Source organism: Neovison vison, chromosome 4 (genome assembly GCF_020171115.1).
Source record: "Neovison vison isolate M4711 chromosome 4, ASM_NN_V1, whole genome shotgun sequence".
In the NCBI taxonomy this organism is placed as follows: Eukaryota; Metazoa; Chordata; class Mammalia; order Carnivora; family Mustelidae; genus Neogale; species Neogale vison.
The window spans coordinates 4,155,298-4,227,386 of NC_058094.1; positions in this window are offsets into that span (position 1 = coordinate 4,155,298).

Sequence of the window (72,089 nt, forward strand, 5' to 3'; positions counted from 1 at the left end):
TATATTCCACATAGGAATGAAACCATATTATAATAATCTTTCTCTGACTGACTTATTTTTCTTAGTGTAATACCCTCTAGTTCCATCCACATCCTTGAAAATGACCAGATTTCATTTTTTGATAGCTGACTATTCCTCTGTGTGTGTGTGTGTGTGTGTACCACATCTTCATCCATTCATCTCTTGATGGACATTTGAGCTCTCTCCATAGTTTGGCTATTGTGGATATTTTTGCTATAAATATTGGGGTGCAGGTGCCCCTTCAAGTCACTATATTTGTCTCTTTGGGGTAAATACCCAGTAGAGCAATTCTTGGGATAAAGCACCTCTATTTTTAACTTCTTGAGGAACCTTCATACTGTTTTCCGGAGTGGCTGCCCCAGCTTGCATCCCCACCAACAGTGCAGGAGGCTTCCCCTTTCTTCACATCCTCGTCAACACCTGTCATTTCTGGACTTATTAATTTTGGCCATTCTGACTGGTGTGAGGTGATATCTCACACTAGTGGTTTTGATTTGTATTTACCCAATGCCGAGTGAGGTTGAGCATCTTTTCATGTGGCTATTGACCATTTGTATCTTTGGAGAAATGTCTGTTCATGTCTTCTGCTCATTTCTTGACTGGATTATTTGTTTTTTGTTTTTTGGGTGTTAGTTTGAGAAGCCTTTATAGATCTTAGATACCGGTCTGTTATTTTTATTATTATTATTATTACTATGTCCTTTGCAAATATCTTTTCCCATTCCATAGGTGTAGGTTCCCTTTTAGTTTTGATGACTTGTAAGTTTCCTTTGCTGTGCAGAAGCTTTTTATCTTGATGAAGTCCCAAAAGTTCATTTTTGCTTTTGTTTCCCTTGCCTTTTGGAAATATGTCTAGCAAGAAGTTGCTGCAGTCTAGGTCAAAGAGGTTGCTGCCTGTGCTCTCCTCTAGGATTTTGATGGATTCCTTTCTCACATTTAGGTCATTCACTCATTTTGAGTTTATCTTTTTGTACAGTGTAAGAAACTGGTCCAGTTTCATTCTTCTGCAAGTAGCTGCCCAATTTCCCAATACCATTTATTGAACAGTCTTTTTTCCACTGGTTGTTCTTTCTTGCTTTGTCCAAGATCTTTACAATCTTATCTGTCTAGACATTTAGCACAGTTCTTTCTCCTGCATATTCTTCCAAGCATAAATACACACATGCTCACAGACACACATTTTTCTTAAGAGTATATTGTCTGTAAGGCTTCTAATCAATATTTTGGAAGTAGCTTATGTTGATAAATAGAAATACATTTTTGTAGCCACCATGTTAAGAGCTGCCTGGAATCCTACTGTCTGATGTGTGTGTTTATCTCCCCATTCACCTTCCTGTAGGATGGCCAGCTAGATTCTGGCATGGTTGGATTTTTGTCCTTGACAGTATTGGAGTGAGCAGATTTATGCTTGCACTTTTTTCATTTGCTTTATTGTCTTCTTAGGATAAATCATAGGACTTGGAGTCGTTCAATCAAAGGGAATACATTCCTTTCATTAAGATCTCTATTACTATCCACCCCCGGCCCCAAGAATGTGCTCACACTCCTTCCTAACAGAAGGGTTAGATTCAATGGTCCCACCCCATCATGCACCACAAATATTAGACTGTTGATCTTTGCCAACTGGATACATTGCCTACGTTGTTTCAGTGTGTGCTCTGTGTGTGCACACGTGTAAGAGTTTTTGCGAGATGTTTCCAGGGGCTTTTCAGCTGCTATTATGGGGATCTTCAAGCTCAAGGCCCAGGAGAAAGTAAGACTAGAGCTTCTTCATAACCACCCTCTGAAGTATTTCTGTTTGATGCCTTGTAACACATTTTCCAACAGGATAGAATGTGTGAAATGAACGTGAGAGGGTCCACCTCCCAGGGTGGTTGTGCAAATACTGGCAATGAAGTAAATAATTTTATATAATGACAAATTCTTTCTAATAGAAAAAATTGGAAGCCACTTAAGTGTTCAACAGCTAGGGGTTAGCTCAGTAACTTATACCACCCCTGTAATGAAACACATGACAGTCAGAATAATGGCATTGTAAAAATGAATTTATTGAGCCGGAAAAATGATCATGATAGCTTGTTAAGTGGGGAAAGAAGCAGGTTATACATAGGTGTATAGGCTATGACTTCATTTTTTAATAAATAACTGTATAGCCTCAGATAAATTTCTAGGTGTATGCATATTTATACTTACACTGATTATTTCTGAATAGGTAGGTAAACTTACCCTGTAGGTTTCTTCAGATGCTTCTGTGATGGATAATGTGTTGCTTATAGCAAGAAAAAAGGCAAAGCTTGTAGTCCTTTGACATTCTCAGCATCGTGGAGTGCAAGCAGCAATTGCCCCCTGTGCCCAGGAAGGGTGGGGAAGCCAGGGCTCCAGAGTGGACCGCGGTTACCCAGCCAATGGGGCAGTGCAGCTTTGTAACCAGAAGACAAGCCGGCACCAAGATGGAGACACAGCCAGCCTCTGTTGGGCGTGGTAAGTTCCCCAGGGCCGGGAGTGTCCCGAGGGGAGGTAGGCAGGCACTCAGCAGAGAAGCAGTTAGCGGGTTAAAACACAACTGGGGCAGGGTTTGCATCCCCACACTGCTGTCTCAGCTGAGGAAGGCAGGGATGGCAGAGCTGGCTGGCTCTGGAGACCACAGCTGAGCTTCAGACCAGAATAAGGGACAGCCATGTGTGAACACGTGCGCCAGCTCCCAGGCTTCCCAGGGCTCATCCGGGCCCCTGCCCTTCCCACTAGGGGTGGGGGGCATCATGACTGAGGGTTGACAGCAGCCTCAGACCTCTGTCTGAATTCCCTGAGTCTCTGCCATTCCTAGCTGTGTACCTTGGGTAGGCTGCTTAACCTCTCAGCCTCAGTTTGCCCACCTGTAGAATGAGGAAAATGATACCCATCTGGGAAAGCATTGAAAAATTAATCCCAGCAGGTGGAAAGTGAACTTCGGGAGGGTTGCGGTGGCTGTGTTTTCTGTTCCTGGCTCTCTTCCCAGCAGCAAGAACGGCTGATTACAGTGCATGTTCAGTGCCTGTTTTGGGAACCGGGGACCCAGAGGAGCCTGGACAGGGTGGGGTGGGTTCTCAGCCTCACGGAACAATGGGCGGAAAGCAATGGAGGACGTTTACTCTAAGCTTAATGACCATCACATCCCAACATGAACAAACATGAATGTGATGTCCAGCATAGTGTTACACCTACATCCTCTGGTCACTGGCCTGTGGTTGCAGGGGCTTATCTGCTTTGCCAAGAAATCGGAACCCCCTCTGATTGTAACCTCTCAGAAAGGGTGCCCCCTGTCGTCCCCTCTGGTTGGAGGGTTGCATTCAGTCTTCCTCTCACAAGGGCTCCGTGTGCACAAATGTGGGGGCTTTGACCATCAGCCAAAGGCCAGCTTGAGTTCTGGGCCCACCAGCTGTGAGTATATGACCACTGGGTGACTCACAAAACCTCCCTGAGCCTCATTCCCCTGGGAGAGCGGAGCCACCTCACTTTCTTGGCAAGTGTGTGTCCAGAAACCCCTGGGCGAGACAAGGAATTCTGCAGGACCCTCTCCACCAGTGGCCCCCCTGGTGAAAACTTGGGTCAGTCTCTGGTGACACCTGCTGGTGCCTGGTCCATGGGGAGAAGGAAGCCCTGAGACGTTTGGAATCACCGGGTGTTGGCAGCCGGAACTTCTAATACCCGCTGTTAACAGCTAAAGGTCACTATGGCACCATCGCGACCCCATTGCTCACCCACTGCTGGGAGCCCCTGCTGTCAGGCTGCTGTCCACCCCCTTGTGCGCCCAGTGATCCACTCCTCAAAGGGGCCCCCAGCTGCTGAACTCCAAGAACAAATGGGACGAGCGAGGCTGCCTGTTGAAAGCCCACCCTCTGCTTCCCTTTATACTTAGGGTGAATCCAAACTCAGTGCCTGGACGACGAGGCCCCCCACGGCCTGCCCTGGGCAGTGATCTTGCTTCTGTGCCCTCTTTCTGTGCCGAGACCTGCTGAGGCCTTGGAGGGTCCTTCTGCCTTGGATCTTCTCCTGCCGGCTCATTGTCACCCCTCATGCTCAGCTTACATGTGGCCTCCCCTAAGGGCTCCCCTGACAGAATGGACCCAGCAGTGGCCTCTGTTCCAGGCCCACATGTTGCCTTGTCCACTTGGGCCCCAATAACAGCAGCATGTTCCAGAAACAGAGACACAGGCAAGTGGCAGTTCCCGGCTCACTCTCCCTCCCGCTGGAATGTGAGCCCCAGGAGAGCAGGTGGCCAACTCTTTTGCTTCTGCACTAGTGCACGGGGAATGCAGATTTGTAAACTCAGCGAACTTGGCCTCAGGGAGGGGCAGGCAGGCAGATATGCAACATGCCTGCCCAGCACCAGGCCCAGCGGCTGCCCAAGGATGTGGTTTGGTTGTTTCAAAGTCATTATATGGCTAAGGTGTGGCCAGGGTAGCCGAGTGACCACCAGAAGCTGAGGGTCAGGTGCCTGTTTCTGGATCTTCAAGTCTGACACTGTGGGTAAGGGACCAGAATGTGCTCCTGGAAGCCCCTCAGAGACTACACGGCAAGGCTAGATCCCCCGCCTTTCTTGTTCTAGATATTGGACTTTGGAGAAAGGTTTTGTTGGAAGAAAGCCTTTCTTTTTTTCCCCTGCAATGCCCATCCTCCAACCCCCCACTACCAAAAAGGAAAAGGATGCTCAAACTGTGCACCATTACATATCTAGAAAGAGCCCCACACCATGAATCAGCAGTCTTGGCTCAGTTCCCAGTTCTGCCCCACACAGGGGCTGTGATCATGGGCAAGTCACTCTGCTTCCTGGAAATCATTTTCCTCATCCCAAAACTTGGTGGTTTCGCCTTCCTCTCTGGTATGTGAGGATTCCATTCAATGTCAACACTGCTGGGCATCCACTGGCTGGACACTCAGAAGAAAGTAGTCTGCTGTTAAGTCGGGCTGGCAAGAGTCAGCTCTAAAACCAGGAGTCTGGTTCAAAAATTACCCCTGCCCCTTCTGCTGTGTGACATCACATCAATTATTCAACCTCTCTGGGCCTCAAATTGCACCAGTGTAAGAATGCTGAAAGTCAGAATTGCTGTGAAAATAACTGAGAGGAGGGGGTCGAAGGCACCAGCCCATGGCTGGTGTGTTACTGTGTTGCTTAGATATGGAAGGAAAGAGCATTGCTGAACACTTTCCTGCGTGACGCAAGCTCCCTGCAACCACTTCCGGTGGACAGCCCTCAAAGAGCTCCCAGCAGTCTGGAGGAGCCAGGGAGAAGGCAAAGGGGAAGGGAAGGCATAATTCTGACTCACACACTGGGCTTTTGAAAAGCCAAAGTTCCGTTGTGCGATGGTTCATGGTTCTGACATTGTCCCTCTCAGCCAGGTGAGGACACCCTGCCTTGGCTCATTGGCCACGGAGTCCCACACCTCTCTGTTCAATTGCTGCTGACCCACGCTGTATACAAGAGGAGGACAGGAGGGGCTGCTCTTCTGCCAACTAGCTCCTGAGGAAAACCCCACTTTTCCTGCCCAGGAGTCAGTCCTTGCAGAACCCGGTCTCAGGGACCCGGAGCCTGATTGTAACTTCCTTCTATCTCCAGGATCCTGCTGAGGGGTCTGCCACCCTGTGGGTGGTGAGACGGGATCCAGCCAAAGGGTCCTCCTCCTTTTTGTTGCAAGGTGATGGGGAAGGGAGGCTGCAAAAGTTTTCCCCAAAGAGTTCTGGTATCTGCTGCTGAGAAAACCCCGAGTAAGTATGTGGTCACTCCTTCTTTCTTAGGAATGGAAAGGGAATCAGAACGTCTCTAGGACAAACCAGTGCTGTGCCAGATCACAATGTCCTTATTTAATTTCTCCCCAGTTCAGCAAATTGTTACTATGATGCTATGCCTTGGGCATTTACCAGCTCCTGTTAGACATGCAAGCATTATACTTGTCTAGGAGATCATGCAGGTAATTTAAGGCTATGAGCAAGGCTTTTTGAGCAAACTTGAAATGCAGATAAACAAAGAGAAGATAAAATCACCCTAAATGCCAGCACAGTGAGTATCTCTCAGTACCTTCTTCCGGACTTCCTTAGGGGTTCCCAGTATGCAGAGTGGCGTGGTGATTGTGAACCACACTTCTAGAATTACACTGAGTTTGAATCCACTTGCTGGCTTTGGACCCCGAGCCAGCCACCACATGTCCCTCAGCCTCGATTTTCTTAGTGTGAGTTTGCCTGTAACACAAGGATGCTGTTGGGAGTCTAGCAGGTAGGTGATGCAGGTCAAGCTGGTTCTGAGGGGCAGTGACAATGTCGCAGGTATTCATTCAGAATCTTGTGGAGCAGGTAGAATGCACCAGACGTGGTGCTGAGGACCAGACACAGGGTGAGGTGAGTGGGGACGGGGCATCTCGTTGGCATTTCCCCTTTCCCACTTCGCCTTTCCACAGGTCTGTCTGGGAGAGGAAGCTGCTGAGGGAAGCTCAGCTTGAAGAAGAGGAGACCTTCACGCCAGAGCGGGTAGAGCAGTCTTCCCATTTCCCTCTGAGGGGCTGGCTTCTCCAGTGCGGGCCCCGCTCTCACTGGCCACCACCAGGTGCTTAGCAGGGGTGCAGAAGAGGAGTGGTTGAATGCACGGACCATTCTGAGCGAGATAGGAGATGATGGTCTGAAGGAACGGAGGGCTGACTCCAGGTCTCATGCATTCTGGGCCCTAGCAGAGATGCTCAAGTGTAGAGGGGCAGGTGAGGGACAGTGTGTGGCACAGGAACGCTTTGAGGCCTGTGCTTTCCCATGCCTGTGCCATGCAGCCATTCTGGGGAGCATCCCTGAGCCTTGGTCCTGGGGGTCATCATGTGGTCACTGTGCTTATGATAACTGCTGACCCTCCTGCCTATCCCAGTATTGGCTGGCTAGCCTCAGAGCTGTGGGGGAACTGTACTCTCTGTGTCCGCTGGAGCCTGGTTCCTCACCTCCCTCCTCCTCCCCAGCTCCCTTGGAAGACCTCCATCTCCTCTGTGGCTGGCTGCACTCCGCACGGAGGTCTTGTGGCTGAGCAGTGATCACTTCCTGTCTAGTACCTACAAGGTCTAGAAGCATTGGGAACGGCCCCCAACTTCTTTGCACACAACCCGAGGAGAGAGCGCCCTTCCAAGCCAGGTGGGGTGTGTCCGTGCACACAGTGGGAGAGCAGACCATGCCTCAGTGGGTCACCTTGGAATGGGGTCTCTCACTACGTCTGAGACACTGCTGCATCCTTCCCTTGCTTCTACTGGGGCTCCTGGTCCCCAGCCAAGTCTCCATCCTGCCTTTGGCATTGGAATGCAACTGGATTTTAGCATATAACTCTCCACTTGGGAGAATTTACTTAAAACACAGGTCTTTGCTATTTGACCTCCAAACATGTTACCCCCCATTTGCACAATGAGAAAGGATCTTACCCCCTCTTCCCTTATCTGGAAAATAGCCATCCCGGTGCCCAGAGGGCATTCTCCTAATGCTGGCACCTTCTCCCACTGCTGTCTGACTTGAAGGAATATCCAGGAAACTGAAAAATGGGGATGGAGGAAGAGCCAGAGGCTGGCCATGGTTGTTGGCTTTGTGGAACAACTAAGGGTGAGAGTGTGAGGAGGTCTTCAGAGACCTGTGCAGTTCTGTGCCTCCCTCTCCTCCCACCTACACAGCACATACCCTTCCATTTTGCCGCTGAGAAGGAGTCCTGGGGAGTTAAAAGGGCTAGCCACCAGCCACATGGTTGCTGCTAGCTACAGTAACATAGCTGTGACTCCGAGCTGCCGAACTGTCCTCAGAGCAGCTTCTGTGAACCACCTGCATTCAACATCTGCTTGCTTGCCTTTATAAACAGGGAGCTCACTCCTATGTGGAAGCATCTTTTTCACCTCTTGGATTCCAGGAGGAGGAGCTTCCTTCATACAAGAACTGAGGGAAATCAAAATAAATGTGTAGAGAAAAATAAGGACCTAACAAAAGCTGCTTCCCAGGGGCTAGCCTCATTGTGGCAGACCCTTTCCTTGTACCTCTCACATTCAAAGGGAAGACCCACCCAACAAGAACCATTAGATAACAGTCCCAAATCCTGATAACTCACCCTTGCCTTGCCAAAAGGGTCGTTTCTCTGACTGAGCCTAAATGATTTGCCAGGTCAACCCATGACTATGGGATAACAACAATGTTCTGGTCCAACAGTTTGCTCTTTTGCTAGAGAACCAGGCATTTCGCTTTAGCAGACTCATTACTTGGACTCAGAAATACGGGAAAAACCCCAGTATACAGAGGCTTTGGAAGTTAAGGGACACAAGACTATAAATGGAGCGAGGGAGAGAGTTTTATTATTATAAGGTCTTCACCCACATGCTTATGGAGGCTGAGAAGCCCCATGGTCTGCCATCTGTTAGCTGAGCCCCAGAAAAGCCCGGTGGCATAGTGCCAGTCTGAGTCCGAAGGCCTGAGAGCCAGGAGTCTGGATGGTGTAAGTCCCAGGCTGAGGGAAGCAGGAGACAGATGCTCTACTCTAGCCATCAGTCAGAGAACACTCTCCCTTCCTCTGCTCTTCTATCCATCCTGCCCCTCAGTGCATTAAGTGATGCCACCCACACTGGGGAGGGCAATCTGCCTTACTCCATCTGCCAAAACAAACACTAATCTCTTCCAGTAACATCCTCATGAACACATCTAGAAATCATGTTTAACCAGATATCTGGGCATCCCATGGCCCAGTCAAGTTGACATATAAAATTAGTCATCACAGATGCTATCCTATCTTCCTGCCATATATCAAAACATTCACTCAACTGGACCCCAAAAAGACATCCAGAAAACCTGGTGGAGGGTACACTTCAAGAGCTGTTTGTTCTGACTTATCTTGCTAAACTGAACTGTTTTTCCAGCCAATCAGTGCTACAAAGTTTACCCCAGAAAGGAAGGTGTAGGTTACTTCAGGCACAAGGTCTAGAAGCATTGGGAAGGTTCCCCAACTTCTTTGCACACAACCTGAGGAGAGAGCACCCTTCCAAACCCAGGTGAGGTGTGTCTGTGCACACAGTGGGAGAGCAGACCACGCCTCAGTGGGTCACCTTGGAATGGGGTCTCTCACTACGTCTGAGGGCTCCCTCGTGGTCAAGTTGAAGAACCTTGCAATAAAGCGGTTTTGAAATGATGCCTGACCCCCAAGTCATTTTCTCTCTCAGGCGGTCAGAGTTAAAGTGATGGATTGTCACAGTGAACATAAAACCAAAGCTGTCAGTTTGCTAGGTCCAGGTTTAAACGGGGCTCCATCTGTCTGGACGAGCAGCTCTCTGCCATTTCCAAGATGTATCAGTTTGCTCAGGCTGCCACAGCCAAGTGCCACTGACCGCGGCTCAAGAAACAGAGGTTTACTGGCATTCTCCTTGTCTGCTCCTCTGTGCCTGAATCTCTCCTCACATCAGGCCTACCCTGCTCCACAAGGACTGCCTCTGAACTTGACTAATGACATCTGCTGTGACTCTGTTTCCAAAGAAGATCACATTTTGAGGTAGTGGGAGCTAGGAGTTCCATACAGGAATCTTGGAAGGACACAGTCCAGTCCAGAATAGAGATTAACCCCAGTTTCCTGGGTTTATTACACTTAGTAGTACCTTTTAAAGTAAAGGCTGAAGACACCATTCTCAACATGGGAACTGCCTGATTCTGGTCCCCAGTCATATACTTATAATGAAGTCCCAAATAGTTTTCTGATGAAATAATAAAATCCAGAGACATTGGTTATAAAGTGAGGCCACCCCCTGCCCCTGGGATTCCATAGCCCCCAAACCACCACGGTGACTGAAGGAGTCCAAATGACTTCAGGTACACTGGCTTACCCAATTCTCTAAATAATAATGTGAAATGAGTATTTATCTTTTTAATTTTCTAAAATAGTCAATTCACGGATATTAGACCAAGGGATTAAGAGGCTCGTCCTGGCAGCTTACCAATGAGAAGGGCTAATGCTTGAACCCATGACTCTGAGTCCTGCAGCAAGCACTCTTGGAAACCCACAGGCCACATGAAAGGGACTCAAGAACTTCTGATTATTTTCCTTTCCAGGGGAAGAGTCCCAGGAAGAAGGCTTCTGTCCCGGTCGATTGCGTGCTTGGCTGTCATTGCTCTGCTTGGCTCTGTCATTTGGAAACGTATGCTACAACGGACATGAGGAAACGAGTTTCGGTGGATTAAAATGCCATTTGTGGCCTTCTGCCTACATGGCTGGTTGTCTGTTCTCCAACTGCAGCACGATTTGCTAATAAAACATTTTATCTAATGAAAAATCTCCATCAATTTGGATCAATTTAGCTTACAGCACTTTTCCCTGGGAAGACAGTTGGCATAAATAAGAGTCTGTCTATTTTGAGAATAATGGCGACTGCTCAAACCACCCAAGGTATAAAGTTGCCTCAGCTCTTTCTAAGACTCTAATAGCCATCCTAACTACAATCACGATTTCAATGATTGTTTCCTTCATCTGCTCTTTCAGGACTGTTCCCAGAGTTCCTCCTATGGCATATGAGACAACTATAGGACTTGACTTTTGCTATTCCAGATTAGTGGAAAGGCTCTGTCTATAACTTTTCTTCAACTATGTTCTTCGCCTTCTTTGTCTTGTTCTTCCTTTAAAACAAACTACAAATGTTACCTCCTCCAGGGAGACCTCCCTCTGCTCCCCAGGCTGAGTCAGAGCTTTCTGCGTCTCTGTATGCATTCTCCTTGAAGTTTAATCAGTACAGGGGATGTGGGCCATTATCCTTGATTTACGTCATTGGACCCCTACTACTATGGGTTGCATTAGGACTTCCTCCTCCCCACCCCCCAAAAAGGTTCACATTCTGAGGTGCTGGAGGTTAGGATTTCAACCTATTTGGAAGCAGGGCATTGATAGATAAAAGTTAAAACTTGTTCATTAGGGTGGGCTCCAATTCAATAGGACTGGCATCCTTATAGAAAGGGAAAGTCGGACATGAAGAGGCACAGAGGGAGGACAAGGTGTAGTGGCACAGGGAGAAGATGTCGTCTACAACCTCAGGCACGCCTGAGGCCACCAGAAGCTTGTAGGAGAACCAATCCTTCCCTAGCATCTTTGGAGGGTACACAGGCCTGCCAACACTTTGGCTTCAGAATTCTAGTCTCCAGGACTGTGAGACAGTCAGTTTCTGTCATTCTCAGCCCCCCTAGTTGGTGGTGCTCTGTTAGAAGCACCTTAGTTTCCTGGGGCTGCCATAAGAGAACAGGTACAGTAAAGGATTTAAATGTGCAGGATGTGGACCACCTGCCAAGTTAAAGAGTGGTTTGACCTTGCCTGGGTCCCAGGAGGTAACTACTGAGCCCCTTGGAACTTCCTGCCTGGTGAGAAGGTCTTCGTTAGCACAGATCATCTTGGTATGGACTCAGGCCTCTGGGGAAACAACGTGACTTATGGTGGAGACCTCGAGCCACATGCTATCAGCTTGACCTCTGGAGGGGCTGGGGTCTAAGATCAGTCAGATGGATTGTCTCTGGACCAACCCCACTAAAAACTCTGGGCACCAAGGCTTGGGTGAGCTTCCCTAGTCAGGAATGCTCCACGTGTGCTGTCACATGTGCCTGCTGAGAAAATTAAGGACTGTTCACACAACTCCACTGGGAGAGGACAAATGAAAGCTCGAGCATCATGACTTCTAGACTCTGCCCCATGCACGTTGGCCACTCCTGACTTTATCTGTAAGTTTCACTGTGCTCTAACTATGAGAAAAATGGCCTTGCTAAGGTCTGGACCTTTCTGGTCATCCATTGTGCTGAACATGGTCTTGTGGATGCTGAAGTTCCACTAGTCTTTGAACAGCACATAGGCTGCCCAGCAGGAGTTCACACTTTGCCCCAATTCTCCATGCATTTGTTAAACATCTGCTGTGGCACCTCTAGGGGTAGATATCTCTTTAAGCATCTTGGTGGAGAACCCAAGAAAAGCATGGATAAGAGAAAATTGACAACTCATGTACCATTTACCTTTGCACCATGTATATATTTTTCCAGACATTGGGTTTATCTGGATTTCACATCAATGACCTTTTTATAATCCTCATCTTGGCCAGAATTATAAAAAGTTTACTTTTTTGTGAAGAGTTTGACTTGTACCACTTTATAGTAATTTCATATTTTGTATTCAGAATTCTGTAAAAGTCTTTGGTCTTCGCACAGATTCCTTAGGTTTTCCTACTCTACAGGAAACACTAATGGTGCTTTGGGATGCTGGGTCCACTTGGAGTCTGTATCCAGGAGTGATTGAAGGGTCTGTATTTCTCTTCCCCAGGGCGTGGTTGCTCAGCACATAGCCCTTGGTCACTTTGGGAAAAGATGAAGAAATCATTCCCGTGACCACCTGGAAGGCCTTGCATAGTAGGACATTTTTTCATGGAGACCCAGCCTCTCCTTCAGTGTTTGGGTGTGGCCTAACCAAGCCATTTTGTACATGGTTTAAGTATGAAAACTAGGCAGAAGATTTTGACTTTCCTTTCAGATGGTCAACCCTAGCCTTGTGTGCATCCATTCTTGGTCTATTGTGATGGAGCATATTCAGTAAGAGTTCTGCTGGACATGTGTGTCTTCTGCCCCTAAGATCAAATGTCCTCATGGCCATGGATTCCTGTCAATGGGGCCACCTGGTGTCATGCCCCCCCTTCACTGTGCTCTAAGAAAATGGTGTCCAGCTGACTTCTGAAGCCCAGTCCCTCCCTGTCCTCTGCCGCACAAGAGTCTTTCCTGTCTACTGGCACAGAAGCCTGGTTCTGTAGCAGGTCCTGCTGCCTCCCAGCCTGCAGCGGATGCTATCCCCAAGGCTTTGAGCATTGCTGCTGTCCCTTCACTAGCATATCCTTCTTGCCTTGGTGAAAATGAGGCCCTGACCCCTCCTCAGGAATGTGATCAGCTTTTGGACTTATTTTTTACATTTTAAAAAAAGATTTATTCAGCAGGAAGCCTGCTTCCCCCCTCTCTCTCTGCCTGCCTCTCTGCCTACCTGTGACCTCTGTCTGTCAAATAGATAAATAAAATCCTTTTTAGAAAGGGGTGGGGGGCACCTGGGTGGCTCAGTGAGTTAAACCTCAGCCTTCAGCTCAGGCCTCGATCTCAGGGTCCTGGGATTGAGCTCCGCATCAGACCCTCTGCTTAGGGGGGAGCCAGATCTCTGTCTGTCAAATAAAAAAATAAAATCTTTAATAAAAAAGACTTATTTATTAAAAAGAGAGAGAGAGAGAGAGCATGCACAATCAGGGGGAGGGCCAGAGGAGATGGAGATGCAGACTGCCCACTGAGCAAGGGGCCTGGACCTCAAGATCATGGCCTGAGCTGAAGTCAGATGCTTCACTAACTGAGCCACCCAGGCGCCCCAGCTTTTGAGTTTCTGAGTTCCACGTATTCCCTCCCTCCCAGTGAGCCCCCTCCCCGGGGCATGTTTGGTCCTTTCTTCCTCGTACGTCACAGCGGTTTTGGCGTCTTCACATATTTTATCACGGGCTGTCCTTTCCCCAGACTTCCAAGGGGCATCCTGATGCTCCAAGTTCCCCACAAGGGTGTTAAATGCCGTGTGGGCAGTTTCTTTAACTCTCTTTGCTATCTGTACGTCTCTATCCAGCGCTCCCAGGAACCATCATTATGGTTCCTGCTGACCTATGGCAGGCACATCCTGCAGCCCTCACAGAGTGGAATCCTTGGACAGCATAGCCCACCAGGTCTAACGGAAGAGGCTTCCCCCTCCATGTGGGTCGGGTGGCCAGAAGCAGTGGCACGGCCAATGTGAGGGGAAGTATCATCCGAGGGGGCATCCTCCTTCCTCATGCCTAAAGAAACGGCCCAGACAGAGAGTTTAGGGGACTCAAGTTTCTTGAATGCATCTGTCCAGGTGTCCCCACTGCAATCCCAGACCCTTCCGCTTCCCCATCAGGGCCCCGATGTCATCAGACAAGACTTGTCTAGGTTGATAATTGTAAGTAGGATGGTGAGAAGCCATAATTAAGTCTTGTGCCTGATTGTTAGCTTGGCCTGCCCTACAGCTGTGAGGGATGGAATGTCATTGAATGCTGCCAAGATGGCCCTCAGACCCACAGGCCTTCTTTTAAGTGGGTGATTCCATGACTCCATGCCTGTTACTTTGTCTTTCTATCCTATTCATGACCTTTCCCCCCAGCGTGCCACCTGCCCTTGGCATCCCATCCTACTTCACCATAGGTGAGAGTCGTAGCATAGCTGTCCTTAATGGAGTGAGAGGTCCTCTGTTTCACCTCAGTGGGGTGTGACCCAGTTCCAGAACCCTCTGCTGGCACAAGCATCTTGGGGTGGGTTCTCTAGAAGCAGTGTCCAGGGTAGGGATTTGAGGAAGAGCGCTTTAAGAGAAAACACATGAGCAGAACATGGCAGCATAAGGTTGAGCAAGAGTATCAAAAAGGATGACGTATTGACCACAAGGAAGAACCTGGGTTTCTGGCTGAGAAAGCAAAGCCCATTGCAGTGTCCCCCACCCATGGAGAAGTGCTCCTGGGAGGTGAAGGGCTGTCATCTCCCCATCTCCACTGCTGTCACGGTCTGCTCCCCCATGGTGCTCCTAGATAGGTGGCCAGGGTCTGTGCATCCAGTATAATCCTCATCCCAACCTTCCTGCCTGTAGATATGCCACAGAAAACCCTTTCCTAAAACCCTGACTCAACATAAATCTCTCTTAACTTACCAGGACTCTTGGCATCATGCTTACCATGCTCCTCAGCCTGGAATAAAGGTTCTACTCCTGCCAGCAGATGTTGTGTCTAGCAGCATTGCAATGCTTCATGAGTGACCACTGATCTTGTACCCTCTGCTGTGTATGCTCTCCTCACTTTGTCTGCCTAGTGAACTCTTACTTATTCCTCAGAGTTAGGCTCAAATGCTGCCTCCTCGATAACCCTGATCCTACCACATCAGGATTGTTTGCTTTCCTGTCTCTGCACCCAGCTTGTAAGATGCTCAGGAGCAGCAACTCCTTGGGCGCATGCATCCGTCTCTGCAGTGCATGCATCCATCTCTGCAGCCCAACGGCCTCCCAGAGCATCCATCTGGCCCTTCTGCAATGTCTGTGGAATGCATGTGTGATGCGTGAGGATGTGAAAACACAGATGTCGGATGAAAATGGAGCAGACAAACCATGGACTCTTTCATTCACTCACACTTACATGTATGCCTATGGCACCCTTCTGAAGTTTCAAATAGATCACAGATTCCCTACTGCGTTTTCCTAGAATTTGAACATAGTCCTAGGCATGTGAAGGGACCATAAAGAAATGTATATGGTGGCTGGCTGGCCACTTGACACAGTGGATTCTGCATAAGTCACTCCTACTTCTATTCAGATGAGCCCTGAACCCCTGCCCCATCTGTGAGTTCTGAGACTCCCAGGAGATGCCCATGGGCATTTCTGGACATGTGGAGAGCAGTCCTGTCCATATAGCTCTGGGCACACAAAATGCCTATCTGGTCCACCATCTACTCTAATGGTAATTGACTAGAGGAAACTCCACTCAGGTTGGGTCTGGAGCAGTGGCTGAAAGCCTCCTCTGTCAGTTTGCATACAGCTGAGTAATAGGTCCAGCCTTTATACAGCAAGTGGAATTCTGCCCCTGGATATTTTCATATTTAGTTATTGACAGTGAAGATCAAAGGCCACTAGAATTTAAATGCCCTGGATCATGAAGATGGGAGCCTAATGCAGGAGCAGAGTGGACCCAGGGACTTGGAGAAGCAGACTTTGAACTGGCCTTGTGACTCGCCAGCTTCATTCAATCACATGAGGTCAATGAGCCTCAGTTTCCCTATTACCCATTGCCAACTTCATGGGCATGCAAGCTTTCATGTGCCCAGAAGGTCCCATGCCTGGGTTTAACTCAGTTACAAAAGTACAGGTTCGAGGAAGGGAACTCCTAGAAGACAACAGAACATAGTTAGCAGAGAAGGTTGGTGGGCATGTGCCTCCAACTGGGATGTAGTCCCAGTGCGTCCCACTGGGATGTAGTGCTCGCAGTGCTTGGGGGCCAAGAATTCCAGGGATCCTCCGCAGGTGAGTCCTCAGTAAGACTCAAAGCCAGGACACGGAGTGAATGTTGTATCTACAGCTGAGTACCTTGAGGCCTGGCAGCCCCTAGAAGTCATGCTTTCCACGGGGACTGAACTTGCTTGCATGCCAGGAGGTGACAGAGACCTTCTAAGAAACCATGAACAGCCAGGAGACCCTTCATACCTTTTCTTACACGGGTCCCTTTCTTGTTTTAGTCCACCACTTACATGGACAGGGACACCATGACATGGACAGGGACACCATGACATGGAAGGCCTGGGAAAGACAATCCCTAGTCCTTTTCCTTCTAGCCTTTCCACACTCATCAGTAAACCCAGACTAAAGAGTGTGTTCAATGTGTGCACAACAAGAAGTGCAGTGAAAACATCTGGGTTGGTTTTCTGCAGCCTTGCCATTGTTCTGGTAAGAACACAATATAGACATGCAGGAGCTACAAAGTATAAGTTGTTTCACTTCACTGCTTCTGCATGTGTGTTGAATGCTCGGATCCTTGCATTTAAAACTAGCATTGTGAAGAGTTCTCCAAAGAAGACATACAAATGGCTAACAGACACATGAAAAAATATTCATCATCATTAGGCATCAGGGAGATTCAAATCAAAACCACACTGAGATAAGACATTACACCAGTCAGAATGGCAAAAATTCACAAGGCACGAAACAACAAGTGTTGGAGAGGATGTGGAGAAAGGACACCTTCTTACACTGTTGGTGGGAATGTAAGTTGGTGCAACCACTTTGGAAAACAGTGTGGAGATTCCTCAAAAAGTTAAAAATAGAGCTACCCTATGACCCTGCAATTGTACTACTGGGTATTTACCCCAAAGATACAGATATAGAGAAAAGAAGGGGCACGTGTACTCAAATGTTCATACCAACAATGTCCAAAATAGCCAAACTGTGGAAAGAGCTGAGATGTTCTTCAACAGATGAATGGATAAAGAAGGTATGGTCCATATATACAATGGAATATTACTCAGCCATCAGAAAGGATGAGTACCTAACATGTTCATCAGCATGGATGGAACTGGAGGAGACTGTACTGAGTGAAATAAGTCAAGGAGAGTAAGTCAATAATTATATGTTTGCACTTACTTGTGGAGCATAAGGAATAACATGGAGTACATCAGGAAAAGGAAAGGAAAAGTGAGTTGGGGGAAATCGGAGGGGGAGACAAAGCACGAGAGACTGTGGACTCTGAGAAATAAACTGAGGGTTTTAGTGGGGAGGGGATGAGAGGATGGTGTAGCCAGGTGATGGTTTTAAGGAGGACATAGATTGTGTGAAGCATGGGGTGTTATATGTAAACAATGAATCATGGAACACTACATCCAAAACCAATGATGTACCGTATGGAGACATAGCATAATAAAAAATAAAAAAAAATATTAAAAAAGTAGAACATTGCATGTTGCAAAGATGAACAGTAAAACTCATGCAAACAGCTTTTCTTTACCTAGAACACTAAAAAGCCAGTAAAAAAAAAAAAAAATCCTTAACATGTGTGGAGCCCTCAGGAAAAAAAAGTTTCATGTTTTAGAATGTTTCCTGGTAGCACCCATAGCTCGCCCAGTTGGTAGAACATGAGGCTCTTCAATATTTATTGGCACTTTTCTTCCAGTATATATTTTTTTTAACAAGGGTCCCCCTATTTTCTTCTTGTATCAGGCCCTAAAATTATGTAGATCAGATTAGAAGATTCCACTTGAATAATCCCTAATTTTATGACTTTAAGTTGTTAAACATCTCACACAACTTTCACGGAATGCTAATCATTTTAAGTTTGAAAACAAATGTAGACACAGTCCATGTCTGAAATTTAGCCCCACGCATCCTGGATTCTTCTACCTTTGACCCCGCGCCCCACCCCACAGACCCCACTTCCAATTTCTCTACCTTTACTATCTCCAGTCCACCAGCTCGTTTCCAGCCCCTGCCCAGGATGAAGCTACCATCACTGCAGCAGGAAATATTTCAACAGTACCCTAGTGGTCTCTCTGCTTCATCATGCTCTGTGCACGCCAAACCTGGCTTGGAGAATGACATCTTAAAATGTCACTCTGATCATGCCTCCTACCCCTCCCCCTGCTTAAAATCCTTCCATGGCTCCCCAGTGCCTATGGGGAGTGGGAACCAATCTGGCCGGGACACCCTCTTCTTCTATTCCAGGTCTGCCCACTCCTTTCATGTCTCCCTCTCTAGGACCCTCTGCCTTCCTGAAATTCCCACCAGGAACCAGATTCACTCAGCCCTTGGGCCTTTACACATATGCTTGCAGCTACATGGTGCACCGCCCCCTTTGCCTGGTCAATTTTTATCTATTCTTCCAAATTCAAATCACATCAGACCTTGCCTCCTCCAGGAAGTGCCCCCTTGCACACCCAGCATCTCAGCGGGGCAAAGAATATAACCCTTGCGCTCCTAATAGCACTAGGACATCCTCCAGCTGAGCGTCTAACCTATCACACTGAAACCACAGCTTTGTGTTCCTGTTTCTCCCCCTAGACACTGAGCTAATGGAGAGAAGAGACTTTTGTCTTACAGATCACTGGAATCGGAGCTAACAGGTCTGAATCTACGGCTGTCTGTTGGATTTCCTTGTTCTGTCCCCATCTGCTTCTCTTCTCCATGTCCTTTCAACAAGAACATCTCAAACAAGAACAAAACTGCATGCTTTCAGAAAGGAGTAAACACCCTGGACCTGCTCCCACCTCCAGAGCTCTCCAACCAGCAAGAGGGAGAGAGAGAGAAATAAGCAGTTATGCTTCTGGGCACCTTGTCCTGAGCCACTGAACATCTAGAGCAACTGATCCTGCCAGGGAGTCCGGAAGGGGTTTCCGGCACAGATGGTGCAGGCAGGAGTGGAGGGGCATGTCGTAGGTGCTGGGGCCCGTGTAGAGGCAGCCCATCCCCAAGCAGTAAGGCCACATAACGTGTCTGCCTTTGTGGCCTCAGAAGAGTCGCCGCCTCATTGTTTTTGCATCAAACAATTGCTTCTTCATCTCGCAGTGGCTTGCATCACAGTTCCTTTACCTCGGGAACATTTTTCATTTTCCTTCCCGGCCCTTATTTGTTCTGGGCAATTCATCTTTCCTGCTGCTGCCCTTTGCTGCCACCCAGTTAATTGCTTATTCAAAGTTTTCATGTCTGTGCTTCCTCTTACTCAGGATGTAGGGAATGCACCCCCCCCCCCCAACTGTAGTAGATATTAGAGGTGCAGGGCCTCTCTTTTTACATCTTCTTCCCCTCCCCCTGGAAAGGCTAAGGCAAGATTAGCACAAGGTGGAGCTCTCCAGGGCTGCTGGCTGACCCCACGAGAGGGGAGCCCGGCTCTGTGATGCCTCTCCCACTGCCCACACCCGGAGCCAGATGGAAAAGAACATAGACCCCTTGTTCTGGGTCTCTGATGGCCCCAGAGTTATTTGCCATAATGTAACAAGTTCCACTGGAAAATGGAACAATCTAGAAAAAGACTATTTGGAAGGATACTCATAGTCATTTTCAGAGAACCACAGAATCTGCAACAGGGAGAGGCCGTGCACCCTCCGGGCCTCCATCCTCCAGTAGCTTCAGACCTCCCTCTGCCGGGACCCCCTTCCACGGATCATCACGGCTTGACCTGCTCCTGAGAGGGTCAGACCTCTATGCACAGGTGCCCTCCAGGCAAGTCAGTCCTGACCGTCCTCACCTGAACGATCTCAAAACCCTCCTCCTGCTGAATGATCCCTGTGTGAAATCATCCATGTGTTCCTTACTGAGCTTATTTCTGGTTTCCTCTCAGGGTAAGTTCTCTAAATTCCAGGAAAGCAGGGAATCTGTCTTGCTACCCACTTCCACTCCACGGCAGGCACTCAGACATATCTGTGAAAGAAGGAGGGCTTGGGCCGCGGTCAGCAGTCCTTCTGGGAAATGGACAGTGCTATCGATAAACATAAAACCATCATCATTTTAAAAACTGACTTATTGGCTGTTAACTAATGTGCACGGATGACATTCAGGAATGTGTGTCATCTGACTTCAGAGCTTGGAAACTCATCGAGTTACCACACCCAAGGGGTGATGGACGTGAGATGTACCCCACACCCGACTCTGGGGCTGCAGCCTCTTCCCAGCGGCTGCCTGCCTGGAATTTCCCACAGAGTGGTCCCCTGAACTCTGCACCCAGAACAGCCCCAACAAGCCTAGGTCACAGCTCCTGGAACCGTCCTCTGCACAGAGTGCACTTCTCTGTAAAATAATGGGTCTCAAAGGTCTCTATCAAGGACTCTCTCGATACAAGACAATGACAAACACAAACTACATAAGGAGGGCGTTTTGCGTGGAGACAGTGCCCTGAAGACGAAGCCGAGGAACCCCCGGCTCTCTCAAGACAGGCTGCCCCACGCCCCACCTGCCCCGGGGAGGTGGGCCTGGCTTGGCAGGTTCTGTAGCACCTGCCCGTGTTGGGGTGAGGGGTGGTGGAAGGACAATGACTAGGACAGTGAGTTGTAAGAATAACAGTAACAATGGGGATGGCATTGCCATTTTGACTTGCATAAGGTTAAGTACTTTGCATGTCTCTTCTCAGTTCATTCTCAGGCAGCCCTGGGGGGCGGGGGGAGGCGTCCTCAGCTCTACATCAGGATGGTCTAGTGAGTTCTGAGGGCTTACATAACCAGGCTGTGCCTCCCAGTGAGCAGGAGCTAGTGCTTGCCTCCCGACGCCCTCCCTGCCTCTCTGAAGCCCGTGGTGCTCCGATCATCCGCTCTCCCAATGCACGGCATGTCCTGTATGAAAAAATTTCAAGATTATCTTTCATTTTATGCAGAACTGTGAGTACAGTTCCTTCTCCCATTCCTCTGTTTCATATAAAATAATGACGCTTAAACTCTGCCAAACAATAAGAGAAAAATTCAAGGGACTTAAAAAAAATACATATATATATTTTTTTATAAAGGAAAGGAAAGCAGCGATAGGAAAGAAAAGCACAGACGGTCATTCTGTTTGCAGGACCAGCGCATGTGCGAATGCTGACACAGGACCCCTTGCCACAGTGCCATGGTCTTGACCCTGACTCACTGCCCAAAACTGGCTGGAAATCTCAGCTTCTGCATTTCCCCCTCATGGCTTCCCAGAGAGAAGTGCAAGGTTCAGGTCATGTATTTTTTCCACTGAATGTGCTTTTGAACACATCTATTTTCCTGTTTGACGGCATCCTGAGGGATAACGATGTACACAGAGCCGCATGTAAAGCGTGCCACGTGGGGAGTTGAGACAGATGCAGGCACTGACGATGCTGTCACGACAGTGAGGTGACACAGAAACCACGGGACCTAAGGGAAGTTTGGGACGTGTTGCATATTTCGGTTTGGTTTGGTTTTGGTGGCCAGGGCACTTAACAGAAATCTACCCTCTTCATTTTGAGGTGCACAAAACAGTGGAGCGCTGGTGTCGTGCGGTACTGTGAGCTTCTGGAGCTCGTTCGCTTAGCACAGCTGAAACTTTAGACCCACGAGCAGTGATCGCAGCCCATCCCGCCGGCCCTCGAGGTGGGGTCGAGCCGAGCTGGCCTGTGACCGGCTTGTTTCACAGAGCAGGACGTGTTCCGTCTTCCTCCATCCACCTTGTTGTAAATGGTAGGATGTCCTTGAAGGAAGAGTTCTTTTAATTGCCAACTTTCAGGTTTATTCTTTTTATTCAGTCCTATTGTCCAGTGAAATTCTCCAGCTCGTATTTGCGAAACATCATCATTACGGCTCCTTCAAAGACCTCGTCTGGATTCCAGTAATGAAGTCCTCTGAGCCTCCTCCTGTCGTCTTGCTGTTCCCCTTTGATGCCATTTCTTGACGTGCCTGGTGAGGTTGCAAAAGAGCTGTCTGACATTGCACGTGGAACACAGAGACTCAGGCTGACCCCCTCCAGTAGGTGGACAGAATGGGGTCAATACCCAGGTCACCCTGCTGAGATTTCTCTGCAGGCTGGTAAGGCTCTCTCAGCCTGAGATTCATCCCAGCCCGTGGGTTTCAGCTGATAACCTGGTGAATTCCCCGGAACCCATCTTCCTTCTTGGATGGTGAACCTCGCAACTTGTCTCCTCAGCACCCTGAGATCAGGCCCAATGTTATTCCATTTTCCAGTGGCTTTTGATGAACTTGTTAGGCCCTTGCCTTGTTCGGTTTAAGAAACCTATGCTCTGAGAGAGAGCTGAGTGTTGGTTTCCAAGATCCCACGAGAAGCTGGACACAGAGAAATGAGCTTGGCTCCTGGCTGCCTCCACATACCGAAACTGGTTTTGTTTCCTTCCTGTGGTTGAGATTCCGCATTCTGCTGGCTTCTCTGCCTGTTCGCAGCGGCCCTCTGCCGGCTCCCTTATGTGGGATTCTCACATGCTTACCCTGAGATGAATCAGCAAATACACTGAAGGAAAGGCAGGGACTGAATGTGGGCCTTCCTCCATTCCCCTTCACTCAAGAAACGTGCTCCCCGGTTCCTGGGTCCTCTCACAGCTACCCGGCACCTGCAAGCGGATCTCAGCCTCTCGCTCGGCCCCTCTGTTTGCTCCTGGTGCTCGCCCCGCTCTGCTTCCAGCCACCCCGTCAGGACTGGGGGCAGCCGTCCTCCTGACGCTCGCTCCAGGGAGTGGCTCTTCGGACGAACTCGGGAAACGGGGCTTGACACAGGCAGGTCATTCGGCAGCTCCAGTGAAAGAGCCATAGGGGCAGGCTGGCAGCAGAGTGAAAATACAAAACACTCGGAGGAAAATGGATAGAACGGAGTCAGGAGCAGAATCATCTCGAGTAGCTGGAGAAACGCAAGAGCAGTGGGAAAAGAAGCTGGAGGAGAGGTTGGTCATCCAGATTAAAGGATCTTGAATCACAAAGCAGAGTTTGGGCTCCTCCTCCCCTCCCCCGATGGAAAATAGCGAAGGTGTTGGACTGGGACTGGCACTTCGGAGACTAGCCCTTCCAGGGGACAGTGCAGACCGTGAAGCAGCCCCATGGCCAGGGGTAGGGGGAAGAGTCTGGAGGGCTTTGGGAACTTGGCGGGAGGTTAACACGAGAGTTTGGAGAGTAGGGGAGGACATGTTTTCTGTCTCCTTCCATCGGACCCTACTGAGACCGCCCACCCCCCAAAAGGCCAGGGAGTCCTGTAGGTTTTTCCTGAGCTGAACGCCACACTGTTGTTCCCCTCAGCACACAGTCCAGGAGTCCTGTGGATCACGGGGCGCACAGAGCTTCTCCTGGAGGGAGAGATCTGCCCTATGACTCGCGAGTTTATAAAGGGCAGAGGCCCCGAGGAGCACTGTTTCTCATTCTTGCCATTGCACAGATTTGTCTGTGTTTGCTTTCCTTGGAGACCACAGCCCCAGCGGACAGCAGCTGCCTGGTAAAGGAACCTTCTACTTAAGGAAGCAGCTTCCCTCTGGCCTGGCGGCAGGAAGCCACACCAGAAACTGGCAGGACCACAGAGGATTTTGACAGCTGCAGGGCCTCCTGTCTCTGCTCCCAGGGACGTCCACCTTAGCTGATCAGGCAGGAGGGGGTCAGTGAGCCCAGTTCCCCCGGGATTCTGTCATAGTGAGAAGCAGCTCTACCACTGAGGGGAGAAGCAGGTCGGTGGGCCAAGCCCAGTCCCTTCCCATGGGCAGACTTACCCACAGCTGTAAGAATTCCCGAAACCTTTGAAACACCCACAGAAGTCCAGGAGTTACAAGTCCAGGAAGCTAGTCGGAGATCAACGCACTAATAATTAGGATCCCAAGTGTTTCTTACAGTTTAATTGGTGAGCGAAACTGGGAACACTTAAAATTGGGTGGGGTGGAAAGGGTGAAATAAGCTGCTGTAAGACCACATGGCAGAGTAGCAGGCAAGGACTCAAACTCGTGTTTGGTACAATAAACAGTAACAGGTGTCATACCGACTATATGTTCATTGTACAACGCAGATGGAGAAAGTATGACTCAGTTGTGTCCCTGTGTGTATGTGTGTGTGTGCCTGTAGAAAGAGACAAACTAGAGAGACACAAGTTTTTTATTTTATTTATCCCAGGGGGATGGTGCCCTATTTGAATTTACTGCTTATTGCATAAGGAACACCTGTTTGTACTTGTGGAGAATGTGTTTGTAGGTCTATACCTGATCACATGTATGTTTGTACATTACATATTAAAATAGGATTTAAGGATATAAGTTAGAGATGGCTGGGTATCCTAGAAAATACCTATTTTTATTTCTCTTTGTTGTCTGATTGCTGTTGCCAGGACTTCTAATACTATGTTGAACAAGAGTGGTGAGAGTGGGCATCCTTGTCGTGTTCCTGATCTCAAAAAGAAGGCTGTCAGCTTTTTCCCATTAAGGGTGATACTCGCTGTGGGTTTTTCATAGATAGATTTTATGAAGTTGAGGAATGTTCCCTCTATTCCTATACTTTGAAGTGTTTTAATCAGGAACAGATGCTGGATTTTGTCAAATGCTTTTTCTGCATCAATTGAGAAGACCTTGTGGTTCTTCTCTCTTCCCTTATTGATTTGATTGATTGATTTGCAAAAGTTGATCCACCCCTTGTATCCCAGGGATAAATCCCACCTAGTCATAGTGGATAATCCTTTTTATTGTACTGTTGGATCCTATTAGCTAGGATCTTATTGAGATTGACATCCATGTTCATCAGAGATACTGATCTGAAATTCTCCTTTTTGGTGGGGTCTTTGCCTGGTTTGGGGACCAGGGTAATGCTGGCTTCATAAAAAGAGTCTGGAAAATTTCCTTCTGCTTCAATTTTTTGAAAGAGCTTCAGGAGAATAGGTGTTATTTCTTCTTTGAAAGTTTGGTAGACTACCCCAGGGAATCCGTCAGGTCCTGGGCTCTTGTTTTTTGGGAGGTCTTTGATCACTGCTTCAATCTCGTTACTAGAAACCAGTCTATTCAGATTGTCAGTTTCTTCCTGATTGAGTCTTGGAAGTTTATAGGTTTCCAGAAATGCATCCATTTCTTCTAGGTTGCTTAACTTATTGGCATATAACTGTTGATACTAATTTCTGATGATTGTTTCTATTTCCCTGGGGTTAGTCATGATCTCTCCCCTTTCATTCATAATTTTATTAATTTGGGTCCTCTCTCTTTTCCTTTGGATTAGTTTGGCCAGTGGTTTATCGATCTTATTGATTCTTTCAAAAAACCAGCTTCTCGTTTCATTGATGTGTTCTACTGTATCTCTAGTTTCTAACTCATTGATCTCTGCTCTAATCTTGATTATTTCACTTCTTGTGTGTGGAGTTGGCTTAATTTGTTGTTGATTCTCCAGTACAAAAACAGACACATAGATCAGTGAAACAGAATAGAGAGCCCAGATATGGACCCTCAACAATGGTCAAATAATCTTTGACAAAGCAGGAAAAAATATTCAGTGGAAAAAAGACAGTCTTTATAATAAATGGTGCTGGGAAAATTGGACAGCTATGTGTAGAAGAATGAAACTCGACCATTCTCTTACACCATACACAAAGATAAACTTGAAATGGGTAAAAACCGTCAACATGAGGCAGGAATCCATCAGAATCCTAGAGGAGAACATAGGTAGTAATCTCTTCGACATTGGCCCCAGCAACTTCTATCAAGATAGGTCTCCAAAGGCAGAGGAAACAAAAGTGAAAGTGAACTTTTAGGACTTCATAAAGATCAAAGGCTTCTGCACAGCAAAGGAAGCAGTCAACAAAACAAAGAGGCAAGCCACGAAATGGGAGAAGATATTCTCAAATGACACTACAGACAAAGGGCTGATATCCAAGATCTATAAAGAGCTCCTCAAACTCAACACACACAAAACAAATAATCAAGTCAAAAAATGGCAGAAGACATGAACAGACACTTCCCCAAAGAAGACACACAAGTGGCTAACAGACACATGAAAAATGTTCATCATCACTAGCCATCAGGGAGATTCAAATCAAAACTACACTGAGATACCACCTTACACCAGTTAGAATGGCCAAAATCAACAATGCAGGAAACAACGTGTGTTGGAGAGGATGTGGAGAAAGGGAACTCTCTTATACTGTTGGTGGGAATGCAAGATGGTGCAGCCACTTTGGAAAACAGTGTGGAGATTCCTCAAGAAATTAAAAATAGAGCTTCCCTATGACCCTGCAATTGTACTACTGGGTATTTATTCCAAAGATACAGATGTAGTGAAAAGAAGGGCCATCTTTACCCCAGTGTTCATAGCAACAATGGCCACAGGCAATAAACTGGAAAGAACCAAGATGCCCTTCAACGGATGAATGGATAAGGATATGTGGTCCATATACACTATGGAGTATTATGCCTCCATCAGAAAGGATGAATACCCAACTTTTGTATCAACATGGATGGGACTGGAAGGATTATGCTGAGTGAAATAAGTCAAGCAGAGAGAGTCAATTATATGGTTTCATTTACTTGTGGAGCATAAGGAATAATACAGGACATGGGGAGATGGAGAGGATAAGGGAGTTGGAGGAAATCAGAGGGGGAGGTGAACCATGAGGGACTATGGACTCTGAGAAACAAACTGAGGGTTTTGGAGGGGCAGGGGGGTGGGTTGGGTGAGCCTGGTGGTGGGTATTATGGAGGGCACGTATTGGATGGAGCACTGGGTGTGGTGCATAAACAATGAATTCTGGAACACTGAAAAGAAATAAATACAAATGCAAACAAACACCTATTATTTATTTATTTATTATTTTCAGCATAACAGTATTCATTATTTTTGCACCATACCCAGTGCTCCATGCAATCTGTGCCCTCTCTAGTACCCACCACCTGGTTCCCCCAACCTCCCAAACACCTATTTTTAAAAAGACTTTATCAGTTGGTTAAGCAGCTGCCTTCGGCTCAGGTCGTGATCCCAGCGTCCTGGGATCGAGTCCCGCATCGGGCTCCTTGCTCAGCAGGGAGCCTGCTTCTCCCTCTGCCTCTGTCTGCCATTCTGTCTGCCTGTGCTCGCTCTCTCTCCCTCTCTCTCTCTCTGATAAATAAATAAAATCTTTGAAAAAAAAATAAAAAGACTTTATTTATGTGTGAGAGAGAGAGTGCATGCACGGGAGGGGAGGAGGGGCAGAGGGAGAAAGGATCTGGAGCTGAGTCCCCCCTGAGCGTGGAGCCTGACACGGGGCTCGATCTCACAACTGAGAGATCACGACCTGAGCCAACACTCAGAGTCGGACGCTCAACCGACTAAGCCACCCAGGTGCCTCTGGAAAAAAACTTTTAAAGTCAGGTGGACCTTTCTTAAGTCAAGACTCTGCCAATTTTTAGCACTTGGATCTTACCCTTAAAAGCACAGTTTGTGTTTTATCTCACACGAGTCATGTCAGGTGGTTCTTGTTACCCACATTTCCAATCCACAGGACTCAGAGTGTTGTGTACCCCCCAGGGCATCCGCAGCGCTCGAAATGAGGGAGCTTTGTTATTGTTTAGGAACCGTAACAACAGTCCAGGTTTCTTTTGTGCAGGTGTGGCCTTGTGGCCCAGAGCAAAGGATGCTGACAGGACAGCCTGGCCACAGGGCATGTCCTTGGGGTGGGAGCTCCGAGACCTGGGGCAGCACCTGCCAGCACAAGCGTTCATCTCTCTCTGTGACTCTCCTCTTTATGTCCTACAAGGACCAGCCCCTCTTGCTCTGTAAGATCTTTCCTGTGCCCGGCCGTGACTAGCCAGGGTGCGGACAGTCATCCCTCCTCCTTCAGAGGAGGGAGAGGTCCCTGCTCCCTCCCATCCTTCTCTTTCGTTCTTGGGGCCAACTCCCCGAGGACCTCAGACACTGCTTTATCACCACCTTCAAAACACAGGCACTCAAACAAGGTGCTACCCTGGCCCCCAGCACCTGGACACACATTCTGCTCCAAATACTGCAGGGGACACTGGAGCCCAGCAGGCTCTGACTTCCAGCCCGGGCCCCACTGACACTCACTTGCAGTTGGGCATTGTTTTAAGCAACGTTCAAAATCAAGCTCTGCCTAGTCTTAGCTGTATGATGTGGGGTGAGTCACTTCCTCTGGCTGGGCCCCTGCCAGATCTCAGATCTCCCCACCTGGGAGGGCCTGTATGCATCATCTTCTCCAAACACCTCATTTTGTCAGATGAACCATCCCTCCGCCCCCAGCCCAGTCACCCTGTGGTCCGGACGATCGGTCTCGGCCTCCCCTCGCCCCTCCTCCAGAGAAGCGGAGGCTGGGGCATCACAGGCCAGCAGAGGCGGCTGGTGACTCATGTGCGTGGAGGGGGCTCCTTGGCTGAATAGTCTGTCAGAGTTGCTGTGTGCTGAGCAAACTCATCAGCATGGAATCTGATGCCCCAAGGCATTGTATTTCTGATTTTAGTTTTCTGTTACCAGCATGTCTGTTGCTGGGTTCATCGAGGACTGGTATGGATTAGAGCCCTACTCTGTGCTAGGCAAGCACAAAGTACAAGACTGCTTTAAACTCTCTAAATGACAAGATGCTCGTCCTTGAGAGGAGGGTAACAAAGCTTCTGAAGTGTAGACGATATGAATTAGGTAGAAGGATGGCTGGCTGTCAGCTTGTAAGTGGGCTGTGGAAGGCAATGGGTGATGATGACTGAAATAAGAAGCTGGAAAGCTTATGAAATCCCATTTTTTTTTTCCCCTTTGCAAGTGAGGACACTGCAGTTTGGGAATGGTGAGGAACAGGCCCAAGGTTTGAACAGCCCAATCTCAGGTCTAGGACTCAGACCTCCCGTCTCCCCCAGCTCCAGGGTTCTGGCTCTCCCTGGCCTCCTCCCTCCTTTGCTCCAAGGCTACTGCTCACTGCCTGTGTCACGGGGCCTTGGTCCCTCATTTTGGAAACTGATTCCCTCCCCTGAGTTCAGTGCTGTCCATAGAGGGGGGCCCCATGCCCGGTGTTTGGGAGTTACTCTATGTCCTCTGGGGTCCTGAATAGAGCACTTGAAACAATGCTGGTGTGAGGTTTGCCATAGTGTGGGTCAGTCCCTACGTCCGATCAGACTGTGTCTCCATTCTGAGTGGATTGCATGCAGCGAGTATTTACAAAAGCAGGACGGGGAGCAAAGCTGTAGCAATAAAGGCCCTTATTAAGAAGAACGATCTCAAATAGCCCAGGGCTGTGGTGCCACAGGAGCTAGAAAAAGAATAAAATGAGCCCAAAGTCAGCAGAAGGAATAAGGCTAGAGCATAAATAAATGAAATAAAGACTAGAAAAACCATAGAAAAGATGGAATAAGAGCTGTTTAAGGTAAATAAAACAGACAAATTTGAAGCTCAGCCAAGAAAAGGAGAGTCACATAACTGTAATCAGAAATGAAAGAAGAGACATTATAGCTGATGACACAGAGATAAGACCGGATTCTCGGAGGACCTTGAGAAGGGAATGGCCAGGAAGAGGAAGAGGGGACGGTTGTTCAATGGGTTTGTTATGCAGAATAATTTTACAGCTCTGCTTTACAACATGGTACCTGTCCTTAGCAATGCAGTGCTGTATACTGCTTTAAGAAGACAAATCCCACATTAAGAGTTCTTGCCAAAACAAACACAAAAGCCTATAGAAGGACACAAGGAAATCTTTGGAGGTGATGGGCAGGTTTACTACCTTTGTTGTGATGACAGTATCATGGTGTTCACATGAACCCAAACTCATCAAGATGTATACACTAGAGGTATGCAGGTTTTTGTAGAGCAGGTTACCTCAATAAAGCAAACAATTTGCTGAATAAATGAGGCAATAAATGAACATCCCAAGTTCCATACATTACACTGTGATCTCAGGGTAGCCAGAGGACCAAAGGCAGCTCAGTGACTCAGTACGGAGACCAGACTCTGGCACCAAATAGACTTGACTTCAAATGCTGGCTTTGACTCAGATTAATTGTTTTTGTTTCCTCTTCTCTAAAGGAGGGTAATAAGGGGTGTCTCGGTGGCTCAGTTGGTTAAGCATCCGACTCTTGATTTCAGCTCAGGGCATGATCTAGGGTTGTGGGATCCGGCCCCGTGTGGGGCTCTGAGTTCAGCGTTGAATCTGCTTTAAGATTCTCGCTCCCTCTACCCTCCCCCTCCTGCGTGGGCACACGCTCCCACATGAGTGCTCTCTCTAAAATAAGTCTTAAAAACAAGAAGGTAATAATAGTTCTTACATGTTGGGAGGATGAGTGTCAGCTCTTGTTTGTGTGGCTCTTCTGTTAGGATAAATGAGGAGGTAAGATCTGGCCCAGAGTCCTGGCTCAAGTTGCCTGGTCCACTGCAGGGGCAGGGAAAGGGACCACAGGCTGTGAGGGCCTCCAGTAGGCCCTTTCCAGATGTTTTGTCTTTGATCGTCAGAAATATACTGGGACAAGCACAGGTGGACGTTGGTGTGAGGCTGTCTTGTGGGGGCAGCTGAGTCATTCTTGTTTAGATGTGGAGGCTGGATTCCACAGGGATAGGCAATCTAGGAGTAGGAAAAGATGTGGGCTGGTTTTGTTGCATTTTCTAAATTGTGCTATTTCCATTGAGTTCTATTTCAGGGAGTCCTGAGAGACCCTCTGGTCTGGGGGCCAGAGCCAGACTTGGTAGAGAACAGCACTGCCGCCTCTTCCTGGGTGTGCAGCGCCCTCTAGTGGCATGGGGCCCAAGCGTCCACTCCAGGGTCCTTCTTGCTGGTGTTCCCATGAAGAGATGCTTGGAGGCGGCTCCAGGCTGTCCTGCTTCCCCTGGGAACCTGGGCTCTAGGAGCAGAGGAGGACAAGGTGAGCCTCCCGTCATGTTCAAACGTGGGTTCGTGGAATTGATCTGGGCTGCACCACTAACTTGCTGGATAATCTGCACTAATTTGCCTAAGCAGTTTGAGTCTGTTTCTTCAGAATTAGGTCTTGAGATTCAAGAGGGCAGTGAGACAGGCTGGAAGTACCCTGAGGAAACTCAGTAATTCTGGCATCCAGATTCACATTAAAGATTCATGTTAAAAAATTAGTCACATTGACTTCAATATTTTCATTTCTCCACCAGATAAAATTGCTGAAGTCCTCCCCCTCCCCTGAGAGTGAGAGAGCTAACATCTCTTGAGAGAATAGAAGAGTGCTTAGGAGTAATGGGTTCACAGGTCTCCAAAACTTATGTCCTACATTCCAGGAGCTCATAAACCCAACCAAGAGAAGGAACAATGCAAGAAAATCAGTTTTTTCAAGATGGTTGTATGAAAGTTAATATCCCATGCTTGCTTCACAGATAGGAAAGAAGCAATGATTGTAATAACCAGGCCCAGTCCACAGGGCACCTCAGGGAGGGAGGTGGCAGCAATAGTTATGTAAACTAAGTAGCTTAGGGGTTAACTGGAATGTTTGTAAGTCTACTGCACCTTGAGAAGAACAGTCAGGAAGTAGAAGTAAGTGTGCCTGACCCGGTATCACATTCCCAAGATATCATTGTAGCCAAATATTTTAGATAAAGTATTTTTTAATTAAAATCCTATCCAAAAAAATGTCAACAGGAATTTGTAAAGAACACTAGAAGCTGGAAGTAGTCTAATGGTAAGTAGAATTATATTCATCAGACAGATTATTATGCAGCCACATAGGAGGATACTAAAGTTGGAAGAATGTATGCAATTAAGTACAAATATAAGAGCAGAATATAAAGCTGCACCTGTTTACATCTTAAAAAGACAACCATATCTCTATCTACTATATAGATATAATATATATAATATATACCTATAATATAAACCTAATGTATTAGGACAATGATTTGGGATGGTAGTGTCTTAGGTGAACAAAAAAAATGAATATTATACTTTTACATGAAGATGCATATTTTTATGTGAAGAGCTTAATCCTAATACATGTTGAATAATTTAAAGATACAGTTTATTCTCAGTTGTGCCAGAATGAGAACAAAATGTGATGTGATTTCAGAATGGCAAGCTCTCTTCTAGGTGGGGTGCTTTGTGCTGACATCTCGGAGTTGGTGACATATCTGCTGAATAATTAAAGTAGGAAAGTGTTAGTGGTCACTAGAGACAGACAACCCAGGGGTTGGGAACCTGTCTTGTTGTTCAACCTTGGGAAAGTTACTTAAACTTGTGACGCAGTGTCCTCATTGGCAAAGTTAGGTAATGACAAGACTGGTCTTTAATGCAGCCCTAGCAAGAACCATTAGTATTTGTGGATATGCAAGATACTCTGTATAGAATTCAGGGTTAGCGTATTTCGAGGTCTTACCATCGCTCTCACAATCACTGTAGTTAGAGTTGGGTGAGGGCCAGGAAGAGAGATTTTATAGACCAGAAATGGCATGGGGATAGGACAATTAGTTTCTGAGAAATCCCGATTTTTTTTTTAGAGTAGAACGTGACAGATAAACCACGAGAGACTGTGGACTCTGAGAAACTAACAGAGGGTTTTGGAGGGGGCGGGTGGAGGAATGGGTGAGCCTGGTGGTGGGTACTAACGAGGGCACGTATTGCATGGAGCACTGGGTGAGGTGCATAAACAATTAATCTTGGAACACTAAAAAAATAAAATAAAGTATATATATATATATATATATATATATATATATAAAGAAAGTGACAGACAATACTATAGTGTGGGGAAGTATGTAGAGAGGTATAAGTGCCTGCATCGATTCTGAAATCCATCCAGAGAGACGTATAGGGAAGATGTGGGAACAAGCAGATGACATGACCCACAAAAACATGCTTATATCAATGATTAAGAATGCAGATTTAGGGGCACCTGGGTGGCTCAATGAGTTAAAGCCGCTGCCTTCGGCTCAAGTCGTGATCTCAGGGTCCTGGGATCGAGCCCCGCATTGGGCTTTCTGCTTAGCAGGGAGCCTGCTTCCTCCTCTTTCTCTCTCTGCCTGCCTCTCTGCCTACTTGTGATCTCTGTCTGTCCAATAAATAAAAGGGGGGTAGGGTTATGGACATTGGGGAGGGTATGTGCTTTTGGGTAAATTGGAAGGGGAGATGAACCATGAGAGACTATGGACTCTGAAAAACAATCTGAGGGGTTTGAAGTGGTGGGGGGGTGGGAGGTTGGGGTACCAGGTGGTGGGTATTATAGAGGGCACGGCTTGCATGGAGCACTGGGTGTGGTGAAAAAATAATGAATACTGTTTTTCTGAAAATAAATAAATTGAAAAAAAAATCTTTAAAAAAAAAAGAATGCAGATTTAGTTGGAACCAGCATTATCTAGAAGCCACCTCTGCAGCATCTTCTCTGAAATGCATCTGACAATAAATAAAACCTCATATGGATTTTATGCTCCAATTTCATGCTTGTGACACTGGAAAAAGTTCAGTAAGCAAATAAAAGAAATTCAGCTGAATTTTATTGAGTTAGCTGACTCAGCAGCAGACCGAATTTTGGATTGCACACCCATATGTTGTCTTTATGATCTTTTTTTCAATTTTCTTTGGGTCCATAAACCTGACAGGGGATTATAAGGGTAAAACAACACCCAGGCATGGTCTGTGTCCCAGCAGGTACTTCTTTTCCGAGCACTCCAGAATGTGATCCTGGACGGCCATGGCAGCAGGGGTGGCACTTCGATGTTCTGCAGCAGGCACCAAAACTCAGTGCAGTGGCTGAACACATAGGTAAGGGACAGCTGCCTATGTGGCGAGGAAAGAAAACCCAAGGTTCAATTTAGGATGGTTGTGCAAGACATAGGTTCATATCGTCCACTGAGGATGTGTGATCCCACTACTAGGACCTCAGACAAGTTTAGGTCTAGGCCCATTTGCTCTAAATCAAGGTCCCCTAAAGTCCTAAAAATTTCCTTGTCCAATTCTCAAGTGTTGTTTCAATGCCTTCAAGTCATCAGAGGAAAAGAAGGATCCTTCCCACTCTGAAAGATTGCCTGCCTCAAAGTCCATGGCAAAAAGGTCAAGTGGCCCCAGTTTGCTCATTGGCATAGTGACTGAAATGTTCTCACTTCCTGCTGACAGAAGTGCACTCCTCAGAGTGGGTGAGAGTCCTGCATTGTCCATGGTACCAGATGTCTTTTTTATATTTTATTTTTTACCATTAAAGATTGATTAGTAGGAGGACTAAGGTGAGTTATAATCTCCAGATCACTGATTGGGCAAAAATTGATTATCTACTGTGTCAAACCTGTTAGATGCTGTGTAGACCAAAGAAGGTAATTTCTGTTAGTTGATATGATGGCCACTCTGCACCTGAGGATAAAAGGCAAAAAGCCAAAAACCAACCAAACAAACAAAAACCAGGACCCAATCCTAGTTCTTTGGAAGAACTAGTTTCTCTTCTCTAGAAGAGAAAATAGACAGTGACCGGTTACGGTAGTTAAATGAATTTAAGGTGGTGGGTGCTCTGACAGGCCGCTGGGTGACTCTATGGCAACCCAGAGGAAGGGCAGCCAAGTCACCTTGGAGAAAAAGATTCAGGCCCAGAATTCCTTGAAGAGAGGACATTTGAGCTCAGAATTTATCTCAGGATTGCTCAATTTTAGCACTGGCAGTTTTGGCGCAATAAACCTTTGTTGTGGGGTGGTGTTCTGTGTATTGTAGGGTGTTTACCAGCATCCCTGGCCTCTACCCAGTTGTGGCAACCAAAAGCAGCTCCAGATGTTGCCTAATCTTGAGAGCCACTGATTGAGCTATGTGAAGGTGGGTGGAAAAGTCTGGACACCACGAGAATTTCAGCTTTCATTGTAAGTAGTCCTTATGAGGTTTTTAAACAAAAGAATTGGGCTTTAGAAAGGTCACCATGCTGTTCTGTGGCTCATAGAGCAGAGGCAGCATCTAATAGTCATGTCCCCACCCAGCTTAACTGCTAATTAGACAGGAGATCATGGGCCAACCCCTGCCTGATCCTTCTCTGGACAGCATAACCACAAAGTAACCACGGGGAGGCCTTGGGTCTTCTCGCTGGTCCTGCTTAGCTGTGTGCATACCATTAGTGTGTCTTACCTCAAGGGGACACGGGATTCCTTTCACAGTGTGAGCAGTAAGTGAACAAAGGGACTTTGAAAAGCATCAGAGAAAGATCCAGATGTCAGTTCCCATGATCCTCCATTGAAGTTCTGAGCATCAGGGAAGTTTGGGACCCAGAAGTAGAAGTTGTCTTCTGACCCACTGTATGTGAGGGGGCTGTGAGGAGAAGAGAGGGGCTAAGGTAAGGGAGTATTATCTTCAAAGACTGTCCCCCAGCAGTGCCTAGGTATGGATTTGTTCCATACACTGGAAGAGGATTTCTATCTCTCTGGAGTGGCAATACAAGTAAAACAAATGGAATGGACAACCAGCATCCGTTCCATGTCACCTGTCCGGAATGAATACGGTGCGGGCATTAACAATAGCAGGACAAAGAGTTGTGGGCCAAGAGGAACTGGTTAGCCAATACTTTGATTTTATGTAGGATAGAATAGTGATTTCTTTCTTAAAAGAAGGCAGCAGGTGGAAAGAATAACCATTTCATTGAGTTATTACTATGTGACATTCTAGTCTCTTTGAGCATTAGCAGACCCTCACCTGAGCTCTCTTTAGAGAAGGCACAACTTTCTCAAGGCCACAAATAGCAGGTGGCATGAATGGGACTGACTCTAGTCTCCCCAGCTCAGCCTCTGTGCTGCTCAGTGCTGTTCCCTTCCATTCTCCAGAGACATTTTTTTTTCAAGATCTGGTGAAATTACCAATATTTAAAGTCCTTTTTGAAATAAAACCATGATTCTTAGATATAATATCAGCAACATCCCCGAGGATTTGTTCGAACAGATTGCGGGGCTCCACCTTTCAGAATTTCATTCCAGGAGGTGCCAAGGTTGCTGGCCCAGGGGTTTTAGACAACCTATTTGATGTATTATTTGTTATCTACATCTGGAGTGGGTGATGTGTGTGTTGGGATAAATAGCTCTCTGAAGCCCCGTCCCCAGAACACACACAGTTTAACCCCTGATCGTGGTTGCTCACGCCTGGCGTAATCAGCAGCCCCGTTTCCTATTCTTAGCCTGCGCGTTAATGTGCATTATTCATGGTTATCAAGTTGGATAACTGTGGTTGAAGGCCTTCTATTTTTACAATAATTAAAGGGTTTAGGGAAAATAAGTTTCGTTGCTTATGGTGCCCTCAAGTAGCCTTGTGGGGTTGGGGGTAAAATGCTGAGATTAGAATAAGGGGCCAGGAGCCCTGTCCGTGGTGCTGACGGGCGTATCAGTTTTCAGTTCAAGGGATCTCACAGCCCCAAGCAGGGATAGAATAGGATAGTCGGCATTTTCCCTCCAGCTTCTTTAGATGTTCAGGTGCCAGCCAAGTCTAACAGGAGAGGAAGGGAAGGAGGAAAGGAATTGGGCCCATGACAGCAGAAGCAGTGGTGCTTAGGTCTTCATCTTGAAGTGTAGGACACAGAGAAAGGGGACCTGGATATGTCCAGCAGTGATGTTAGCCTAAGGTCATTGGTCATCACACTGCACTGTGCAGGTCCTTCTGCTTCTCTCATGGTTATCAAAGTGCTCAGTCAGGCTCACCCAAGCCTGGTGGTGGGTGTTGTGGAGAGCATGTATTGCATGGAGCGCTAGGTGTGGTGCATAAACAATGAATTCTGGAACAGTGAAGAGAAATTTTTTTAAAAAATGCCCAATCAGGGTGGCCAGGACAGCCTAGACTTGTGAACTTTGAACACAATAGGTTTGTTTAAACCTAGTTGTAGAATTTGAGACCATAACGCCATAAGCCTCATCTGTAACTTGGCAATTAAAATAGTCCCTGCCTCAGAGAGTTAATGTGAGGATTAAGTAAGATAGCAAATGCAGCTAATCTTGAGTATTTTCACATATTATAGTCCTTTGTCTACTATCCCAGAGAACTATCGGTGTTTGTATGCACATAATGGCATCAGCTGCACCCTGAGAAAATGCCTCTTATTCCCAGAAGCTAGCCCACAGCTTACTACGCTATAGCTTTCAGAGTCATCCTAAAAGTTCCTTCCTTAATGCCCACAGCTTAAGAGATACCATACAGCTTCTCAGACTTTGATGTGCATGCAAATCATGTGGGTATCTTGTTAAAATGCCCTCACTATTCAAAGTGTGGTCCACGGACCAGGGGCACTGGAGTCACCTGGGAGCTTGTTAGAAGTGTAGAATCTCAGGGTCCACCTTGACCTGTTGTATCAGACTCTGTCTTCTAACCGGCCCCACAAGTGATTTGTATGCAGGTTCAATCCTGAGAAGCCCTGGCTCAGAGCGCTGCTAGGAAACATGCTCCGGTCCGGGGGGCTTAGAGGCACCTTATTCCTCGGCGCATTGTGAACATGGTCTGTTCTTCTCCGTGGCAATTTCATATCTCAGAATACTATTTCTTAGCACTTACTGTCAGATTATTACTTTATCATGATTTTAATTCTTGTGGGACCTCCATGAGATAAATACTTCATTCTCCAGGCCAGCAGATGGGAGTTGGTAACCGTGGCCTTAGACAGGTAGTGTTAGCTTTCCAAATAATGAGGCTGGGATCAGACCCCAGATCTCTCTTCCTAAAGTATGTTAATGTTTCTCTGCCCGCAGTCATCACATGAAGGACCTTCACATCTTCCCAAGTCACTGCTCGGATGACCTACTTTTATTTTCTTCCCAAACAGATGAAACAAGTTCTAGCATAGTATCATTGCAAACTAATAACAAAGTGATTTCTCTGAGCTTTTAATAATGGAAGTGGACATTGAACTGAAGGAGACCAGGGAGTTTCCACATGGCTATTTCCACCCTACTCCACCAAGTCTCACCCCTGAGGTAGTTATGGGTGCAGACATTCCTTGGATCCCAAGAAGCTGAAAAGTAGGGTGGGCGGTGAATTTCTTTCTTGTTGTGAGCCTTCCACAGGGAGGATGGGGAATATTTAGATGGGTTCTCAGAACCAGGGGGTGCCTGGAAAGATCAGGGGTGTAGACAGAGGAAAGAAGCAAAGTTCTAAACATGCATCCTAGTTGGCTGAGCAATCCTGCTGAACAGACTCATGAGCTCCTCTTCCCTCCAGGATTAAAGTATTTTCCCTTAGACTTGCATAGAACTGTTTATCTTTCAGAGAGTTTCACATTCGTATCTGGTTCCATCCTTGTACTGACCTCATGAGTAAAGCACATTGGAAATTCTGACTTGTTTTACACACGAGAAAATGGGGGTTCAGATATCTCCCCCTTACCATGTTGCCTGATGTCATATACAACACCAGTATCCAAAACATTTTTATAAACAGAGTCTGAAAGCATTACCAATCCCTTTGTTATAAGCATGAACCTGAGTTGCAGAAGGTCAAGGGATTCTTCTACCCAGTTAATTTCTTTAAATTCAGGGCAGTTATGTACTTTTAAAATTAGCTGCATGAGTCAGTAGGACACCACCTTAAATGAAGGTTTGTGTCCAAGCTGTTTGTCTTGAGCCACAATCTTCACCAATAGCAAGGACTGACCTAGCCATGTAGCCCCTATGAGGCCCTGCCCTACACTCCTACCTGAAGGGTCTGTCTAGACCAGTTTCTAACAGGGGGACAGAGCCAGGACTCCTTCTCTATGGAAAATAGCTAGAATGTTTATTGCAAATGCTTTACCAGCCCCCAATAATGTCCACATCCATGACCATGTGACAGCAAAGATAAGTTCTGAGTTTCAGACTCGTTGGTAATAAGATGCAGATCGAAGGGACTTACTTAAGTTACAAAGTAGGTTAGAGCTCCAAACTGAGCAGAGCTCTTCTGAACCCATGGATCTGTACCAGGGTTTTGCAAGGGATATATAAACTGATCACCCGAAGGGAATGATTTCAAGCACTTCTAGAATTACTGATCCTTGGATTCATACAAGATGATGATCAAAAGTCTCAGGTGGAGCCCAGGATCTGCATTTTATTATTTTTAGCTATTCTTGAGGTTTCAACACAGTTACTATAGTGTTATATTACTTTCAGGTGTACAGAACAGTGATTCAACAATTCTGTACATTGCTTATCATCGCAAGTGTGCTCCTGATCCCTCACCTCTTTGACCCAGTCCCCCACCCCTCACCCCTTCCTAACCATCAGTTTGTTCTCTATACTTAAGAGACTTTATTTTTCATTTGTTCGCTTGTTTAAGTTCCACAGGAGTGAAATCACATAGTTTCAGTCTTTCTCTGACCAACTTATTTCACTTAGTGTTATACCCTCTAGGTCCACCTGTGTTTTTGCAAATGGCAAGATTTCATTTTTTATGGCTGAGTAATATTTCATTGTGTATATCTGCCACATGTTCTTTATCCATTCATCTACAAATGGACACTTGGGCTGCTCCCATAATTTGGCTATGGTAGATAATGCTGCAATTAACGTAGGGGTGGATGTATCTTTTCAAATTAGTGTTTTTGTGTTCTTTGGGTAAATACCCAGTAGTGGAATTACTGGATCATTTGGTAGCTTTATTTTTATTTTTTTTTGAGGAACCTCCATACTGTTTTCCACAGTGACTGCACCAGCCTGCATTCCCACCAGCAGTGCCTGAGGGTTCTTTTTTCTCCACATCCCCACCAACACTGGTTTCATCGGTTTTTAATTTTAGTCATTCTGACATAAAGTGAGATAATATCTCTGTGGTTGATTTGTATTTCCCTGTTGAGTGATAGTAATCATCTTTCCATGTGTCTGTTGGCCAACTGTATGCATCCTTAGAAGAAATGTCTATGTCTTCTGCCCATTTTTCAGTTCTTCTTCTTCTTTTTTTTTTTTTTTTTTGGTGTTGAGTTGTAGAAGTTCTTTATATATTTTGCATGTTAACTTCTTAATTGATGTGTCATTTGCAAACATCTTCTCCCATATGGTGGTTTATCTTTTTTTTTTTGTTGATGGTTTCCTCTGCTGTGCCAAACTAGTCCCAATAGTTTAATTTTGCTTTTATTTCCCACGCCAAAGAAGAAATATCTAGAAAAATATTTTTATGACTCATCTCAAAGAGACTACTGACTATGTTTTCTTCCAGGAATTTTATGGTTTTTTAGGTCTCACATTTAGGTCTATAATCCATTATAAGTTTATTTTTGCATATGGCATAAGGAAGTGGTATAATTTCCTAGTACCGTTTGTTGAAGAGACTTTCCCCATTGCATATTCTTGCCTCCTTTCTTGTAGATTAGCTGACCATATAATTGTGGGTTTCTCAGCTCTCTGTTCTATTCTACTGATCTGTGTTTATTTTTTGTGTCAGTGCCATACTTTTTTGAAATCTGTTTTGTTCTTTTTCAAGGTTGCTTTGGTTATTTGGGGCCATTTGTGGTTCCATAAAAATTTTAGCATTATTTTTACTAGCTCTGGGGAAAATGTTGGTGTTTTGGTTGGATTTGTGTTAGAACTAGATCACTTTGAATAATACGGACATTTCAACAATATAAGTTCTTCTGATCTCTTAAGTATGGAATATATTTCCATTTTGTTGTATCATCTTCAATTTCTTTTATTAATGTTTTATAATTTTTAGAGTATAGGCCTTTTATCTTCTTGGTTAAGTTTATTCCTAAGTATTTTATTATTTCTGGCACATTTGTAAATGGTATGGTTTTCTTAATTTCTCTTTCTGCTACTTCATTGGTATAGAGAATTGCAATAGATTTCTGTATATTGATTTTGTATCTAGTAACTTTACTGGATTAATTTATCAGTTCTAGCTATTTTATCAGTTTTTGGTGAAGTCTTTAAGGTTTTTCTTTATATACTATCAGCAAATAGTGAACATTTTACTTGTTATAAATTTGAATGTCTTTTTTTCTTGTCTGCTTGCCATGTCTAGGACTTCCACCACTATGTCAAATAAAAGTCATGAGAATAGACATGCTTGTCTTATTCCGAATCTTAGGGGAAAAGCTAGGATCTGTGTTTCAAAAGCTCACTGACAATCTTCATGCACAATTTTGAGAAACACCATCAGTACCATTTGACTTCCACATAAATGTACCCCATCATGTGTATTTTTCTCAAAAATTTTTCTCTCTCAACTTCCACTGCCTGCAATAATGTTCAAAACAGTAGGTGACTGTCAATGTACTTGGTTATTTTTAACTATGCCATTAGTGTGTGCCTGACATGACTTCACCATAATCTCCTTTGAATACCACAATAATTGTCAAAGACAGGGACTGGTGTGCCAAGTGAGCAGAGGTGATGCTAAGGCATAGGAAGCATAAGGGTCTCCCATGCAGGCATCACAGCTAATAAGAGATAGGTAGACCCTGGATTTGAATGCAGAAAAATCAGATTCCAAAGTTCAAAATTTGGGGGCTAAAATGCCCCAAATGACCATGCATTACACAGTGCTTAGTACATGGGTTTGCTTAATAGGTATTTATTGACTGGCCAAATCACTTCATATTGGGTAACTCACTTATTCTCCACATTAGAACACAGGGAGCATAATACCAGCAGAAGGGATTGTGCACAGAAGGTGCCATGAGGCGTAGAATGTAGTACAGAGTAGCTGCCCATTAAGTGCTAATCCCTCCTGACCTCCTGGTCCTGTACTGTACCTGCCTGTTCAAAAAGGTGTTTGAGCCAAGCAGAACTGCACTCAAGGAGGAGAGAAGAACTTTACACCCCAAGAGATACAGGTATCCTTTCCTGGAACCATGTGGCAGGCCTAGGCAGGTCCTGCCTCCTTTAAGGCCCCTCCCCAAACAGGAAGCAGAGTAGCGAGGACCCCATGGAGCGCTCTGAAGCAGGTGCTGCTCACAGCTCTCCTGTAGGGCTGCACATGCTGGCAGCCTGGCGTGGGGCACCTGCTTGGGACAAGCTGTGACTCTGTGAGCCACTAACTACTCTAGCAGTAGCTGCTTGTCAGGGCATCTCCCAGGTGGCTTCTGCATCACAAACAAGGACAGAGGCCAGAAGCTGGTGGTTGCCTGCAATCCTTGGCATCCCTTGGTTTATAGATAATCCCCTCCAATCTCTGCCTTTACCTTTTATGGTTTTCTTCTCTATGTATGCAAACCCTATGCATCTGCGTTTGAGATTCCCCTCTTCTATACAGACGCAAGTTCCTGAACCGGGACCTTGAATCGCAGCTCACTGAATCCAACAGGACCTCATCTCAGCTTGATCACTCTTATGAAGGCTGTTATAAGACGGTTATATTCACAAGTAGCCATGATTATGGTACTTTGGACATCTTTTTCAGGGACACAATTCATCCTGCTAGTCACTAGGGATAGATTGTTCTTAAGCCTGAATCCTTGGGGAAGGCAAGTAGAGTTCTAGATTTTTTTTTTTTTTTTACCTAGCGTATGGAAACATATTTAGAGAATTTTAGTTAGATTATATATTGTGGATCCCCTGATTTCATAAGAGGATCCACTTCCCACATAAAATCTTGGAAATAGAAAGACATTGAGTGTTGATCAAAGATAAAGGGGACCATGCACCCACACACGGGGGTTGCATATCCTGATTGAATTCCTTAAGGTGGTAATTGTTCCTTAGGTCATGGTTTAGTTCTCTCATAAAACATCCTCAAAGTGACATGATTGTATAGGCGAGTTTAAAGATGTGAAACTGTTAACTGATAGAATGTATTTATTTTTATCACAGCAACCAAGTGAAGTGGATATTATCTCTGGGTAATAAACAGCTTGAGGAATACAGATGAAGCAGCTAGTTACAGACACACAGCTAATAAACTGTAAGGGGGGATTTAAAATACAGGTCATTCACCCAAATCGCTCACTGAACTCGGAGCACATTTAAAGGGATGGGGAGCACCTCTCACTGTATAGCTAGCTGAGTGAGTTTGGTTGGGTTACTTCTTCATCCCCAACAGTATGAAGACTAGTGTCACTTGCTCTGACAGGGTTTTTAAGGATCATTACCGGTAAAAAGGCCCTGTGAGCTCTGAGCGGATGGATGCATACACTGAGGGGAGAGAGGAGAGATTTCTGTTTTCCAGAGTGGCCTGTTGTAGCTATTGCTCTTTTGTCAAGAACTAGAACAGGTGTGGAAGATCACGTACATATAAAGAAAAAAATCGCCTCTCAGTAGTTCAAGGAAATGCAGTGAAGTTACTCTGAAACATCTCCCAGCTGAATCTGATTAGGAGAAGGTGAGGTGGGACGGTTTGATGGAGCCGAATTTTAGGCAGGCGGTGGGTCTTCCTGTGCAGTCAACCCTAAGGAGAGTGGTCATTAGAATTTCTGGAAGTTTCTTCCAAGGAGTAAAAATTTCCTCTTAGCCTCTCAATCAGCTCTTCCTCAATATGTATTTCTGAATTTTTTTAGTTAGGAAATGTAGCTATAGTACTTAAAAATGGCAAAAATAAATGTTAGACCCTTGTGAGCCAGAGAATAACGTCTAACATCTTCCCCCAGCTACAGCATAGGGCTTCTGTGTATTGGTTCCAGGACATGCTCTTAGGCATTTCAGTTTTTACATAAGATCATGACACACATTTAATTTTGTATCTTGTTTTTTCCTGCTTACTCCACAAGTCTTTTTCTACGTTGCTTTAGACTCATTTAGAAGTATCAGTCCGTTGCATGTGTGTACTATATATACCCATTTCTCTATTATTTAAGGTTCTTCCTAGTTTTTCCCCATTAAAAATAATGCCTCAGGAAATTTAGATAGATGTTGCTTTTCTTTCTCAGACATAGAATTATATCCCTAGGCTCAGATCCCAGAAGTGAATTATTGGGTGATAGACTATGAGTATTTGCGTGGCTCTGGGAGTGCTTTGTCAAATTGCTTTTCCCAAAGAGTCATTACACTAAAGCGAGGCCGGCAGAGGGTTTTGTCTCCCCTTCCAACAGCAATCGTGTTGTTTTCTCCTCTAATCATTGACATTTTGAGATTCAAAGAATTCTCATTGTTTCAGTTGGAGGTCGTGCTCATTGGTGAGATTTGCTGTCGTAACATATAGATTTGCTTCATAGTTAGGATTCCCTTAAGTCCTATGTTCTTTACATGTGAGACCTCTGAGTGGTATCTGGCATCATGGGAGACTCAAGCACAAGGCAGCCTGGTCACAAGGTGATTATAGTCACAAGATGATCGCACAGATATGGGGGTCCACATAGTGGGCAGGGACAGGAGCCTCATGCTCTATGGGGAGGAGGTTCTGGGGAATTGAAAGGTGACATAGAGGTAGGAGGAGCACCAACACACAGGGTCCATGCAGTGTGGTGTGTTCAGTTGTCATATATCCCAAAAGGGAGACAAAAACCTAGGAATGAGGAGTTACAGAGTGGCCACCACTTGAAGATATAGACTTGTCCCCTAACCCGGAGAGTGTGGCAGGGACATAGTCACTTGCTCTGTCTGGGATACATCTCCTGTGCGTCTGGCCCCAACAGCCAGTACCTGCCATGAATGGAGCCCGCTGGGGTTGGGGACATGCAGGCCCAGCCATCAAGACCCAGTGGCTCGGTGGGAGCGACTGAGGTTCTCAGAGGAGATGCCACAAATGACGTGGGGTCACACCTGAAGCTCCCCGAGCTTAGCACACCCATTGTCCCATGGCACACTCCTGCTAAGGATGTGTCAGATTCGTTAGCTACCTGCTAACAGACAGTAGGGAGGTCAGCACATCTGCAATTGGAAACATCCTGGAATCAGGCCATGTGCCAAGGGTAAGGAGCAGAGGGGCTGGGATCAGGTGAGAGGCAAGGCACTCGTCAGCTCAGGGAAGCCCTTGAAGAGTGGAAGGCTGATGCTGGCAGCTCGTCTAGTGCCTGGAGCCACAAGTTCATTACTGAGTCAGGGGGACCTCCTGGTGTGTAGTACGTAGAAGGCATGCTTACTGAACTGTCATTATGTCTCCTCTGGTCTCTCAGCAGGAATCCAGTCTATGTATATAGACTTGGAAAAGCTAAAATAGGATCTTAGAGTCACAAATCTGATAAAGCTGATAAGGATATGAAGAACAACACAATTAAAACCCCATGTTTAGAGATGGAGGGACTGAGGTCCAGAATATTTTGTTGCTCAATACCACACTGAGTTAGGAGACGCAAGCTTGTATGCTCGACATCTCCCATCTCCAGCTCTGGACATGACTTTGGGGGCCAATCCAGCACTCTACCCTCTGAGAGGCCACAGAAGACACCCACCCCCTTGTCAGACTCGTTTACCTGCATTCTACATGCACTTGGTCAGCCCGGGATATTCATTTTCTATATTTAGCCTCCAAATTCACAGTGGCCCTAGGGAGTTGTAGACTCTCTCCAGGAATCAGAGAATCATTGGAAATGTGTACAGAACAGCCATACCCATTTGTGGTTTGCCGTAATGGCTCATGGGCATTTCCAGTTTAGGGGACTCCCAGTCTGTGTCCTGGGAGACAGGGATCCATCATGGTGGTGCAGGAGGCCTCGCTGCCCCAGCCTGGACACACCCTCAGCTCTGCAGTCAATGTGTCTTGTGATACGAAGGGATCCATCTATCTGCATACCTCAGTTTTCCCATCTGTCTGTCAAATGGGGAGCTTATGCTAGATGCATAGATATGACAGACAATAAGCAGGTGTTTTCTTGGGAACAGTTTTGGTTGTTTATACTTCAGCAAGAATGAAAGTTTCATTTCTTCCTGGAAGAGATAGGGTGTTGGGCAAGTGTTCCTGCACTACCTTGGCAGAGAGCTGGCTGTCGTCCATCCCTGGATCTGCTTCCCAGCAGCCAGGTAGGGAAGGCACTTCTACCTCCCCATCTCTTAGAGTTTTTTGCCTGCCCTGAGGGTTAGATCCACATAAGATGAACCAATGGGAGAAAAGCATGCATATTTAATACAAGGCTTACTTGATGTGAAGACTTCCTAAGGAAAGGCCCAAAGAAATGGCAAAACTTAAAGGATCTCTATTAGGTTGAACAATGAGGTAATTGTGGGAAAGTAACCAAACTCTATGGGGAGGCTAAAGGGAGATCAGAACTGTTCTGACAAGGTCTGTTTCATAGCCTTCTCGGAGTCTCAACTTCGCATCTTTGGTCAGAATGGGATTTTCCTTCCCAGATGGTTCAGATGCCTTTTCACATGGGAATTTCATCCCCTGCTTTAAAGGAGAGATTGCTGGTTTTCACTCAAAATGGTCAACATGCCAGAGAGATTTGGGGGCAGCAAGTTCTGAACTCCTTTGGCAGCATTCTAGGATGTTTGCTGCCAGGAAAACAGAGTTCAGCTCACATTTCAGGACGTTTAAAAAGATGCAAGTCTGGGCACAGCAAGATGGGCAGGACCTCTCTTTGGGTCAGGGAATCCTGCTTTGGAGGGACCATGCGAGCCTGACAGCCAAGGGGGAGTAGGCTTTGCTGACAAACTGAAATCCCGTGAAAGCTAACTTGACAAATTCCAGAGTATAGCGGATATCACAGCAAAGAATCTACTTGCCAGTTTGGCTAAACTTTGTATGCTATGGATCTCTCCTCTTTCTAGGAAAATCTGTTTTGCCTAAAAAAAGTTTTGCTAGTTGGTGACTAATCAGTGTTATAAGGAACAAGATTTTCTAAGGTGTTCAGCATCTAACTTGGTGGTAGGAAGCTCAGATAATAGGAATCATGTGATAGGAGGTTCTCCTAAAATGCTGAAAGCGTTGGCTTTGGAGTCAAAAAACCTGAACTTGCCCTGACCTGGCCTCTTACAAGAGCTCGCTTTGGACAATCTACTTTAGACCTCTAGTTGCCCACCTCAAAATTAGAGAGTACTTACTGACCTCTGAGATGGACAGAAGGTTAAATCAATAAAGGAGTGGGACACATAGCACAGCTGGTACCTGGTAGATAGTCCACGGACATTCAGCAAACAGCAGTCTAGGGTTTGGAAGGGCTGCGATCACAGTCCATCTGCTAATGCGGACATCCTCAGGTTTTCTTTTGGTTCCAGCTCTGCCTTATTTGGAAGTGACGGCCCTTCTGAGGACTCTCTTTAGCACCACCCTGTATGTTTTGGTGGGGATTTCAAGTAAACTCTTATCACAGGCTTTTTGCTGGTTTTCTGGGTGAGGGCCTAGGTGCCGAGGAGACAGATTCCCTTGTCCGTTTGTTAACTACCTACTGACCTCAAACTCTACAATCCTAAACACTGGATCTCAGAGATCCCCGTCTCTTCAGCAAAAGGATTCACATCTTGAGAATTCAGCCTCCTGGTTCTCATGTTGGTAACCAGTGCTGAATTATGAAGTTTTGGCTATGGTTTCAGGAAAGATTATTTTTATGACCTGTTTGTTATATAATTTCAACTGAAAATAAAGCTTTCTTAGGACATGGCATCATTTTTTGGTGCTTTGTTGGTCACAGACATGGTTTGCCTGGTGACATTGGAGAGCAAGGCCATCTAAGGCAACATCACGTAGTTTCTTCTTTAAAAAACACTTTGGGGGGCACCTGGGTGGCTCAGTGGGTTAAAGCCTCTGCCTTCGGCTCAGGTCATGATCTCAGGGTCCTGGGATCGGGTCCCGCATCAGGCTCTCTGCTCAGCAGGGAGCCTGCTTCCTCCTCTCTCTCTCTGCCTGTCTCTCTGCCTACTTGTGATCTCTGTCTGTCAAATAAATAAATAAATAAAATCTTAAAAAACACTTTGGATTAAGTTGCAGACTGCCTGGTAAGATTATAGATTTCTTGTTTTCTACATGTGGGATTGCAATTGGGTTTGTGTGGACTCTGCTTCTAGAGGAGTCTGGAGGTCACTACTGTAATCCCAGCATTCTATGGAACTTGAGTCATTGCCATTTTGTGGGGTGGCAATTAAGTGATTGCATTGGAGTCAGCCAAAGCAATTCATTAGTTTGTTCATTTCTTAAGTGCTCATGTGGACTCTCCTGTCCTTATCAGATAAGGATTATGCTCTCAGTCTAAAAGAAGGGGCAAGAGAGGCCACCTGCAGGGTACAGCAAACTGGGAAACCTAGGAGAACAGATAGAATTGGTATAAAGTATTAGTTGAGAGAGATGATTTCTGGACAAGAGGAGGCATGGTAGAAGACAGGTGAACCATGCTCACTGTGGCTGTTCAATTGGGTTGTGACGACATTTATACCATGCCCCGTTGCCTGCATGCCGTGCCCTGCTGTCTGGGTGTCTGGCAATTTTCTGATGGTAGCTTACAAATTCTCGCATCCAGGGGCTGCCCTGCCATTTTACAAGCAAGTTGCTTGGAGAGGTTAGCAACTTGTCTGGTATCACCACGGAGCTCATACACAATAGGGCAGAATTTGAAGCAAGGTTAACCTGTCCCGAAACTCCTCCCAGTTTTGGCTGGCTGGCGTTAAAAGTGGGTGGGAGGCAGTTTGAGGCATAATGAGTTAGAAGTAGAAGGTAGCCTGCCAGGCCCAAGAGGACATTCCATGCCAGCTGGAGTTTGGGCTCTGTCGTCTGCCCTGGGAACCACTCCTGTTCATTCTGGCCATTCTCCCATGAGGGTGTTAAGAGCACTGGAGACAGGGGGTAGGTCAGGGCCTGCCACACTGATTTAAGCAGGATGGGGACAGAAGGCCATAGGGCCCAGGTTAGGACTGGGGTAAGTGCAGCCGATTCTGGGTGAGGAGCTCTGACCCTAGGTGGTGTTGACCTACTGATTATTTTGAGCTGAAGGTAGAGAAACAGATTCAAGAAAGCCACCTACTTCTGCCCCAAAGCAGGTCTTAAAAAATGTTCTGCTCTTCCTAAGGGAGAGTGGGCATCTCTCTCAAGGGAATTTATCAGCAGAGACGGGGGTGGGGAGAGACACCACCAATCAGGGCTTATACAAACAAGCCTACTAAAGTAGTCTTTCCGCCCCCCCAACCCAATTCCAGTCCTTTATTTGTCTGTGTGTTTCCTAGTTGTTGTCCCACAACTTCCTGCCCCCAGGCCAAGCTGCACTGGCAGATCCCATCCCCATGGTATATCACCCTGTGTGCAAGAGGGTACAGAAGCTCTGGGGACTGTTTTTTTTTTTTTTAAGATTTATTTTAGAAAGAACATCAACAGGAAGGATGGGGTAGGGGGAGAGAATCCCAAGCAGACTCCCTGCTGAGCACAGAGCCTGACGAGGAACCCCATCTCAGGACCCTGAGATCATGACCTGAGGTGAAACCAAGAGTTGGTCACTCAACCAAGCCACCCAGATGCCTCGGGATTAACAGCTCTTTGGGTCTTCTTTTTCCTTCTGAAAACTCCACTGTATCCATAGAGATATTAGATTTGCATGTTTGTCCCCTGTTTATCTGTGTCATAACAGCTTAATTCTGAGAACCTAAGAGGCTAGAAGTTTCTCCCTCCCCCACCTTATTGGGGAACAGACATTAGGCAGGTATTCATTTTCAGTACTCTAATGGTTGCTAATTTCCCAGTTTTGTTTACAGAGGCTGTATGTGGCAGGAAGTTGAAGAAACAAGCACACGGACCCTCCTGGGCATGACGTTCACTTACACATACCATTCACACTCATTCACCCAGGCACAAGACATTCATTTAACCTTCATCCCGAGTTCAGGAACATGAGGAAATGCAAGAATGGAGACAAAGTTGATTGGCTGTCAGTAGAGGGAACTTACCACTCTGAGCCAAGATCCAACCAGTAGACTCAATCGGACTATTCTGGTAGAAGGTACTAGAATGTTTACTCCCCAGTCTTGGAATCTGGGGCAGAGAGGGGTCAAACACGATGTTCAAGTCCACACAACGAGTAAGGTGTAGAACCAGGGTCAGTTGTTCTAGTTCTGTCACTGTTTTTCTGTGAGTTAGGAGTTATTCCTTGAAAGATTTCTATAAGCACTGAAGAATGAATAAAACTTCTAGTTTAGGAGCTGTCACCTAGCAGGTGCTCAAAGCACAGGAATATAGCTTACTTTACTGTATAAGTATACACAGCTCCCTAAACACAGAATGTTTGGGGTCAAGGATACCGTAGCAATCTTGTAACCTGACTTCCTTGCTTTGCAAGAAATAGTCTCAGTGACGGATGTTGGCAGGGGGCTGTTCTGGTAGGGGTTAGGTATTGACCCAACTTGGGCTAATGCTCAGGTCTCTGGACTGAGGGTCCTTTGCTACTTCTACTACATCATGCTCTCCCCTCCCACCACCCCCATGTCCTTCCCCCGCCTCCTGCCACACATGACAGCTCTGCAGCTTTTCTGTTCCCCCTCTGTACCACTTCTGCTCTGTGCTCTCCTGTCGCCTACATTGACTCAGTCACTAAACATTGACTAGATACATGTTTGCCATGTGCAGGACATTATGTTGGTACAAGCAAATCAACTGTGATAGCTCAGGCCTTTGCAGAGTTCTGGGTTCTGTGTTACAGGGTAGGATTTCAAACATCCTGGAATTTGAGTGATTTTAGGTGTGGTGTGCTCTGTGTTGGCCTCAAACATCATCATTCCCTCCTCACCCCCCCCTACTGATTCAAGCCCCTGCAGGCTCTTCTGCTGATGACTCTGGTCTTTTTCCTTCTCCCCTTCCCCTCCAGATGGTAGTCTCTCAGCATCAATTCCCATGCAAGGAATCAGGGCTCCTTGGAGAAAGAGGAGTGCTAGTCTGGACAAGGAAGAATTCAAGAGGAACCGGGAGCCGTTTGTGCCAGAATTCAAGGAAGCTCTCAAAGAATATCAGATCTTATCGGAGGGACACAAGAGCCGACATAAAGGAGCTCCTGTGGCCACAGATGGGAACTCCTTGTAAAATGGGATTTTAAACTGAAAACCACACACAAAAATTATGAATTCATAATGACACACTCATACACACAATTCCTTAAGCATTTGATTCTAGAACATTAAAAATTATAAGAAAACATGTAAGCATAATTCTATCATTTCTTTCTTTATTTTTTATTTATTTTTTAAAAATTTCAGTGTTCCAGAATTCATTGTTTATGCACCATGCCCAGTGCTTCATGCAATACGTGCCCTCCATGATACTCATCACCAGGGGCACCCAAACTCCCACCCCCCGCCCCTCCAAAATCCTCATATTGTTTTTCAGAGTCCATAGTCACTCATTTCTATCATTTCTGAACAGATTGTATTTCATGGTAAGCAAATAGCCCTAGTTGAGGAAACTAAGATTTTGAATAATTTTGGAAGGAATGGTAGAATCAGATTAAATCAATCATCCATCAATGAAACCATTAGATGCATTGATAAGATATTTTATAATGGAGAATTCAGGCAGACCTGCCTGCACCACCGACCTGCATACTTCATTATTATCTTCAGATATTATTTGCCTTCTGATGTGTTGTCATGTGAAGCACAGAAGCACTCAAGGTGTTTATTCCCCAAAGTCAGGCTTCATTAGATTGGAGTTTAGTAGAAACAAGGTTCAACAAGCCCATTGGCCAAATTCTGCCTGTGCCCTGACTGTGTGTATGGCCAGCACACTAAGAGTGGTTTTATTTACAGCCTTTCGGTTGCAGAACCTAAGAATGTGTCTGGAGACCACATATGGCCTCCAAAGCCTGAAACACTTACTATTTGGGCCTGAAGAGTAAAAGGTGGTCCCTAGTTTTCTGGGAAAATTCAGGGGTTGTCAGTAGTAGAAGGGTAGCACATGGATTCAAGTAGGCAAATCCAGAATGTGGAACACTGATATTTCACCTGTTTTCTGTAATGGTAAGTGGAAAGAAAAAGTGGGATAGGGATCTGGATGCCTAGAGATAGAACAACATTCGAAGGATAAAGCATTGTCCTAGGTGGGCGTCTGCTTCCTGAGTTTAAAAAAATATATATTTGACAATAGGAAAATGTAAGGATTCTTAATTTTATAGCTGATTATATGGCATATCAAAATTTTATAAAATAGACATTTTTCTTCAAGTTATGTAATGAAGAAATGACCTATTTGGAATTTGCTTAAAAATACTTCATGAAGCAAGAAATAAGAGGGAAAGCGAAAAGAAGCGAAGATGAAGCAAATGTGTGAAAATACTGATTGTTGAGGCTGGGAGAATTTTTTTTATTATAAAAACTCTAGAACTTTAAATATAGTGGATTGTGTTTCCTTCATTTAATAAATTAGTGTTGCAATGATTAGTTTTATATGTCCCCTTAATTGGGCCATAGTAGACCCAGTATTTGATTACACATTTCTCGGTCTGTTGAGGGTTTCTGGAAGAGACTGGCATCTGAGTTGGGGGCTGTGTAAAGATGGCCGCCTGACATATGCCATCCAGTCACTGTGCTCCTTGTGTCAGTGAAGGGCTGGCTAGCCGGTGACGGGGTTGGAAGTTACACGTGCCCAAACAGCACGGGGTCCTGTTTACCAAGGTTGATTGGATGATTTTGAGCCTCTGACATATCAGCTTGCTGGCAACAGGGACCAAAGCCAAGCCCTGGAATGGCATCATTACTCTAGGAAACCAACTGGGACATACAGAGTGTGAGGAGATTGGTCTATCATAGATGGGGCTGTGGCTTATGTCTGATCCTCTGTGTTCTGTGGATGGGTTGGCCATTCCTACAGGTCTTGGGCAGTGTTCCTTTCCAAGGTAATTCTGAGTGTCTGGTCCACTGCCTTGGACCTTATACCTCATTAGACCAGGGTACCCACTTCACAAAACAAACAGGACAGTGATCACAGGTACACAAGTTGTAGGACATATTGTGAGACTGAAGCATGGCCCACCTGATGAAGCATGAATAGCCATGAGTGGGGAGAGCTTTAGGGTAACCCAGCTCCAGTCTCCAGGATGCAGTAGGTGCACTGAAATGGACATGATAACTATTCCCAGATCTACATGGTTTTCCCTACCAGGGACGTGAATGGGTGGAAGCCAGTGGGACCACACTTAATATCACTCCAAATGTCTCACTTGGCACACTAGTGTTTACTGCCATGGTTGCCACGGTAAGTCTGGGCTTTGCAGGATTAGAGGTCCTGATCACCCACCCAATGGGGAATAATTTCACCGGGAGGGGGCGCAGTGGGTAAGCTATGGCTTTCAGGAACTTCAGGCTGCTTAGGTCAAGAGATTGGCAGACAAGAAGAGGTGTCACTGTCTTGCTCAGAATGATGAGTCCCAGTCATCAGGAGATGGGACAGCTGCTCTGTAAAGGGAGCAGGAAAGAGGAACCCATTTGGCTGCTTCTTGGAGTTCCTTTGCTTAGTTGGGATAGCTAATGGTAAGTGCAAATGGATTCAAACCCTCAGGGTGAGAGTCTGGACCCAACAGAGGTGCCAGGTAAGAATGACAATGTCCAAAATGGAGAGCGGGAAAGAGTTGTATCAGTTGTGGGTTCAAATATGTTCTGTGGTGAGGATGTGGTTCATCCTACTAACCTTCCTTCTCCAACTTTCTTCCAGGAAGACAGGCCCTTGGGATCCTGGAACAGCTGCCCCTGCATCAGTGTGAAGACCGTCCTGCTCACACAGCTGCTCACTCATAGGGCAGGGACGGGCAGTGTGCCAGGACTTTCCCTGTCGCCCAGCAAGCCCCACTTGCTTCTCCCTCCTGCCAGTGGTGACCCTGAGCCTTCTCTTATGAAGATTCCACATACCACACTGGGCTTGCTTCATGGAGGACACACCCTGATCTGGCCTGCATCCAGTACTGCTGGAGTGCAGAACATGATCATGTACCCATCATTAGGATTTGTGGCCCCACTTCAGGAAACAAGTGGTTTAACATAGTAGGTTATAATCATATTCCCATCTCAGAAGTTACTTTTAAGAACATCATTTCCCTCTAATCTATGAGGAACGGAGCTCAGAGAGGAGGCAAATTAATGTTTAGTGAGGAAGAGCTGTTCCAAGTGACTATCCTAAAAAAGGTTTTGTTTTTTGTTTGTATGCTGAGTGCCTATTAGCTAATAAATCCTTGTGTAGAATTTTACAAGTCATACATCTAATTCATAAGTTCCTTCCTTTGAGCCATATGAAAATCTGGGGAGACCAGCAAGTCTTTCTTCCAGCCTCGTAATGAGGAAATTGTAGCTCATTCTTCTCTCCTACTCTACCTGTTTCCTCCTCCATCTCTTGTAGCCCACACAGTTCCTGAAAAATAATCATGATGTGAGCTCTAAAACCAGACTTAATCCTTAGTGAACCCAAGAAGATGTATGTATCACCACACCATTTATATATTTTGGCACTTTAAGGGATACATCAATGAATTAGCTAAAGTCTCTAAAACTCAACTAAAGTAATTGCATGTAAAATTTGCAGGCTGTGGAGCACTATGCAGATGAATGGACAACAATGAACCCTAAAAACACAGGGATGTTCCTAAGCATTCTGGAATTCCTAAGTCTTCCTAAGTTTTCAAGATAACAGAGAAATAAGAACGTACAACAGCATACTCCATGGGTGGTGAGATGCAGCTCTACATTTGAGACCAAGAGAACGATTTCCACCCAGATTCACAGATGGGCACATTAGGAAAGATTCAGCATGGTAGGCTGGAGGGTAGTTTAGAAGCTGAAAGGGTACCGAGAGCAATAGGGGTCCGGCTGACCTAAAATGGGTGGACCAGAGGAGCATCCCTTGAGCAGTGACCTTCACCTGAATTCCAGTGGGACGCTGACTCAGACTAGTTCCCAGCACATGCTGAAAATAAAGCCTGCTTCTGACACTTTCTGGAAGCACACAGGCTAGATGTTATAAACAGTCCATCTGCTCAGAAACCTCGGCTTCGGCAGGAGGACTGGAGATGTTAGCGTCCTCCCTCTCTCCCTCCCCCACCCCACACTGTTCACCTCTGGGGTGTCATGACTGGCTCTCCTTCTAGGTTTTTCAGCGCTGTGTTTTATATCACTATTTTAAAAATAGCTCTTAAACCTGAAGATTCAGGATACATCTGCAAACTTGTCAGGATTTTAATGTACTCCACCCGCTACTGGACTAGGGAAGGTGGTGGTAAACCCAAAAATAGAGGTTTCACTTGAAGCCATGTGGTAGTGACTAGATTTCTTATTACTGCTGTTGGGTATGTGTGTGTATGCATGTGTGTGAGGGAGTTAGTGATTGTATTTTGTGCTTAACACACACTTTCCCTTATTTATTGATATTTACCTCACTCCTGTTTAGGAAACAAGAGAGGGCAGAGAAGGGAGTGTGGGGTAGGGGACACTTTTTCCGGGATAGTCATTAAAGTATTAGAAATTCCTTGGGGCCCCTGGGTGGATCAGCTGGTTAAGCATCTGCCTTCAGCTCAGGTCATGATCCTGGGATCCTGGGATCGAGCCTCCTATTGGGCTTCCTTCTCAGCAGGGAGTCTGATTCTCCCTTCCTCTCTCTGGCCCTCCCTTTCATACATTCTCTCATAAATGAATAAAATTCTAAAAAATAAAAAAAGACATTGTTAATGGAAAAAAAAAACCAGAAAGAGAGAGAGGAAGAGAGATAGAGAAAGAGAAAAAAAATGCCTGATGTTCATAACATACAGAAAATAGTTTCCTTACCACTAATCTATTCAAATGCTCTTTATTTGTACTGGTGGGAAGACTGAGGCACTGAAGGTCAAGGGGACTTATCCATGGCTACCTGGCAGATGGCTTTAGGGACAAAGGCACAGGGCTTAGGTTATCTTCACAGAAGTGAGATGGACAAGCACAGATCCGAATACTGGGCTGCCCACAACTTTGTGCAGTGTTGGGAAAACACCTCCAGCTAAGTGATCACCATGAAAATTTCACATAGGTAATGGGAATATAAGTAGGAAGAAAAAATTCTGACCTGAAAACTTGCTCACAAGGTCTTTGAAGTACAGAAATATAAAGGGACTTGCTCAGTTTCCCCATCTCTGAAACAGAACAATAAAGGTTGCACATGATCTTGCTTCCCTCTCCGTCTTTCTCTCCCCCACCTGAGAGAGGAAGAGAGAGTGAGGCTAATACACAGTGATGAACTCACTCAATGCCGAGGGCAGAAAAGCCACCATGCCAGAAGGGGAGATTGCTGTGTGCGGTTGGGTTGACGTGCTTTGGGTCCCACCTGCATGGACTGAAAGCCACACAATGGCTGAAGCAAAATAGGCCAAGAAGGGTGGGACATCCTCCTGAAAGTAAGGAGACTTTCAGCTTCCAGCCATGGTTAGTCACTAGCTCTGGTCACTGAGGGAGAGGTGAACTTTCAGGCACCCCCAGCTACCTGGGATGGAGTCAGAGTCGGCCCAGCAGCAGCCCAAGGAGTTTGCTTTGAGAAAGTCCACTATCGTACAGTTACTCACCTGGCTTTTGAAGAGGTTATTCGAGGCTACAATGGCCCCAACAGCTTCCTAAATCTTTGAGAGCGGCATTCCCCTCTTCCATTCTGTAGGAGGCTTTATGATGACTATCCTGGCTGAGATGGGTCCATTTTATGCATCCCACTGGGCCTTTCCTACTATAATAGCTCCTAACCCACAGGTCAAAGAACTAGTGGGCCTTTGATCTATTGCTAACTCTGTCTACCCTGATTATACATTTGGGAATTGGGGCAGTGGTCATTGGGTTCTATTCTTGGTCAGAGCTGGGTCAGAACTCCATTTATCACCTGACCTCCATAAGTTGGTACCCTTCAGGGGTCCCAAAGCCCTCCAATGAACCAAGTCAGTTCACATCTATATCCCAAATCTCTACAAACAAGCAATCGCTCTTCCCCCATCCAGTCCTTTGAGAAGTATGGAGAAAAATCCCTATTAGAGGTATTTCAGATTGTTTAGATCACTAACTTTAGGTGTTATGACACTGCTAGGTCCATTCTCAAGGTGAACTTTCCCTTTTGATACATATGCTTTCAGACTAAACTGGCTCAGTTCTAAAAATTGAGAGTGGCTAAGACTTCCCTTTAGCCTCCTGCTCATTCTGCCTTTCTTTCTTAGCATACACATGTATGCCCATATATATTTTCAAACACACATATATACACAATTCCTTTGCTAACTTCCTATCCATCTGGTCCTTATGAACTCCATGGTGTATTGGATTCCTATGAGTAAAGGCCCTTGGTGGTCACTGGGTCTCACCATCTAATATGATTAGGTAAGTCTCGACTTTGATATTTGTAGTCCCTCCATGCCCTCTGCTACTCTGTATCCCACTAACCCGCTAACACCAACTCTGTAACAGTACCTCCTAACATCACCCTCTATCACAGGAGGACAGCTGCCACTGAGTTTAAACAATGCCAGTGCCCTTGCCTAGCAGGCTTAGTTGAGAACAGCATCTTCTGGATCCCTCTAGAAACCAGCTGATGGGCATAGTAGGCTCTTGCCTAGCAGGCTTAGTTGAGAACAGCATCTTCTGGATCCCTCTAGAAACCAGCTGATGGGCATAGTAGGCTCTCGCCTAGCAGGCTTATTTGAGAACAGCATCTTCTGGATCCCTCTAGAAACCAGCTGATGGGCATAGTAGGCTCACACATATCCTTCTAGTGTGCCTTCTTGCCTGAGCCTCTGACCACTTCCTTAAGACCGAGAGAGTTCTAGCATCTTTACCTCATTCCACTTGACTCCCCCACCCCCACCACTTTCAGAGCCCTTCCCAACATGTAGTAAAGTTGTTCCCAAGGACATTTGCCAAGGCATTAAAGCCCAAGCCATGGGAGAATGCTCTATGTCAACACTCATTCTTCCTCACCTTTTCACCTTTTTCTGGCCCAGCACCCTGATCTACTCTCAGGTGTACCTTCCCAGTTCCTAGTAATACCTTTGGGTCAGATCTTGCAGCTGTTCTGATAAATCTGTTACTCTTTGAACACTGTCAGTATTACCCCGATTGGGTCATGATACTTGACCTTCATTATTGAATCCAGGAGCAGAGACAGGGCAGATATCATGCAGGGAAGATACCATGGTTCTCTCAAGTGCCTGCCTCAGTTGAACTTCTACATAGACCATCAGTAAAAGGAGGTGGGATAATGTCCTCCAGAGGAAGGGTGAGTGGCCTCGTTCTGCATGCCCAGAGTTCAGGCGATCTAGGTTTTGCATGGTGTCATGTCATGCCATGTGGATGTCATGGGCAGCCACACAGATCTCCATCATAAGGGTCAGATTGCCATTTCTCTACTCTCGGGGCCTTGGCTTGGGCAGAGTTAAATTTCCCAGGCTGAAAATCGAGCCTTCTCTGACATGGTTATTCTTACAACTATATCCTGGGGCTCATCTGTGGTCAGACCATAAGAAAGGGAGATCTCTTAGAGAAGGTCATGAAGCCTTTTTTAATTTTCATCTCACACCTTACATTTGTTGTTGGCTGACTTGAACGCTTCATTTTCTCTTGTCTCCATTTTGCTCTACAGTCCTCATTGTTACTCCTTCCCCTCAATCTTCCAAGTACAGGAGTAATGAACAAGCCAAAAAACCCTTCCATATCTAGCTTACCCCAGTTCCCCACAGGTGAGAGCTTTACTCATCTTGCCACCATGGCAGGAGTTTCCAACATTCCATTTACCACCAGTGATGTGTCTGTTGGTCACCTCATCCATGAGCAATCTGGCTTCTGAATTCCATCCTTCCAATGAAGTGTACAAGTGGTTCATTAAGCATGCAAGGTGAACTGATAATGGAGTAGAGGACATAGAACAGGAAAGGAGAATAATCTAAACAAGGATGAAGTTCCAGAGAATGTCTTACAAATCTGTCTGCCTGGCATGCAACAAAATCAATCATAGAGACATCAAGTATGCAGTGAGGAAAGGGTTTATTGGACAGGCAGCCAAGGGGGGCAAGACTCAAATCATTCTCCCTACAGGAGGAGAGTCTGGGAAATTTAAAGGCTAAAGACAAAAGATCTGGGTAAAATGTTGAAGCTGCTTTCTAGCCCTCTTAACACTTTGGTTACGAGTTTTAGTTCCATGGAGTGTTGCTTCTGCTGATCATGTAGAGGAACTCTATAGAGTATCTTTACAGCTCATACTTGCACCTAAGTTTCTGCATTCCAGTACCCATTAGTCAACCAAGCTTACTAAGAGCAACTGGAGTTGGGGGCATATATAAACTCACACTTTCAGTCCTGAGAAAAGTGGCCCCATCAGCCCAAAAGTAGTTCAAGGAAAGCTATAATTGCACATTGAAGAACTCCAAAGCTTGGGATGGGGCAAACAGAAAAGCAATTATGTAGTGGACCCTACCATGGGTCTGATACATTTTATAGGTTTTATAAACCTTGAGGAAAAAAAATGACAGACTAAGGACAGCTATGCTTCTCTTAAGGCAAGCATTAAAAGACCATTAACAAAAATAAAAAAGATACACTTTAAATATAAGACTGCTTGCAAATTAAAGAATTACTGCAGAGAGGGTACAGAGTATTCCCATATTCTCTGCATCCAGCTTCCCTGATTAACATCTTACACCAGCACAGTATTTACCACAATTAGCAGACAGACATGTTATTAACTAAAGTTCATACTTTAGGGAAAAAAGATACCTGAATAATGACCTGAATAAGGATGTCACATTACATCACATAGTCATGATTCCTTAGACTCCTCTTGGATCTCAATTCCTCAGGACTTCCCTGATTTTTTATGGGGGGGAGGAGACCTCCAGTTTCAGGGACTGCTGGTCAGCTATTTAGTAGAATATTCCTCAGTTAGGATTTCTGAGCTCTTCCTCATAATTAGACTGGGGTTTTAGATTTGGGGAAGAAGAGCTCAAGGGTCATGTACTATTCTCCTATTTTATCAAGCATACATACTATCAATATGACTTGTCACTAGTTGAGAAAGGGGTTATTGTCCATTTTCTTAAGGATGGAGATCTATAGCGACCACTTGGAATTCCCCTGCACGAGAAGTTTGTCTATCCCTGCTGACCACTTACTTTCAGTCATTTACTTGTATCACAGAATGGACTCAGATTATACCTGATCCCAAAGTATAAAATATCTAATATTACTTTTTTCCCATTAAATTCTTCTTGTTTTGGCCATTGGCTGGGCGAGAGTGGCTTAAGTTGGATCATGTATCCCTCTAACATACTCCTATACTCCCATACAATGGTGGATTTTTTAAAAATAGTGAGCACTTCCTTTTTAACTTGTAAAATGCTCCAGGCTTATCTTATAGATTGCCCTAGCATCAGCCATCTCTCCTAGGAGCCCTGGTTCCTTTTACTGGAGAAAGGTGTCAGTAGCAAGAAGCATGCCTAGCATCCAGATGCTTCTTTCTGAGTGTCATTGCTTCTAGGCCCTTCCAGGTGACAGAGCAAGGAGATGTAAATGTCTGTACAAACGTTCATACAAACCTATATAGTCACATAGGTTGTACATCTCTATAAACATTTGTCTCACCATCCGCATATAAGATGAACAGGAGTTCCTATAGGTGCCTTCAACTCTAATCATTACCACATAGGTCAATCTAGCCTCCTCCCTTTGCCTATTTGTAGCCTACTTCAGTGAGAAATCTGGCCTCCATCTGCCATCTGTTTATGTAATTGTTCAGTTTCAGTACAGATGTGCCATGACTTTGTTACAGTTTTGCTACAGCATTGTTACAGTTGCTTGACATGAGATATACAAGGTAGCTCCTAGAATACAATGTTTATGTGCATTTCCTTCTATCTTTAGTCCTAGAGTTACCCCTCATCTTCAGGTGCTTAGTTTGCCATTTTATTCCTTAACCTGTTTTTTTTAAAAAAAGATTATTTATTGTTTTAAAAATTTCTTTTCAGTGTTCCAGAATTCATTGTTTATGTACCACACCCAGTGCTCCATGCAGAGAGTTCTAGCATCTCCATACATGCCCTCCATAATACCACCACCAGGTTCACCCAATCTCCCACCCCTTACCCCTCCTAAACCCTGATTGTTTTTCAGAGCACAGGTGTAGTACATTTCCATTCTTTTGTCACATTAATAGTTCAATCCTGGGGTCTCCCAGACCCCTAAACACAAGTTGTGAACATTAAGGTTTAGTCATGGTTCTTCAAAGTTCTTAGAGGTTTCATAAATGCTTGATGTCTTATATTCGCCATGAAAGTGTCCTACAGGAGAGTTTCACTGCCCAGTAATAACCCTGGTGCTTCACTTAATCCATCCTCCTCCCCAGTAACTACCTTTTCCAGATTGGATTCTTTTGCTCAGTGTTATGCATTTAGGATCCCTCCAGGTCTTTCTTGTGGGTTGATACTTTTTAATAGTCAAATAATATTCCATTGTATTTGATACCACAATCTGTTTATGCATTCATGTACTGAAGGACACTGTGGTTATTTCCAGTTTTCATGAGTATGCATTGTTGGATTCAATTAGCTATTATTTTACCTTGACATTATGTGGCCAGTAATTCTAGAACTACAGCACAAATTAAGTGTTACCCGTGCTTCTAGTTTCTGGAATACATTCATGAATTGGTATCCTTTTCCCCCTTAAATGTTGAATAGAATTTTGAAATCTTCTGGGTCTGGTGCATTTTCTGAGGCGTTAGTTGTAGATCTTATTTAATCTGTTCCTTGTCTGAGTTTTGGTAGTTTCTATTTTTCAGTGAATTTGGTCAATTTCATCTAAATCATCAAAACTGAGGCCTCCCATTGTTAATAGTATTATTTTCTGTCCATGTAGTTAGTAGTGATAATCCATCTTTCATTGGATATTGATAATTTGTGACTTTTATTAGCCTGGATAGGGGTTTATTGATTTTATGGAACTTCAAGGAATCTTTTGGTTTCAGTTGAGTTTCTCTAGTTATCCTGATTCCAACTTTGATGATTTTTATTTAAAAAAAATTAGCATTTATGTTGCTCTTATTCTTGAGACTCTCTTTTCTGTTATGTTCCTTTAACACTATATATTTCTCTCTGAGCATGGCTTTTGCTTCATTCCACAAATTTGGAGAAGTAGAATTTATTTGGTTCAAAATATTTGAAAAAGGAGACTTCTTTGAGCCAGGTGTTACTTAGAAGTGTTGTGGATTTGCAGATATCGAGATTTTCTACACATTAGTGATTGCTAGTCAAATTTAAAATAGAATTCAAAGAATGTTCTTGGATAATAATACAATTATTTTATAGCCCCAAATGTGGTCTATTATGGTGACTATATCATGCAAGCCTATACCAGGGAAAATGTGCACTGTGTTGTTGGAAGGAATGTTCTATAGAGGTCAAATCAACTTGTCAGTGTTGTCATTTCAACTTCAATTGGTATTCTGCTGCTTTGTTGCATCTTTTTTTTTTTCAATTTTAAATTTTTTTTAAGTATTTATTTATTTATTTATTTTTCAATTTATTTATTTTCAGAAAAACAGTATTCATCTTTCAGTCCTATCAGTCTTAGTCTTAAGTTTATATGTTCTTTGGAATATATTTAAGATTGTTAAGACTTCTTGAAGAATTGGACCCTTTATCATTATTGGGTAAAGAGGGCATTACATGATTTCAGACAAAGCAGATTTCAGAACAAGAATAGATAAAGCTATTCTGCCTTTCTTTTGATCATGTTAACATGGTGGATCTTCCTCTATCCCTTTACTTTTAAACCTGTCAGAATTTTAGTGGTGGTGGTGGTGTCACTATAGGTTGTCTACAAGAAACATTTTAAGTATACCTTTAATTGGTATATTTATGCCATTTACATTTATAGACATTATTTTACCTATCAATTAATGTGTTAGTCTTTTCAGGCTGTCCTAAGAAGACACCATAGACTGGATGGCTTAAACAAATTATTTTCTCACAGTTCTGGAGGCTGGGGAGCTCAAAGTCAAGGAGCCAACTGATTTGATCCTTAATAAAAGGGTGACTGTCTGCAGACCAAGTAGAGATCCTTCATTGTATCCTCATGTCCTCATATGGCAAAGAGATCAAGTGAGTGTTCTGGTATCTAAGAATGCTGATCCTCTTGGATCAGGACCCCACCTCTATGAGTTCATAGAGCCAAAAGTACTTCCTTAGAAGCTCTATCTCTGAATACAGCCACTTTTATCTCCCCAGGATTCATATGTTGAAGCCCCAACCCCAAATATTCAGCCCATAACAGAGCCCTTAGTATGATAATCCTAGTTATAAATTCCCTCACAATCCTAAAACCTGTGCCTCATCAGAGTCTAAATCTGGTTTTGTCTTTTCAGAACCTCTCTTGCTTTTTGGACTCACTTACTTTTGTTGCTAAAAGTCAGAGGTGTAACAGATCAAAGGACCGGAGGTATGGTTTCTAGTGTGAGAATTTATGTTAACCTGGCCAAAATTTAGGCTGTTTAATGGCTGACTTTGGCACTTCCTCTTCTTCCTAGAAAGTCATCAGGAGACAAAAATAAGGACACAGGAGGAATTTTAAGCCTCTGGCACTTATAGGAACTTCAGTGTTGTGTAATTCTTCTGGCTTTAATCATACTGGAGCCCTGTTCATAGTAGGAAGAAGCATGTGTGGGAGAGAATGTTCTACAATCTTCCAATTAAATTTCAGTCACTTGATGAGCCTGTGACCTCCACACACATTTCTTTTATCCTATCTGAGGAGGGACAGGATAGCTGGAGGGGGCAAGTTTAAGAGGAAGGTGCTTCCCCCCTGACTTTGGGACAGTTTTTAAAGAGTTTTTCCCTCTGGAGAGAAGTCTTTTGTTATTAGAATGTCCTGGGTTTATCTCATAATGACAACTCTTACCCAGCCCCTGCCAGAGCTAGAAGGGAAATCTTTCCTGGATCTTCCCTGAGGACCTGGAAGCAAACCCACCAAAGTGTGGCCCCTCGAAGTTTCTCCCACTCATGCTAGTCCACAGTTGTCTCCCAGAAACTCATCCAGCTTATCGCTTACATCTTCGTACCACCTTATGGCCTCAGAAGCTTCTGCTTTGTGTAAGCAGATCTTGGCTAACATGGTCTGGACTTGCCTGTCTCTGCAGGAGAACTGCCACCCTGAAATTGGATGGGTCCAAAACAAGTCATTAGATTTACAGAGAACGGATTTTCAGTCTGTTGTGAGAAAAAGTGTGAGGGGTTCCAGGATCTTTACATGTGGGAGCTGACTCTAAAAGTCAGATATTTTAAAATTGAGGTCCTTACTAAAGCAGGTCCCGGCACTAAAGCACTGGGATGAGTGCTCTGGTACTGTGGCTGACTTGGTAAACAGTCTTAGGAAGCAGGAATAGTGAGGGAGGGAGACAAGTATTTGCACATTTATGGCAACGATGACCTTGCCACAGGCAACAGGGGTCAAGTTCTGCTGTGACCACTTGGAGAGTTATATAAGACCTCCCAGAATTTTATTTCAGACAGTTTGAAGTCTGGGTACTTCAGCTCTACAAAGTCTCCTGTATAGCATTGTCTTAGGGCTTCCAAGGGGGCACTGATCCTTGAACCACCCCCCCCCGGATGTGTCTGCTTGCCAGTCTGGTTGGCCCTACAGCCTGGGAAAGGCCCTGAGGCAGACAGCAAGAAGGTTCATGGCCTGCTCTTGGCATTGGTTACTATCAGCATGAATTTGACCTCCCAGTGTAGGTCTGGGGCAGAGAAGATCAGGTCAACCAAGTGAGTATAGCATAGGGCACCAAAAACATCTTCATGTAGGTGACCATATTTCATCTCTTGGACATGCAAGAAACATTATCCACATTGAACAGATGAGACTATAGTTCCAGATACCCAAAATGACTTTCGAAGCAACACTAGTAGGGCTCAGAGCTGAGATTTTAACTCTAGTCACACTCACCATAGACCCTGCAAACTAAGGTGGTGGTCCCCAACTCCTGGGAGCTATAGGACAGTCTTTCTTCACAGTCCCTGTTAGAGTAAAGCCAGGACATACTGGTGTGACTGGTTACAGATCTCAACCAACAAGAGTTGTGATTCCCTGATACCTCCCCACCCCAAGGTTGGAATTTTTCCTATTCATCCACCCAGATGGTCAGCATTTTCAATTAAATCCTCAGAGGAGGTGCCTTCTAGAATTCCTATGAAGGTAACTGTGATGCTGTATTAAACAAGGGGAAGAACATTTAGGTACCCAATTCTTAAGCCTGAGCCTGGTTTCCAGTCTGAGATCTGAACTATAGCTATGTTGTTTAGAACAGGTTGCTGGAATCTAACACTGGTCTGGTTCACTGACACTGAGTCATTCACATGAATATTAGTTATGAAGGCCAGGCATAAATACTGGATTAGAGATAACTGTGTACATGTGAGTATGGTCAGATCAATTCAGAATGGCTTATAACTGAGAAAATCCATTGTATCAAGATGATCAATAGGGACCAAGACACAACTTTCATGTCATCTATATAGGTTGTCATGAAGGATCCTAAAGGTTCCACCCACAGGAAGCTAAAATTTTGATTTCCATGGGAACTGCCTATGGTTCTGAAGGAGCTCTACAGGCTAGCACTTCACTACAGAACATATTCATATACTGGATTTGAACTTCAAACAGTTAAAAGAATTCTGTTTTTCCAAGGGAAATTTATTGCCAAATTCCATTCATCAAAATATCCTCTAAGAAGCCTGATATAAAGGTGGGTCTAATAGGAACTACGTAAGTATGTGTTGCTTTTGTGCTCAAGAATTGTAGCTGTGCTCAAACCCATGGCACCTGTTCCATAAGAATTCAACCTAGGCCTATGGTTAGTTATATGGGCTTATATAGGACTAGTGGTCCCATCCTGTGGAAACCAGAGGGCATTGTATGGAAGGAAAGCTCAACTGCAGTGAGCTCATGAAAAAGATGAGCAGCAGAATGTACTTAGAGCTGAAGATGAGAGGTTCCATGTTCAAGGTCCAGCTACTCCCATTAGCAATAGGTCCTTGAACATCATACTTGACCTTCGATTGTTATCCTCATTCTCAACTTTGTTACCATTACAATTACTCATCTTTGCTCCACAGCATTGTTGTGAGAATTGCACAAGGTATAAGAACGTTGCCACGTATGGGCTTTGAGTGCCTTGGAGCACCTCATTCAGAGTCTGTTTTTGACAAGGTGGAGCTCCTTAAGCATCTTTATTGGATTGAATGTGAAGCCAGCCATTAGTGACTTCTGTTGGTAGGTGGGTGGGGCGAGACCCTGATCTTATGTTTGGCAAACCCAGGGAGAAGAAAATGTGAGCCATTCTCTTAATGGAAACTCTGTGCAGCAGTCTGCATTAGGATTCTGGAAGAGTGGAGGAAACCTGCTTCTCTCATTCTGTACCCATCCTGAAACACTCCATCATGGGCAAAGGGGCTCTGGTGGCTTCATCAGGTGGTTGAGCATAATCAAGTAGGGCTGGCTGTGTGTTCCGGCACCAGGGGTCTCCTGATGGCTCACAGGAAGCTTGCTCATACAAATTCTTCCTACACGGTGTCTGGAGCTCAATAGAACTCATTCCTCACGGGGAGGAGGAAACAAAGCTTCATTTATTACCTCACAGCATTAATTCAGTTATTCTGGGTTCTGGAGTAAAACCCCATCTGGTTCCAATTCCAGTCCTACTACTGACTTGCTATGTGAGTTCTGAAACCATATTTAACCTTCAAGGACTTGCTGTCCTTCATGCTTATCTGGAGTGGGACAGAGCTGTGGGAGCAGCCCGCACAGCAGTAAGCACATCCTAAAAGGGTAGTTATTGGAACCAGAACTGACCTGTATGAACCTCAACTTTTTCACTGCAAAGATTAAAATCTCTTGAATTTAATGACCAAGAATCATGAGTTTGGCTTATCAAACTCATAATTTCAAATCTCATTTTAGGCGTCATAATTTGGAATATTAAGTCAGTTTGTATCAGGGCTGTTTTTTTTTTTTATAGTATCCTTGAAGCCATTCAGGATTGCCCCACTCCATACCTGAGATCTGAAGCTTCAGAGGAAGTAACCTGCACAGGTTCCACAACTGTGACATAACAGGGGTGGGTGCAGCCAGGTAGGATTCTGTCCACATTCTTAGAGCCGTGCTCCCCCACCCCTGTCCCAGGGAAAAAATGTTAGCCAAAATGCAAGGAAATTCTTGAAGATCAAATGGTCAGGCAAATAAACTCGAGCTAGTTCTTTCGGAGCCAGCACACAGAAGGGTACCAAGCTGAGTGTTAGAAGCATCGGCTTGATTCCAGACACCTGCATGCGGGCTCTGTGCGTGAGACAGGATCCAAGTTGCTGGATTCTCTGTAACCCTTACGTAGGATGGAAATAATGGGGCCTAGGTCTTGAGTTGGGAGAGTTGTGTTAGGTGTGGCAGATACGGGTGATTTAAAGGGTCTGAAGACTCTTAGAAATGGGGAGAAATGAAATGCCCTTCTTTTCCTCCTGTTTTCAGTTTTCTCTATTGAGAGTGGGAGTGGTTTTAGGGCTCCATCTTGGAATGATAGTTCATGAGCAAAGTAAGCATCATTTCCTTCTTCCTCCTCCTTCCTTCCCTCTGACTGCCGGGATTCTATTTACCAGGCACCCTGCCCCCCTATTCATATGTTCAGTCAATCCTCCTAACAATTCATGTAAGAAGTCATGTTATGGGGCGCCTGGGTGGCTCAGCGGGTTAAAGCCCCTGCCTTCGGCTCTGGTCATGATCCCAGGATCCTGGGATCGAGCCCCACATCGGGCTCTCTGCTCGTGGGGGAGCCTTCTTCCCCCTCTCTCTCTGCTTGCCTCTCTGCCTACTTGTGATCTCTCTCTCTGTGAAATAAATAAAAAATCTTTTAAAAAAAAAAAGAGGTCATGTTATCCTCCATTATAAGGTGGAGAAACAAAAGCTCAAGCTTTTCTAGGCTAATACAGCTAACAAGTGCTTCTCTGGGATTCAAATCCAGGCTGGCTCCGAGGTCTGAACTCTTCCCTTGTCCATCCCTCTGAGGATATACCAGCTGGGCACTTATAGTGTGGTTGTCCCTTTAACTGCTTTGAGATGTACCGGGCAGAATCTTTCTACGAAAGTCATACTTTCTGTTAAAATAACCCTGAGACACATGAATAACTCACACAGCATAGAATCTGCTCGTAGTTTTTAGGGGGTAGGAAAAGAACTTCGAGAATTCAGAGAATGGAAGACCTTGCCCAGGGGGGTGAGAGGGCTGGGGGGGTTGGGGAAGGCCCATGGGAGAGGACAGGGACTGGCCTGGCCAAAAGGTACAGATTCCAGCAGGTTCTACCTAGTGAGAAGCAGAGGAGCCGCCGGGAGGGAGCGCTCCCCCACTGGAGGCTCCCCGCATGCTTCACTCTAACTAGTCCCACTTTTGGAGACTCAGCCTGCAAAGCAACTCATAAATGAAAGGGGATTGGATGGGTATCAGGACATACAAATTCTGGGTGTCAGGACACCCACCCTCTGCCACTTTTGGGGGGACACAAGAGAGTCCATTTCCCCTCCCTTCTTCACACTTTTCTTCCCCCCTGGCATCACTACAACCTCTGCCTTTCTTCTTCCTCTCCTTCCCCCCCTCCCAAGTTTATCTTCAACAAGAGGTATTCTATGTATGAAACACCAACTGCATTCCAGGACCTCCTCTAGGTACTGGGGATTCTTCAGTGAACAAGAGGGGCGAAGATGGCTCATGGAGATTGTGTTTTATGAAGATAGAAAATGTGGTAAACAAGGAGGAAGTAAAATTAAGTAGAGCCAGGTAAGGAGCACAAGAAGTCTTGTTGCTTGCATGTGGCTTCTCAAGGAGTAACTGGAAAGTCTTAGAGCTGGTCATGCAGACAACCAGGGAAGAGTTCAGGTGGAGGGACCAAACAGAGCAAAGGCCTGTAGACAGGAGCATGCATGGTTGGACGAAGAACAGTGACAGGCCAGGGCAGCTGAGCACAGAGAAGCAAAGCCGGAGAGGCCTTACACTGTGCAGGGCCCAGAGGTCACTGCAAACACTGGCTCCAACCCTGAGTGTAACTGGGAGCCAGTGAATTACTTGGATAGAATAAGGACACAGCAGCCACAGAGGTCTGCTAAGAACAAGCCAGCCAGCAGTGGGAGGGCCACTTAGGAGGCTAGTGTGGCGATCCAAGGGTAGGTCAGGTCTGGCAGCTGTGGCGAATTGCTGAGCACTATGAGCCCGTTCTGGGTCTGAGCCAGAACTCGGGAGGTCCACCAGAGGCAGAAGTGTCCCTGGCCTGATGCACCTGGAGTGGAGCAAAGCTGGCAGGAAAGCAAGGCCAAAGTAAAGAGACAGGGAGGGAGGGTGCTCACAGGCACCGCCCTGGAGCTGCTTCTCCTTGGTCCCATGTCCTCTTTCAGGAAACTGAGGAAGGGGAGTGCTCATTTATTATTGGGGATTCATCATGGACTGACGGGGACCCAGGGTCACTGAAGACTGCTCCTTCCTGTGGGAACAGCTAGTCCAGGGACTGCTCCCATGGAAGCCCAGGGCAGGTACAACCCGAAGTGTCCATGTGGGCTCAGAAGCCATGTCCTCCGGGCTGAGTCAGGGACACCAGAGCCAGAGGGGCCTTAGAAAGCAAAATGCCTCCCTCCTCTTTCCAGCCCGCCACTTCTTCCCCCTCAACTTCAGCTGAAGCCTCTCATCCATTCCTGTGGCTCCTGCCTAGACATGACAGTTACTGGGGGGTGACGATGACCATGCACAGGGACCTGGATGGAGGACAGAGATGGAAGCAGTGGGGGGAGGGAGAAGGCCGTGTGGTGTTCACTCATAGCAGACAGACCTTAGAGTTGTTCCCAAGGAAGAACAGGTCATAGCAGTGGAAGCTGGTGTTTTGTTTTGTTTTGTTTTAAATTTCCTCTTAATCCAGGACATTAAAACTTTCTCCAAGAGCTGTGGGGACCCATCCTTCTTGGCCCCCCTGTGGGGCACAGAGAGGATCCACCCATCTGGCACTGAAGGCACATCATCCAAGACCCGCAGTTATCTCAAAGGGTCCATGAAGATGTTCATGAAGACTTTAGTTGCTTTGAAAAATCTGAAGGATGCACATAGTGAATTCAGCCTATGTTGTGCTGGTCTTTGTACAATGGGGTCAGAAATACATTTAACAACATTCTAGAGGAAGAGATCCACAAAGGGAAATGTGCCTCAGGCCCAGCTGAGTCCCTGGAGCATGGTCCCCAGCCTGGTCTTCCTGCTGGAAACCACCTGGTAGGAACATCTTCAGGGGTGTGTGTGTGTGGGGGGGGCGTTCTTCCATGAAGTGACTTTCCTCCCAGAGTCTGATAGGAGAGTTGTTCTGGAAGAGAGCCAACCCTTGAAGTGAGCCAGGGTCAAGGTCACACAGGGTCTTGCACTGGGTGCACCCAAGCTTTCTGATTCTAGGCTGGCACTCTCTGTTAATAATGGCGACTAGTTTATCAGTGATCTGAAATAGGGGAGGGGTGCTGGTCATTCAACCTCTTACAGCTGATGCCCACTCCTCACAGAGGGTGGAGGTGGCTCTTCAAGGTTTTAAGGTATTTTTGAAAGCTTTGGGATTTCCCAGAAGGTGCACTTTCCTAGTAGAACCCACCTTTGCAGTGTAGGTAGAGCCAATATCAGGAACAGAGGCAGTAACAGTGACAAGGTCTGTCATACCCTGTAAGTTGGTTTTTGCAAGGTCACCTTCTTTATTCCTCTTGAGGCTGCTGTGCAGTGGACAGCACTGATCCCAACCTGCTACTGGGGAAACACTTAGGAAATGGAGCAATTACCCCATTTCATTGTTGGGTGTAGGCAGATGTGCTGAGATCAGGACCCAATTGTGCTGAGACTAACACCTCTTCTTCCTAGAGGATGCTGCCCTTGTAGCCGTACATTTCTTACCCACCCAGACTCTGGCTGAAAGGGATCCATGCTTTCTTAGGAAACCCTGGTGGGATCTGGACTGGACAGCTACTGGCAAGGCTGGCTTCCAGTGACACATTCTGTCTCAGCCAGTTTGGCCTCTAGCTCATTTCTCTCTGCTGCATTAATAGGAAGGCCAATGGGCTGCTAGCTTTCAACAATTGGTCCCTCAACATTGGGTGGGGGTGGGGGGGATGATCAAGGGACTTGTGCCAGTGGAGCCAATGCTGGATGTGTTTTACATCTCAAATTTTCAAGTCTTTCTGCTCATATCCTGTTCTACCTGATGGTAACAGCACTACCTGGGATGTATGATGCTCTAATCACTTCATGACAGGTGCGGGACTTTGTGTCAAGATGCTACAAGTGTTCCAGAGCACATGGCATCCGCTCTGACCAGTAGAACATCATGCTGTTTGACTTGGAGGCATGAAAAATGGGGACCAAGCAGGAGATAGGAAGCATTTTAGATCCTCTTGTGTAAGCAACCTGTTTATTTCAAAATGCTTCTGCACTTGACCATGTGAATGCCCCTGGCTTGGAAAGAATTGCTGTTTTGAATTTATATGATTGCATTTTCTTTGTCCGCAGACAGGCTGCCTTTGCTGGCATGCTAAGTGGAGCTGATAGTTCAATCAGTTTGGAATGAAAAAGAAAACATACCTTCATAATAAATCAGACGTTTAAACTGTTACCTTATGTTTGGTTAAACAAGAAGGAAAAATGGCAAGGAATACATGTCTTATCCTCAAAATAGTTCTTTTTCTACAAAGCTTGCATGATGAATAATTTCCAGATACTATAGCCAACTATAGGACTGCAAGGAGACCAGAAGAGCAAGCAGTCCCCCATTATTACTAGGACTTCTACAAGTAGCCCTACTAGTATTATGATTCAGTGTTTACTATGTGTTCCCAGGACACAGAGCCAAGTTTTTTGTATGCTTTCAGTCAGTTTCAGTTGCCATAAATATACCACAGCACCGGGGGTCACAAGAGTTTATTTTTCCATGGTTCTGGAGGCGGGGAGTCCAAGAGCAAGACACCAGCATGGCTGGGTTCTGGAGCGTGCATTCCTCCTGGCGTGAAGATGGCCACCTCCGTGCTGTGTCCTCACCATGTGGAAAGTGGGAACGCTGATCTTTTCTTGTAAGACCTCCAACACCACCCCATTGGGGGTTAGGGTTTCACCATGAATTTTAGGGGACATTCAGTTCAAATCACAACATGAACTTCTTGAGGCTTCGCCAAGACCGATAAAATTCACTTTTGTATCAACATGGGTGGGACTGAGGAGATTATGCTGAGTGAAATAAGTCAAGCAGAGAGAGTCAATTATCATATGGTTTTACGTACTTGTGGAGCATAAGAAATAACACAGAGACATTGGGTGAAGGAGAGGAGAAGTGAGTTGGGGGAAATCGGAAGGGGAGATGAAGCATGAGAGACTGTGGACTCTGAGAAAAAAACTGGGGGTTTTGGAGGGGTAGGGGTGGGTGATG